The sequence below is a fragment of the Bubalus kerabau genome, chromosome 10, assembly GCF_029407905.1.
Source record: "Bubalus kerabau isolate K-KA32 ecotype Philippines breed swamp buffalo chromosome 10, PCC_UOA_SB_1v2, whole genome shotgun sequence".
Lineage (NCBI taxonomy): Eukaryota > Metazoa > Chordata > Mammalia > Artiodactyla > Bovidae > Bubalus > Bubalus kerabau.
Window position 1 is genome coordinate 16,416,604 of NC_073633.1, and position 72,089 is coordinate 16,488,692.

A 72,089-nucleotide genomic window follows, 5' to 3' on the forward strand; every position below is an offset into this window, starting at 1 on the left:
GTTCCTCAATGAAAGGCCAAGTAAGATGGAGAGGGGAGAGAATATATCAAATGGTCATCTCAGAGGAGTAACATGTAGTCATACGGCTATTTCTCAACTCCTAAAGCTCCCTGGTTGTTTCACATTTCTGAGACCTTAATTTTCATGATTCCTTTCTGGCAAATTCCTACTTGTTTTTCCAGATTTTCCAGAAAGGAATATCAAAATTAAAATCTCTGAAATGTGAAACTAGGGAGCTTTAGAAGTTGAGAAATAGGCAGCAAGTATGACTTCATGTTACTCCTCTGAGATTACTGTACAGTGTATTCCCAGCTGGTACCTACCTCACTTCCATTATTATAATGCACTGATGTTTGCATTTGCTTTCCCTAATAGACTAAGCTTCTTTGAAAACTTGGCCTGTACTACTAGTGTGGGGCCCATGCAGGATCACGTTTAATGGTAAACATTAATCAATGTTTAACATAAACAGACTTTTTGTTGGTAGAATCCACAACTAGGAGAATTAGAGGAATATCAAAGTGTGAAGAGTTAACCAGCCTCTAGAATAAACCAGCTCGTGATACCTGTGTCCTTTTTAAAATGGCACTGCATTATGGACACACCACAACAAGGGCTTTCATTTAATCCTTTTGTTTTATTCAAATGCCAAAACAAGTTTCAAGGTACAAATCGTAGTTGTGTTTAATTTAAAAACATCAATTATGCTTTGTTAACAACTTTCAAAACCAAATGTAAGTTGTTATGACTAAAACGTCTCCCAGTCCATTTCTGGAGGACTACCTTTAATACATTTAATAGCTACTCCAATTTTCACTCTACAAAAAGGAAAATGATGAGCCTGTAAGAAGAAGATAATGAACAGTTATGATATGAAACCCTTCCTGAGAAGAACATTAACCATTACTAGGGAGACCAAGGATACCAGTTTCTGCTCCATACTATTGCAACCACGCTTAAACATTTTGCAGAAGTGCATTTCTGGTCCTACCCCAGCCATAAATATCTCTTATTACATCACAGAAAACCCAACTCCATCAACAAGATTTAGAATTTGCTAATAGTTTAAGGTTCTTTCCCTAAGAAAAGGGGTAGGATGCAGTTAAAAGGAAAACTCAAGTGTTTATAAACCAAAAATTGAAAACAAAGGTTTAAAGGTACTCTGATTTAAACAATTTCCAATAAGGCTGAAGTGAAGGAACAATATAGAAAGTTGTATCAATATAAAGGGAAAGAAAAAAAAATTTAAAGGTATCCAAGTATTTTAATATTTATGGCATCAAATAAAATATTTTTCATTAAGCCCCCCAAACCTCCCCCACTGTTTCTATATAATGAAAATTAATAACTTATATTTTAGTATGAACACATTCACTTTTGCTGATAGTAAAGCATAGATTTTCTTTAATGTTCCATGAAGCCAAAGAATTAGACAAATATTCAGCACCAGAAAACAAAAAACTAGTATTTTAGGTAAGTGTACAATATTAGGATATTTTATTTAGTTCAGCACATGGCTGTTATGACTGATGCTGCATGCGACTTTTAGAAGTAGATGTAGTCTTTTTCTAAAGATTTAAGGCAGACTTTTAATTTCATCTGCTCACTCATGGTACTAAAATGGATCAAAGACGGCAAATAAATCAGACAAGTTAGCATGAGAATGGTCTTTTCTTACAGAACCAATGGGAAGTCAGTGTCATGCATCAGTGGACAAGACTAACAACACAGCTAAACAAATCATCAAAGTATGGCTCTTCAGGGTACTTTTTCCATGAAACCTTCAACTACTTGGGAACTCCTGTTCCAATTTTTAAGATGAATAAAATTCTAACATTTTTCAGGAAACAAACATGAGGAGACAAAGTCAAGCTAAAGAATGGAATCCCAACTTCAATTTTAAAGAATTTATTTTCCCATTTGTAGAGTAACATTATTGTAAAACCCAGTTATTGCAACACCTGCATTGCTTAAAAGAACTCCTAAGATTTTTTTTTTAAGTATATTTTTTAAAAACCGAAACAAAATAATGTACATATTCTCTCGGAACATTGTTGTCATTAAAGTCCATGTAATGTCAGTCTGTATAAATCAATGTGATGTTACATAATATACATGATCTGATTTTTATCCTAAAAGCTTCTGACCATGTATATGATATCCAAGATAGATCCAATGCTTTTAATGTCAGACTGCAGAGACAGTTATGATCCTAAACAAAAGAAGGACAACTTTATATACACAACAGAAGTCTGACAGTTTAGCTGTTTGCAGCATCTGCTTGACGAGGCCATCCTTCTTCTTCAACTCCAGAGTCATACTCCTCTTCCGAGGATTCTTTGGTTGGAGCCCTATAATGAAAAGTCATCAGTGTTTTTCTGTTTTTAGTAAGAATTAGGGGTAAATACAACTTCTCAAAAAATAAATAATAAATTAATCCACCTAGCTAGAAAAGCTGCACAAAGAAAGAAAACATTAAGAGCACTTCTAATATTAAGACTGCTTAATGGTAAAATACGAGAAACATTTCGAGCACGCAACCAAAAACTATAAGAAATTTCCCAATTTTTTTTAACTGAAACAAATCAACAACCACGCTTCAACAGTGAAGGCCTTTTCTCCAGCAAAAGAAGTAGAATCTATTATTTTAACTAAAATACTTGACGTTTAGTATGTCAATGGAAAGAAGTTGAAAGCTTCTGATCAAACCAATATGAATCAAATTAGCCAAAATTATGATTAGACCACAATTCTTTTGTATACTAATAGTAAACAAAATGAGAGATTATACCTCTTTGAATAAGTAAAGGTTGTTCAAAACCAATCAACTGCCTCATAAGTTACCTTAGAAGCATAAAATGTAACATACCTTGTGACAGAAGCCTATTTTTTGTGTAGGTGACATTCATGTAAAGCACTGCTTAATAAATATTTATTGAATAGACTGGGGTCAGTAAATGACAGCCTGCCGGCCAAATAAAGTCTGTCATTTGTTTTTGTAAATATTTATTTGAACACAGACATGGATCATTCATTTATGGACTGAACTATCATGCTGTAAGGGCAGAGTAGCTACCATACAAACCGTATGGCCCCGAAGTGTAAAAATAGCCCTGTACTGGACAGTTTACTGACCCCTAGAATAGTTAAATAAAAGCAGTTAAAGATATGTCAAATTTGTCAACTGATAAGATACAACTAAGAGGAAAATTATGTCAACAAAGTTTTGGTCTTATGAAAGACATGAAACAAGTAATAAATAAATTATAGAATTAGAAGCAAAGTTTATTTAAATCTTTTCATTTAGATTACTTTATGTCTTTTTTGATACTTCTTTTAGGAGAAAAAAGTGGAGGCTGGTTTTGAAGATCAATTTCCAAGAAGACTCAAAATATCATTTTATAAACCAAAATTAGAAAATTTTTCTACAGAATATTTGATAACTGATTCCTCTATGGATATAAAGATTTTCACACCACTGTATGACAGACCAATAAACCATAGCAATAAAGAACGATCTTAAGTTTTAGACCTGTTTTAGTTTGACAATACACTTTACCGGATGTATCCTGGTTCCTTCTTTCCTTCTACTACTTCTTTGTCAACCTCCACACATACAATATCAGAATTAGGGACTTCGAACATTGGTTCTAGTAACAGCTTTTCCTAAAGAGTAAAATAGTAATGAATTACATGGAAAACTGAGGTTACATACAAAATACTTGTATTCAATAGGTTATCAATCAAATTCATCAACTCAAGAAATATTATGGAGTCCCTATGATGCATCAAGAACTGAATTTTGAAAAGTCAATGTAAAAGCTTTCGTATTCTTCATATTAAAACAGCTTCTAACTAAATTCGGACAGAAGTCATTCTATAAGGGAAAGCTTGTCTGCAGTTCTGCCTACTTAGGTCACCTTGCACCTACAAAGATTGTACTTTCACTTTGCATGTGATCAGATGTTACTCAAGAAGATTTCTGACATACTTTATCACCAAAGGAGGTCAACTGGTAGTCCTTAATTTTAAAATGACTTAACCTTAGATCATCTATACCAAGCTATGACTTCAAACATGCATTTGTCTCAACTGCTGCAGTAGATCTAAAGTAATTTACTAAAGAAAACTAGTTTTACCCACGCGTAGCAGAAGGCAATGGCACCCCACTCCAGTACTCTTGCCTGGAAAATCCATGGACAAAGGAGCCTGGTAGGCTGCAGTCCATGGGGTCGCTAAGAGTCAGACACGACTGAGCAACTTCACTTTCACGCATTAGAGGAGGAAATGGCAACCCACTCCAGTGTTCTTGCCTGGAGAATCCCAGGGACGGGGGAGCCTGGTGGGCTACCGTCTATGGGGTCGCACAGAGTCGGACACGACTGAAGCGACTTAGCAGCAGCAGCTGAATTATGTTACATCTTAAGGAAAATACTGGTTGAATACATCAAATTTTCTAAAAATGTCAACTACATTACCTTTTCTTCTAGTCTACTGCTGCTGCTGCTAAGTCACTTCAGTCATGTCAGACTGTGCGACCCCATAGACGGCAGCCCACCAGGCTCCCCCGTCCCTGGGATTCTCCAGGCCAAGAACGCTGGAGTGGGTTGCCATTTCCTTCTCCAATGCATGAAAGTGAAAAGTGAAAGTGAAGTCGCTCAGTCGTGTCCGACTCTTCGCGACTCCATGGACTGCAGGCTTCTTCTAGTTTACATGTTTATAAATCTGTCACAGCACCTGAAGTTGACGCCTTTATTAAAATATTCTCGCAAATTGTGACAGAATGTGTAGTTCTGTTCAAAAAGTCCTACTTAGATGAGAGAAGTAATACTTAGCAGTGAAATCCTCAGAGAACAGACCATGTGCTTGCTTTTTCAGCATGTAGGGAAACATTAACCCACTGTACAGCCACACCAGGGAAGGGAAAGACCTTTAAGAAAGAGGGTGGCTGAAAAGTAGGCTGGGTCTCCAGGACTTGTAACAAAATTAAAATAGTGAGTTCATACTTCACTGAAGAATTTAGAAATAAAATGTTATAATATCTACAACTTAAATTCAAACATAAAACAACAATGAGAATTTCAAGGGTTCTGAGGAGCCACTCTGGAGCTTAGTCAAAAGGCCTGTGTAGGGTTTTCTAAAAACCTCCTTCCCATGATCCTGATTTCCTCTATTTCATTAATCACATTAAGTGTATGTCCTTTGTTGCAAACACCCTGAAGTTCCATTTTAGAAAGAAGAAAAGGGACTTCCCTGGCAGTCCAGTGCTTCCACTGGAAGGGTTCAAACACTGGTTGGGAAACAAAGATTCTGCATGCTGCATAGTGTGGCCAAAATACACAAGAAAAAAAAATCACAAAAAATATTAGACCAAATTTCTGGATATATTTCCAAAGGAAAAACAGGGAGGTTTAATATTATTAAAAGTCAGATCAAGAAATAATCTAGTTTTTGTAAATTTATGCCAACTTACCATAATGGACCGGAGGCCTCGTGCACCTGTTTTTCGTTCTAGTGCTAATCTGGCTATAGCTTTTAAAGCATCTTCAGTAACATTCAGTTCACACTACAAATACATTCAAAAGAAATAATTCAGATAATATTTGATGATGACATTTTCCCAATAAAATCATGCAGTATTTGATCTATTACCTATTACTGCCTATCACCATTATTGGTCTTTTTATAACAAGAGGTGAATGCCCCGACTTTACAGGTAAAGAAATGTTCCACAGAGTTAAGTACACTGATTCACTAATACTTAAAAACACAGAATCTTGTGTCTTGACTGATCCTATCTCCTTTCAGACTCAAGTATTTTTAGATTGTAACTTAAGCTTCTGAAAAAATACTCATTTTAAAAAGTGTTACTAACCCTCTCATCCCATAGAACAAAGGTACAATTTTAGGACAAGTCTCTCTAAATTACCACAAATATAAAAAATTACTGAGAATTCAATATACCTCCCCCTAAAAAATAAGATCTTGGTACTAAAAAACTTTTGGTATTAATTTCTACCTCCAGAAAATGTAAAACTTACACAAGGTAATTATCTCTCATGATGCTTTAGAATCTTGCTTTCAAAAAGCACTTGTTTCTATGAATTAGCTTATGAGACAGTTAACAGCATGAATCAAAGTTTGTCCTTAGTTCCTGAAGAGGTTTTCTAAATGAACATGGATTTTCTAGGACTTTATTCAAACATTTACTGAAGCCAGATGTGTTTAAATATTAGAAACTGAATGATGACCCAGACACCACCTTTACCCTCAAGAAACTGAAGCGTATTGGATGGTGACAAATTAGCAAAATAGCACTTACAGCACCGTGTTTGCACACGGTGCTAAGAGAACAATAAAAGTGGGGGCGTCTAAGTAAGGCTAGGGGGCCACTGAAGCACTTTTAAGGAGGAGAGTAAAATAATTAGCTTTGGGTTTATTCATTCAATAAGTATCTATTAAGTACTTCATATCTATTGGTTGAACCCTATGTCCAATAATTTTAAAAAGATCCATTCTGGAAGTAAAGTGGGAGATGGTCTTTTGGTGGTGGTGGTCAGAGACAAACTTTAGGTAGGGAAACCCAATTAGGAAGCAAATGCATGGGTCAAGGTGAAGAATGATAAAGGAGACTGACTTGAGGTAGAAAGAGTGGCAATGGAGAGACGGAGACTAATGTTTTGTGACACTACGTTCATAAAACCCAAACATTTGCTATCTGATTGGACATATGGCTCCAAGTGTCTGACTACAGAGAAATAGATGTGAGAGCTAACTTTAGGAAAAAATATACCTAGCATATCATAATGAAAGGATTTAGAATATCAAGACTGAAAAGACAATTCTGTGTGCCTAGCTTGAGGGGTTAGCCGTAGGCTGCTAGCATAATTTCTCTCAATATCTATCCTTGGGCTTCAAGCTACAATGCTGACTTTAATTAAGAAAAAAAATTAAGCCAACTCTTAAGTGTCTAACACAACACAGTGTGCCTTCCCTGATTCCTAGATCCATATTTAGTGAGTAATAGGCTGGACTGTTCCTGCCAACAGAATCTGCCTGCCAATGCAGGAGACACAGGCTCAATCCTTAGGCTGGGAAGATCCCCTGGAAGAGGAAATGGCAACCCACTTCAGTATTCTTGCCTGGAAAATTCCATGGACAGAGGAGCCTGGCAGGCTACAGTCCACGGTGTGGCAAAGAGTCAGATACGACTGACCAACTGAGTGCAGACGTGCACACACACAGGCTGGTATTCCAGACGAGAAGTACTGCTTTTTAATTTGTCAGGCTAACATATGCAGATTTTCCATAGCAAAAAATACACATAAGTAAGTACAAAAAATAAAGATCTAACCTTATCCATGCTGAATAAGGCTTGGTACTGAGGGATAACAGCATTACGTGGCTCAGTTAGTATTTGTACAAGTGTTTTCTCATCTAGGCTATGCAAAGGAACTACCACAGGCAACCGTCCCACAAACTCAGGAATCATGCCAAACTCAATGAGATCTCTGGCTTCCACATGACGTAATAAACGATCTTTTTCTTCAATGTCTTGCTGAGTATTTGATTCTCCACTTCGATTGGCAAGGTCAGCAGCAGCTGCAGCCCTTCTTCCTTTTCCCAGATTAGATGGTGTTCCAAATCCAAGATACTGCCAAAGAAAACACAGGTATTACAAATAACAGAATGAAGCTGCATTGTGTTCAGCATTCTGCATGCATTTCTCACATGATCTCTGCAACAGAAGAAAGTATTATCATTTATATTTTACAATGAATAAAAAAAGGCTTAAAGAGTTTAAGTACCTTGACCAAGCTCTCATTTCTTCTAGTGGTTAACAACCAGGATTCAAACTTAGGTCTATCTGCCTTCAGAACTGAGAACCCAACCAACTCTCAGAAGAATGAATTCTAGTAAAAATAGGTAAGAACTGTGAAGGGAAGTCCCTTAGAACTCAGATTATGATATTGCAGGACATTTCCCAGACCTCTAGACTAGTATAACTTCCAAACTGTGCAAGAAAGTAGAGATAGTAATTATTTTGTAACCAAAGTCAGTTCTGTAATACTAACAGGAGTAGGGCCTATGGAACAAGCAGCCTTACAAGCAAATTATCCACAAGTGTCTTAAGTCATTGCTAAGCATTCTATTAAAATCATAATTTGGGGTTGCATATTATCAGATTATACGATGAGTTAGAACACTGTATGAGTTAGATTTTATAAAAGAGCATGTAAGGATGACATCAAACAAAACTGGTAACCTTGTTGCAAAAGGTTGTGTATCTACAATGTATAGACCTTGCTTTACTCAGTATAAAGAACTATACTCCAGGTAACTTTCATAGAGTTTGGTTTTGATATTTCATACAACTTCAAAACGTCAACAACAATCAAACGTCAAAAGTACAAGAGAAGTACATGATATATGAGAAAAGTCTAAGTTAATTAATTCTAGATATTGTGTATGTGGATAGTGACTCTATCAGAAAGAAAAATACTTTGCATTCAATAATATAAACATTAAAAAAATTTCTTTAGGATGTACCTTTCCTTTTTTAAAAAAATTATTTTTAATTGAAGGATAATTGCTTTACAGGATTCTGTTGGTTTCTACCAAACATCAACATGAATCAGTCATAGGTTTACCCATGTCCCCTCCCACTTGAATATCCCTCCCACCTTCCTCCCCACACCACCAGGTTTTTACCGAGCCCTAGTACGAGCTCCCTGAATCGCACAGTAAATTCCCACTGGCCGTCTATTTTCCAGTGGTAATGCATGTGTGCATGTCACTCTTTGCATACAGCCCACCCTCTCCTTCCTCCCGCTTCAGCAGTGTCCATACGCCTGTCCTCAGCGTTTGTGTCTCCACTTCTGCTCTGCAGGCGTGCCATTGTTCAGGCGCCACGTCATGGCCAACTCTTTACAACCCCATGGACTACAGCACGCCAGGCTTCCCTGTCCTTCACCATCTCCTGGAATTTGCCCAAGTTCATGTCCATTGCATCAGTGATTCATCTTATCCTCTGTCGCTCTTTTCTCCTTCTGCCTTCAATCTTTCCCAATGTCAGGGTCTTTTCCAATAAGTCTGCTGTTCGCATCAGGTGGCCCAAATACTGGAGCTTCAGCTTCAGCATCAGTCCTTACAACAAATATTCGGGGTTGATTTCCTTTAGGATTGACTGGCTTGATCTCCTTACAGTCCAAGGGACTCTCAAGAGTTTTCTCCAGCACCATAATTTGAAAGCATCAATTCATTGGCACTCAGCCTTCTTTATGGCCCAACTCCAACATCGGTACATGACTACTGAAAAAATCATAGCTTTGACTACACAGAACTTGTTGGCAAAGTGATGTTTCTGCTTTTTAATATGCTGTCTAGGTTGGTCAAGCTTTTCTTTCAAGGAGCAAGCATCCTTTAATTTCATGGCTACAGTCACCATTCGCAGTGATTTTGGAGCCCGAGAAAATAAACTTTGTTTCCACTGTTTCCCCATCTATTTGCCATGAAGTGATGAGACCGGATGCCATGATCTTAGTTTTTTTAATACTGAGTTTTAAGCCAGCTTTTTCACTTTCCTCCTTCACTCACATCAAGAGGTTCTTTAGTTCCTCTTCACTTTCTGCCGTTAGAGTAGTATCATCCAACATATCTGAGGTTATTAATATCTTGATTCCAGCTTATTAACTCATCCAGCCCGGCATTTCGCATGATATGCTCTTCGTGTAAGTTAAATAAACAGGGTGACAATAAACAGCATTGTCATACTCCTTTCTCAATCCTGAACCAGTCAGTTGTTCCATACAAGGTTCTAACTGTTGCATACAGGTTTCTGAGAAGGCAGGTAAGATGGTTCGGTACACCCATCTCTTTAAGAGTTTTCCACAGTTTTTATGATCAACACAGTCAAAGGCTTTAGCGCAGTCAATGAAACAGAGGTAAATGCTTTTCTGGAATTCCCTTGCTTTTATGATCCAGTGAATGTTGGCAATTTGACCTCTGGTTTCTCTGCCTTTTCTAAATCCAGCTTGAGGATCTAAATATGCTCTCAGTTCACGTAATGCTGAAGCCCAGCATGCAGGATTTTCAGCATGACCTTACTAGCATGGGAGATGCGTGCAATTGTCTGGTGGTTTAACATTCTTTAGTACTACCTTTCTTGGGAATTGGGATGAGGATGGACCTTTTCCAGTCCTGTGGCCACTGATGAGTTTTCCAAATGTGCTGACATATTGAGTGCAGAACTTTGAGAGTGCCATCTTTTAGGATTTTAAATAGCCCTGCTGGAATTTCATCACCTCCACTAGCTTTGTTGGCCCACTTGACTTCACACTCCAGGATATCTGGCTCTGAGTGAGTGACCACACCAACACCATCATGGTTATCCGGGTCATTAAGATCTTTTTTGTACAGTTCTTCTGTGTATTCCTTCCATCTCTTCTTGAACTCTTCTGCTTCTATTAGATTTTTACCTGTTTCTATCCTTTATTGTGCCTATCTTTGGATGAAATGTTCCTTTGATATTTCCAATTTTCTTAAATTTCTTAAATTTTCTTATCTCTAGTCTTTCCCCTTCAGCTATTTTTCCTCTATTTCTTTGCACTGTTCCTTGAAGAAGGCCTCTTGTCTCTCCTTGGTATTTTCTGGAACTCTGCATTTAGTTTGATGTACCTTTCCCTTTCTCCCTTGCTTTTTGCATCTCTTCTTTCTTCAGCTATTTGTAAAGCCTCCTCAGACAACCACTTAGCTTTCTTTTTCTTTGGGATGGTTTTGTTCACTGTCTCCTGAACAATATCACCAAGCTCTGTCCATAGTTCTGCAGCCACTCTAGTTTACTAGATCTAATCCCTTGAATCTATGCATCACCTCCACTATTATTCATAGGAGATTTAAGTTGTACCTGACTGGCCTATTGGTTTTCCCCTCTTTCTTTAGGTTAAGCTTGAATTTTGCAGAGAAGCTAATAATCTGAGCCACAGTCAGCTCCAAGTCTTGTTTTTGCTAACTGTATATAGCTTCTCCATCTTCAGTAACAAAGAATGTAATCAATCTGATTTTGGTATTGACCATTTGGTGATGTCCATGTGTAAGGTTTATATATATTATAAAGCATTATTATAAAACACTGGGGAAATAAACCTGAAGACAGTCCTTATCCTAACTTAAAGGTGTTTATTTATAATGAGAACACATAAAAATATATGTTTTTTAAAAATTTTTTATTTTGTATTGGGGTATAGCCAATTTTCAATGTTGTGATAGTTTAAGGGCAACAGCAAAGGGAGTCGGCCATACATATACATCTATCCATTCTCCCCCAAGCTCCCCTCACATCCAGGCTGGCACATAACACTGAGCAGAGTTATGTGTGCTATATAGTAGGGTCTTGTTGGTTATCCATTTTAAACATAGCAGTGTGTACATGTCCATCCAGATGACCCGCAGACGACACCACCCTTATGGCAGAAAGTCAAGAAGAACTAAAGAGCCTCTTGATGAAAGTGAAAGAGGAGAGTGACAAAGCTAGCTTAAAACTCAACAATCCAAAAACAAAGATCATGGCAACCGGTGCCATCACTTCATGGCAAATAGATGGAGAAACAATGGAAACAGTGAGAGACTTTATTTTTCTTGGTCTCTAAAATCACTGCAGATGGTGACTGCAGCCATGACATTAAAAGACACTTGCTCCTTGGAAGAAAAGCTATGAGCCACCTAGACAGCACATTAAAAAGCAAAGACTACTTTGTCGACAAAGGTCCATCTAGTCAAAGCTATGGTTTTTCCAGTAGTCATGTATGGATGTGAGAGTTGGACTATAAAGAAAGCTGAGCACTGAAGAATTGATGCTTTTGAACTGTGGTGTTGGAGAAGACTCTTAAGAGTCCCTTGGACTATAAGGAGATCAAGCCAGTCAATCCTAAAGGAAATCAGTCCTGAATATTCATTGGAAGGACTGATGCTGAAGCTGAAACTCTAATACTTTGGCCACCTGTTCCAAAGAACTCTCACTGGAAAAGACCCTGATGCTGGGAAAGATTGAAGGCAAGAGGAGACAGGGATGACAGATGATGGGATGGTTGGATGGTATCACTGGCTCGATGGACATGAGTTTGAGCAAGCTCTGGGAGTTGATGATGGACAGGGAAGTCTGGCATGCTTCAGTCCATGGGGTCGCAAAGAGTCAGACACAACTGAGCAACTGAACTGAACACGTCCATCCCAAACTCCCTAACTATTCCTTACCCCCATCCTCCCCTCCGGTTTGTTCTGAGTCTGAGAACACATGAAGATATTAAAGCATCATGTGCAGGAAACCTTAGCAGTGGAAAGGAAGAAAAGAGGCACAATCTGGGGAGGAAGGGTAGGAGGTGACCAAGAAAGTCCTCACAGAGGAACTGACTCATCACTTAACAGAATCTTAAAGAATGAACACATATCTGCCAACTGAACTAAGGTAGGGGAAAACATAAGCAAAGGCAATAGGAGTAAAACTTAGGACTGCAAGCAGTTTCATATGGTCAGGATATAGGTATATTATTTAATACTGTAAGCCTGTCTTTCAATGAGGTTTGATAAAAACAATAGCCAAATGGAAGTGTTTAATCCTTCATAAAATCACTGTTGTAGACTTTCATGTCCCTGTCTGCTTTTCATAAAAATCTATCTTTTAGAATCTTTGCCTTTCATGAAGAGATTATACCCTTCCTCTTTCAGGGAATAAAAACTAGCTCATGATTTCTCCCTAATTTCATTAAGAAGTTCAAAGATAAACAGTGATTTAATTTCCACTAACTTGAAATGATGTAAACCTTCTTTCTATCCATTTCTGATCTCTTTACTAATGTTACTTTTAACTGTTCTTTTCTACATGTTTCTAGTTTCATTTTTTTTGCAAGTATGAATTATAAATAAATATAAGAACATGGTCCTTGCTTTTGGTTACAGAATTTCGAATATAAAGTTCTATCTCCCACCCTCCCCCATCTCTTTCATACCCACACACATGCATGCACACACAAAGAAATAATTTCTTCTAATTTTTTTAGGCTAATTTGTGCAGAATTTCAAAAGCAAGAAAAACATAAATTGATTAATATTTAAAATAAAAATCTAACCTTATCCATGCTGAATAATAAGGTCTGATGCTGAGAAGTAACAGCACTACATTGCTCAGCTGGTAGCCTTACAAGAGGTTTCTCATCTAGGCTATGCAAAGGAATGACCACAGGCAACTGTTCTATTAGCAGAGCTATTTTTTTTTTTTTTTTACTACTACTAAACTGCTACTTTAGTAGCTACTAATACCAAACTAAAAAACTCAAGTAAACTGCTACTAAACATGTAAGGCCAAGAAGACAGAGCAGGCAATATACAAAAGAGGTGAAATATGATACATTCATTTAGGTATTATAGAAACTTAAACATATGATATAAAAGGTATCATTTGTGGCTATTATGTAAAACACAAAAGCATGGAAAATAGGCATGTTTTTGGGGTTCTTGCCACTCTGCTGATATTATGTTTTATCATAAGTAGGTACTGGGCATGAACCTTGAGGCTATGAAAAAATAAATTCCAGCTAAAATCAAGGCTTATAAGAATGTTTAAGAAATATCTATAAACTAGGTGAGATCACAACCCTCCCTCAACCTCCAAACTACTTTCCTCCACTTGTGAATATCAGCAGTGATCTATGAAGACTCTATGGGCAGGGGCAATGGAAACAAGCTCTTTATTGTGCTCTAGTGAATTGGGAAAGAGAAATGAGTAGAAATTTTGTTGATTTCGCAGTTACCTCAAATAATAAAAAAACTCAGATGAATATAAAATCAAAATCATCAAGTCATACTTTAAAAATGCCGATATAAAGATGATATTTAGAAATCTTCCAAATCACTACTCTGAAATTTAAAAAATAACTAGGAATATATTTCTGGTATACTCTAAGAACACCTAACTGGCAGAAAGCAGATACAAGATTAGAAACTGAGGGTCTATCCTCTAACTTCAAATGCTCTCCTAGTAACCATTCAGAAAAACTTACCTTTTCATTTTTCCTCCTGCTGATGATTCTGTCCAAACCATTGAAAGCACCAGATGCAACAAACAGAATGTTTGTTGTATCCACTTGTACCGTTTCTCCACGTAGCTTACGGGAATTCTTTTCTGGAACGTTGACTATCGTGCCTTCCAATAGTTTTAATAAGCCCTAAATAAAGAAAAAATGATTTATGGCATCATCATATAAGTGTATTATTATACTTTAGATAATGGGATTCAATGGGGAAAATAATATGTGGGTATGGTCAATGAACATAACTGAAGAACACCTCCACATTCCTATAACTAACATGAAAATCTAATATACTATCATATTTAATTATTCATAAATTTATTTGGAATAGTATAGGACTCCTGATGCATTTAGAAAACAATCAACTTCAGAGGTTGTTTTTGATGGTAAAGACATAATTCTAACATAAAGACAGAATTAGGACTCTATAAAATGCTATTCAACCACGTGGGAACATTCAAAATTTGAAAATATTTGAAGCCTTGTCTTTATACTAAAATTCTACTCTACTTTTAGTGTTAAACTTTGAGAATAGTTGTATTTTGAAATGCCTTTACAAAAAAAACATTATCTAGCACATTTTATATGTGTGATTGGACCTCTCTATGTCCTGGTCAAAAAACAAAAGCAATTTTCCTTATCCTGTAGTTTATGTCATAATTAGTTACCAAAAAAGTCAAGCTAATCAATAGATCATTATGACTTTAATTATGACTCTCCAAGGAATAGAGCATTATTTTATCTTCTAACTAAGTGAAAAGAATAAAATACATGTACATAGTTCATTTATGCCTAGTCAGAATCAGAACTTTCTTCAAGCATCCTTTAGAAATATTTAACTGGGTCTTTGTGGAATACGCCAACAAAAATTAAATTTCATTTACTTCTTTAAAATATCTTTAATTTCCTAACAAAGGTAATTAGGTATTTAAAATCACCAACAGGTTTCTCTTAGGATCTGAACTAAATAGTCTGGGGAGTTCAGAGTGGGAGAAATAAAACAGAATCTAATTGAATGTGAAACCAAACGTACAATATTTGGGAGGCTGATGTATTCCCTTCCTTTTAGTGGGCTTGAACAAAATATTCAACTGCTTACTTGCTGAACGCCTTCTCCACCTACATCCCGTAACTGATGAATGCCTGGCACACTGCCAATCTTATCTACTTCATCCAGAAAGACAATTCCTATAATTTAAGGAGGATTCTATTTATAATATGAAAAAGATATATACAAGACAACCTAAGCTTTAAAAGGCTAGGTAGCTAGAGAGCAAGGTATTTAATCTTTAACACAACATATGCAATAGTTTAATATAATAAAAATATACTGCCAACTTTTCCATACATCATTTTGTGTAAACATTTTATAATTTATTCTTCCATCATTTGGGTAAAAATAACACTTGGGTAAGATGACCAATTCTCTATGACTATTATAGTTAGCTACCCCACTAATGTTTTCAGGTTCTTTATTCTAAGAAGCAGAGATAGAGGTACAGTGTGAAAGCAAAAGGCTGGTACTAGCTAAACTTCAGCTTATTTTTTCCATCTATATTCTTGTCCTAAAGGAATTTAGACAGGAAGCTGTCAAGCTCTTCGTGTAAACAAGGAGAGAGGATACAGAAGGAAAGGAGAAATGTAGCATCTACAACACTCCCTACACTCCCTAGGTAGTAGATAAGTTAATATGTTGCTATATATATCTTGCCCTCTCTTGCACTTGTCTTTTTCCCCTCCCCCAACCCATTTCAGCATTAGGAATCTGGAGGAAAGCTAGAACAGAATGGAATAAATAATTTGGCCGGTTTTCACTCTAGTAATATTGCCAACTTATGACAATAAGACAAAGCAAACTTTGTGGCCCTTAGTCAGTATGCTAGAAAACTTAGACATAGCTACTTTTATATAGTTATTGAATTTGACTCTGACTCAAAACAAAAACTATATTATCTCTTGCTATTAGACTGCTTCCTCAACAGACTGTATCTGAGGACAGACAAACTTGCTGAAACATACCTTGTTGTGCTTTTTCTACATTATAATTGGCATCTTGGAGTAGCTTGGCAATCACAGATTCAATATCTTCACCTACATATCCAGCCTGAGTCAAAGTGGTACAGTCACAGATAGCAAAAGGGACATCAAGGCATTTAGCTAGAGTTTGTGCCAGAAGAGTTTTACCTATAAATATAAACAGTAACAATGGGCCTTAGGTTTTCTTCTTAAGAGTGAGAATCCCCCAGTCATAAGACACAGGTTACAGAGTCATTTATATTCTATTTTCTTAAATGAGTGGCAAATTTTTAAGTAAGTTTTTTACCTGACCCAGTTGGTCCAAGCAGCAAAATATTACTCTTTTCAAGTTTGATGTCATCGTGGGAAGAATCCAATACTTCACCTCCTCGTTTTTCCTGAGGTATTTGTTGATTTACCTGTTGCTGCACTGATGCTCCTAAAGCATTCCCATGTGGACTAATTCCAGCAATCTGAAGCAACTCTGAAAAAATGCCAAAGGTATTAGAGCTTCATTTGCTTTCACTTGAAAAAATGCCCAAACCTTACATCTAAAACCAATTACTTATTTAGAAAAAAATAATATTCTGACATTTTTTTGTCTTACCTAAAAGGGAAGGAAGCCTCAAATTATCTAATGACAAATGTGTAATACATGATGATTATTCATAGAACCTCAAGCAAAGGAAAGTATTCTTTTTACCTTCCTTATTTATATAAACTTGTATGAAGAATATCCTTTAACTGAAAAGAAGGCAGTATAACAGAAGAACAGTGTCAGGAGTCAGAAAGCTTCAGAAATTTGGTCCTTTCTTTGCCTCTGAAGAACTATATGATCCTGAGGTATATCATCACACACACTTTGTTTCTGTGCCCTAATCTATAAAATGGCTAACACCTTCCCTATCAATGTTAAACACATAACTGGAGGTTTAAGAACAAAATGCAATTGATTTGGAGGCACTCTGAAAGACAAAGGTATATGTACATATATTTGTACAAATGAAAAGAAACAGTGCTGTAGAGAAAGGGTAAAACACTGAACTGAGGAATAGAAAGCTTGGGTTCTAGTCTCAGCTCTATCACAGGAACACAGCAAGTCACTTGGCTTTACTGAGCCTGCTTCCTTAGGGAATTACTCTACAATCTCTCCCACACTTAAAAATGATGCTGTGAGTCTACCAGAGAAACCAAGCATGGTAAGACTCATTATCCCTGGCCCTACCTGAATTTCTGATTTTACAGGATCTCAATTGGATCACCGCATTTCCTTTAGCAGACATACAAAAATTACACGGGAATTATAGTGCTGCTGAACTAAGACTTTATCAGCTGGATCCCTTTTAAAAAAAATCTTATTCTCACCCTCTCAGCTGAAGGAAAGAATCCCAATACTTTTTTGAACTAGCTAGATTTGTAAATATCCACATTGCTCCTGGCTCTCAGCATTTAAGGTACCTGGGCTCATATCGTATGTCTATATTTTCTAGATTTAGTTGTAGCTTGTTTTTAAGAATATCAGTATTTTCCAATGCTTTATTATTTTAAGCAAACCAACAGACAGATGTTCAGCAAACATACTACTTAAATCCTGTTCCATCTGGCTGTCATTTTCAAACTATCTTTGCATCACATCCTTTGGTAAAGGGTTATTCTCTTCACCAAATAATAGGCATTAAATAAATATTTGAATTTAATTAAACTGTACCATTTGAGGGTTAATGGTCAGTGAATAATTCACAATGTTATGCCTCACTGCAATTCACATCAGGTTAAAAAAAAGGCAGTCTTCAGTTAGCTAGCTGTCCCCTACCAAACAAAACCAAAAACTTTTTTTTTATTTCAGCAAAATCTAGTTAGGAATTGTGACAGCATAAGGAGGTGCTTGGCTGAAGAACAGGTCTGCCCAGTGGGGAAAAGATGATTTAGGTAACTTGAACAAAATTATAAGAAGCATTTTACCTACAGTGGAATCACATGACATATATTCAACTTTAAGTTTTTTAAAAAAGAGGAATCATTTAAATAGTACAGAACAAATGATGCTTGTCATTACATTTATGAAAATATGCCCCAGGGTAAACTTGAGAAAACACTCCTGTTCTTTAAGTCTCTGTGCACATCTCGTATTGCCTAAGCAGCCCTTAACAATGAGGACTATTGAGTAAGCAGGCTAGAATAGTTAGTTGTATGGAGCAATAGGGTATAACATAGCCCTCATACGCAAGCCAACTAGTTCACCTGGTATTTAACATCAGAAAAATTTGTGTTCCAATGATGAGAGCAAGAAACTATCAGTCTTAAAATGTTAGAGACGCATGTTGATCTCTAACATCTGATTTCCAAAGAAATTTCCAAGAATATTTTAATTATATATGACTCTGGCCCAATGTCCTAACATTAGAACCTAATACCCCACCTAGGAGAAGACTAAATTATACAAATTCTACATAAGCTCTAAAAATATTAATTTCTAAGCCAATCAATATATGTAACTACAAATTATTTTGCTTACGTCCTTAAATACTATTACTTGTTAACATTTGTATTAAATCACTATGATACTTTACTAATTCATACTAGTTTCACCAGCCATCTGCCCAAAATTATGAATATATAATGACAGCATATTTTATTACATGTAATAAATTTTATGCCAGAGTTGCTGAACTCATTATGTTCTCATGGTTCATCCTGAATATACAGTATAATATTCTGATGTTCAAATATTAGATGTATAATATTGTTTGGTTCAAAGGCAAATGTAAACTTATCAAACTTTTAAGTGAAAAATGTTCACACTGGTTTATCTATTATTTTTTGTCTTTTGTGACAACATGAATCTTCTTATGGTAATGGAATAAGAATGAATCTTCTTATGGTAACTTTGGAACCTTCACCCTGTCTTTGTGTAGCAGCTATCTCCACCTCCAAAGAAATGGGTGCAAGACATCAGAATGGCCACTATCATTGGTTTATGAGGTCATTCCATACCCTCCATCAGACCCCCTGATGCTTTTAGGGGCAGTCTAGAGCTCTCAATAGTGAGCTGGAGGTTATGTATAATTTTGTAAGCCTACACTAAGTTTCATAAACACCAAAAAATAATGTAGCTTCTGGCAAAGAGTAGCTGAAAGATAATACACCTCCCTTAAAATCTGTCACTTACAGGCAGATCAACTTTTATTCCTTTTTTTTAAGGAAAAAAAAAAAAGGATATAACATTCAAGGTACAAATTTTAAAAAATACAACTTCTGTTAATATGCAGATATAGATTTATAGGGGAAAACTACATATAATACTTATTTCTTTATGTTATAAGAAATATCACAATAGAAAAGATAAAATCAAATATCTAAAACAACCCAACATCTATTAACTACACAAATTAGCTATAAAACTTTCAAAGTTATATATGCCATGTATAACAAACAGGTTTAGATAATATACGATGCCTTTCTTAGTAATACACAAACAAGCACAGATCTATCACTAGTGCTGACAAACTCCACTGAGGTAAATCTAAAAAGGAAGAATGATTACAGAGGAGGACCTGAAGAGAGGTCACTTACTTGTAAATCTGTACTCATCCTCCCGTCTTCTTATTTCTAACTCTAAGAAAGAGGATGAAAATGGCAACATGAAAATATTATATATTTGCTTAATTTAGGGGAACAAACAAGGAGTATTCCACTTCTTGCCCTCTTCCAAATATAAAGAATATGTTCATTAATGTTTTTTCAGCTTTCTATAAATTATGAAAGAATTTATATGCTACCTCTTTTCTGTATTAAAAAAAAAAAAAAACCCAAACATGCTTAATGATGGCTGTATAGTTGCTAATATTCACATTTATCAAATACAAAGTTGTTATCTATTTTAAGAAAAGAAATGTAGTAATTTAGGTCTTCAATAAGAATTTAAATCCCTCATTATAAAGACCATATAACCATTTGCTTTTCCAGCACCTAGAAGAGTTTAACTATTAATTTGTTGACTGAAGGAATCAGAAAAAATTATTTTGCTCCATGACCAAACAACAATATTTGGACCTTATAAATCATAAAGGTTCCAGGTCCTTCATCAGTTAGTATGATTTATACTTTCTAAAAAAGTAATTGATCCTACTATGTAAATATTTTACAGTAAGTTCAAACAGTGAACAAGTGTCTTCATTAAGGCAATAAATTATATATTAGTACCTACTAAAAGTAATTTAATACTGAAAGTACTTAGCAAAACTCCATAAAATTATAACATAGCTAAAAGAATGTAAACAATAGATATCTGTAGAACAACTCCAAAATTACAGCTCCCTAGCCAAAAAAAAAGAAACCCTTATTTACATTTTACTGTATTCATAGTTTTTTAAATAAAATCATTCTGTTAATATAACATATACATTGTCCATAGTAAGTTGACATTACACAGTATATTGGTACATTAGAATCGATCATTAATAGGAATTATACTTTGAATCACTTACAAATTTGCCCTGAACCTTGCACTGTGTATTGGAGGCCAAAACGGAAAGAGTGCTGAATATGTTCTGTAAGAGGTATCATTTCCATATATCTCTGACTTAGGAAAATTAAATTCTGTGTCCTGAACCCAAAAGAGAAGAACTCAAGAGTTGTATACAGAACACTGCAAGGATCTAGTCAACAAGAACTACCTGTGGTGAAGTCTACAACTCAAAAATGATGTCTCAATTTGTACCCAAGAACCTAAGCACATATACCTGAAAATAAAGTTTTAAGAAATAATACTTAACAAGTTAACAGACTCTGATATTTTCTACTCACACTTATTAACTCTCTTTTTTAAATGCTGGAAATGAACTGGAATGATTTCATGAACCACTAACGGGAAGCAACCTGTATTTTGAAAAATGCCGTACTGTACTAAAAGTATTTTAAGACAAAAGCAAAGAGTTGCAAATAAGGATTACCTCTAAGCACAGTAATCTCTATTTTGGTCAATTATCAAAACACTAACCTCTAGGTGTTAATGATGTCTGCTTCTCAACTTCTGCCTGCTGTCTCAGATTAGCTGGGATATTATTATATATTCTCTTGTAATGATTGTATACAGCAACTGAAAGCACCTTCTTGGCAAACGATTGGCCAACAACGTACTTGTCGAGGTAGTTATAAATCTGAAAAATGATTAGGAATGAACAATTTACTGTGAGTCATCACAATATACACACATTAGAGTTAAATACCAAGCACTTTTTGGCTGCACCACACGCACAAAGAACTTTTCCTACCACGGATGGAACCTGTGTCCCTGCGGTGGAAGTGTGGAGTTAACCATGCTGAACTCACTTGCTTACAGTTTTAAATTTGAACAAAGACTTTCATTCAAAACAAAATGCCAAGGGCATGATACATTATGCAGCAATAATTTCAGAGGCCCCATACCTTAAAGATACAACACACCATTCATTTGTTCTCTAACTTAACAAAGTATTCCTATACTTTTCCAGTGCTATGCCAGTTTCTGTTCTATAAACAATGCCAATGATCCTAATTTTTGAAAGTTAATATTAAAGTCAATTATAATACCTATACTTGCTACCATGGGTCTAAAGCTGTTATCATTAATGAAATCAATTAAAAAAAATTTTACACCTCTTTCAATCATATGAATGATATTCTTCACAAAGATTACAAAACTAATTTTTTCAAAATAAGCATTCAGTTCAGTTCAGCCGCTCAGTCATGTCCAACTCTTTGCAACCCCATGGACTACAGCACACCAGGCTTCCCTGTCCATCACCAACTCCCGGAGCTTGCTCAAACTCATGTCCATTGAGTGGGTGATGCCATCCAATCATCTCATCTCATCCTCTGTCGTCCCCTTCTCCTCCTACCCTCAATCTTTCCCAGCATCAGGGACTTTTCCAATGAGCCAGTTCTTCAGCTTCAGCATCAGTCCTTCCAATGAATATTCAGGACTGATTTCCCTTAAGATTGACTGGTTGGATCTCCTTGCAGTCCAAGCGACTCTCAAGAGTCTTCTCCAACACCACAGTTCAAAAGCATCAATTCCTTGTCCTCAGCTTTCTTTATAGTCCAACTCTCACATCCATACATGACTACTGGAAAAACCACAGCTCTGACTGGACAGTCTTTTGTCGGCAAAGTAATTCTCTGCTTTTTAATATGCTGTCTAGGTTGCTCATAGCTTTTCTTGCAAGGAGCAAGCATCTTTCAATTTCATGGCTGCAGTCACCATTTGCAGTGATTTGGGAGCCCAAGAAAATAAAGTCTGTCACTGTTTCCATTGTTTCTCCATCTACTTGCCATGAAGTGATGGGACCAGATGCCATGATCTTAGTTTTCTGAATGTTGTATTTTAAGCCAGCTTTTTCACTCTCCTCTTTCACTTTCATCAAGAGGCTCTTTAGTTCTTCTTCACTTTCTGCCATAAGGGTGGTATCATCTGCATATCTGAGGTTATTGATATTTCTCCCGCAATCTTGATTCCAGCTTTTGTTTCATCCAGCTTGGCATTTCACATGATGTACTCTGCATATAAGTTAAATAAGCAGGGTGACAATATTCAGCCGTGATGTACTCCTTTCCCAATTTGGAACCAGTCTGTTGTTCCATGTCCAGTTCTAACTGTTGCTTCTTGACCAGCATACAGATTTCTCAGGAGGCAGGTAAGGTGGTCTGGTATTCCTATCTCTTTAAAACTTTTTAAGAATAAAATAGGCATTATATACTCAAAAATCATTATACCACCTGTATCAATGTGCTTTAATACTCACAAACATTTAGCTTTTTCTCAGATATTAACTTTAAAGCTATGCATTTTTCTAAATGGCAATCTAAAACTCTTATTCTTGGTAGAAACTAAAGCTCTATATGAAATTTGGTTATTTCCAATGGCTTAGCACCTAGGGTAAATTCTTTCAGCTTTTAGTTAACAGAAGTTAACTGCTAATATTCACCAACTCCTGAAAAGAGTTATTTTCTAGAACTTTATTCTCTAGAACTCCAACTCAGATTCTGAAGTCTATACAAATTAGTGAGGAACATAAAGCTTAACACCTGTAGTTTCCATTACTTTATTTATTTTTACATAACAAATTGTATAATGGTTGACCATATATATGTTGTTATGGTTTTTAAAAATCATCATTCTTCATGAATTACACCCACGATTTAGCACATTTGCAGAAACAAATGCACTGGTATCTAAACAGTCAAAGAAAGCAGAGGGTGAGAAATAACAAGTGTGCAAACACCACCTGAGACACGGCCAGAGATAATAACACAGCCCAGAAGCAGGGCTCCTCCTTCTCAGAAAGAACACGCCAAGTACCAGTGAAGCTGGTGGTATACTCTGCTGTGTCTCACATGGCTAAATCACAATCCACCTGAGGCTTCAAGAAAGAGCTGACACCACAAAAGTCACAGTGTTATACAGAAGTGCCCTGGCACATTGGTCATGAAAAAATACTTGCTTCTATTGTTAGCCTGAGGCTGTTTTACCTCTAATAAAGTAGATTAATTTAAGAGGGAAAAACTGCAGGCTGCTGTTATTTAGGGATCCAAACTAACAAAAACAAATCCCCAGCTGTTCTATTTTAAGGATATCATTTTAGATTAACTTAGTATTAACACTAATAACCATCAGCTGTATTTCATTGCTATGAACACAGTAATCATGATATGGGAAAACAGCAGTGGACCCCATACCTAAATTTCAAGTATCAAATATCAGTAACAATTCAGCCAGACACAGGCTATATTATAAAGAACTTACAAAACTTGTTTAGATACTAGTATTAAGATTCAATATAAACTGGAGAGAGGGGAAGCATTGAAATGTTTTCAAGATAAAATGTTTATAACACTGAGCGAGGACTTATACCTTCTTGGGGGGAGGAGGCGGTTTCTGTTGGAATGCCAATTTTACAGCTTCTGCTGCTGATTCAGGTTCTTTAATTATGCTTTTCTTTGAGTCTGCTTCTGATAACACAACAAAAAAATGATGACATTTTTCACACTTCACAAAGCGGGTGGATGCTGTAAAAGGACACAGAAAAATAACTCAAATACTATTTAACTTTAAAGACTCATTGAAAATTGAAACCTACGTACTTGACGAAAATCTTGTAGTTCACTCCACTAGCCACAACAGCCAGCCTAATTTGTACTTAAAATAGATGATAAATATGAGTTCAGTAAACTACATTCTATTCATTTCAGCTAGGTGTGACAGATTTTATCTAGAGAAAAGATTGATTGAAATTCTTTCAACTTCTCCATTCACTAAAGTTTTGGATTTTTCTTTTGGGGGTGGGGTGGGGTGCACTGCACAGTTCCCGAGATCTTAGTTCCCCAAAGGACTGAACCCGGACCCCTGGCAGTGAAAGTGGGGTGTCATCTAACCATTACCAGGGAATTCACCCTCAAGTTAATTTTAAAAACTACCACTATATTAAGTAATTATTTTATTCAAATATGAGAATGAATAAACTGTGGGAAAAAAGTAAAGTACAAATAAATTAATCTGTAATAAAATTAACATCTTACTACAAAAAAATTACACACACACAAAAGTTGAAAGATAAAAATCCATTTTAATCCCTAAAAAATGTAAAATATATATATACTTAAGGTTCTTTTCAAACCTGTGAGCATTTCTAAGACCTTGACTTGGTAAATATATAAAATTATTTTATACCTTTCTTATTATCTTTATTCCACTAATTCCTATTTCTTTGACCTAAAAACCACTAAGAAACTGGGACTTCCCTGGTGGTCCAGGGGCTAAGAATCTGCCTTGCAATGCAGGGGACACAGGCTCAATCCCTGGTCAGGGAAGTAAAATCCCACAGTCATGGAGAAACTAAGCCCATGCACCACAACCGGAGAGTCCGTGAACAATGCAAGATCCCATATGATGCAACACAGATCCCATATGCTGCAACTAAGACCCAACACAGTCAAATAAATAAATATTAAAAAAAAAAAAAACAACCTAAGAAACTAACAAAATATAATCATACAGCTTTTGGAAACAGCGCAGGGCAGTTAAAGTGAAGATGAAACGGGTTTCTCAATTCCAAGGCATCAGCTATAGGTATCTTGTGTTTAAAACAAAAGTGATTTCCTCTTTTCTCTCTTTTAGGATACAGGCACATATTCTTAATCTTCTCCAAGCCTAATTCCACTAATGGTAACCAAGAACCTCAGAAAGCAGCATGGTAGAGAATCCTATACAGACTATTAACAGATTCAGAGCAAAATATACACAGGAATTAGTTACATGTTGGTAGGTCTAGTAATATATTTTTGTGTTACGTTTGTGTAACCTAACTAAACAGGTAAAAAAGCAAAGAAAAATGATTTTTAAAACTATGGGAATCTCTGCCTTTGGGACTATTGTAACCACCTATCCACAGATTACAAAAAACTGCACTGACTGGCAAGCACACCTCAATCTTCACAAAATAATAGAAGTTTAAAAAAAAATAGACAAGTCCACATTTTAAAAATAAATTTAATTATTAATTCAACCAATTTAATTATTACATATCTGCTCTTAAACAAAAAGACAATCAAAAATATACATTCTGGACAAATTCCAGCCACAAATTTTAAAGTAGATGAGGGATCACTTGTGTATTCCATTTATCAATCACCTAATAAGGCTTCCCTAAAGTAAAAGATCAAGCTATTTCAAGTACTTTTGATTAACACAAGTCAAAATTCATTATCACCAATTCCCATCAATGGAAAAGACAGTGGCTTTATGTTATGACCAGGCACCAGTTTATAATTGTTACTGATGGTAGTAAACAGGGCAAGGATTAAAGGGCAGTGAAGCCTCTAATCTAGTTCAGGCTGTGTCACGGGAAAATCTGGCCTGAGAACACAAGAACAAAATATTTCTCTGAAGAAATTAGGTCAAAGGGAAAGAAAAAAGCGACAAAAACATTCCTCTTTGCTTATTCCTCATTCCTCTTTGAAGGGTTGCTCAAATTCTACCTGAATATTTGCAGTACTGTTTCACATTGAAACAGGTTCAACATATATCCAGGTTCAACTTATCAAAACGCTATTTCAGAAAAACAAGTAAACAAACATTGCAATGCATATTTTTTATTCCTAAAAACAAGGGGCAAAATCTGATTTTGTTAAATTTTCAAGGGATAAATAAACCTCCTCCATTTAAAATGATTACTACAGGTATTCTATATTTCTTTACAAACAGAATACTGATGCCAATAAACATGCTTGTATAGTATATCAACAACAGAAGAAAGATTACCTTAGTAAAAACTTTTTCAGGATATTTGTTTAAATGAAAGTTCTTCATAATTCTGAAAAAGTTTCAGGGTCAAACATAAAATCTCCAAACCACTGCATAAAAGTTTATCCTCACTCTATGAGACACATAATTACAGTAAGCCTTCAAAAAGTATTATATACATAAAAATAAAAACTAAAAGCTCCATCCAAAAGCAAGGTAACATGCAGTATGATTCTGTTTAAATGAAATACAAAAACAGGCAAAACCAATCTCTTGTTAGCGACTGGGAAAGAACATGAGGGAGCCTTCTGTTGCTGCTGCTGCTGCTGGTAAGTCGCTTCAGTCGTGTCCGACTCTGTGCAACCCCATAGACGGCAGCCCACCAGGCTCCCCCGTCCCTGGGATTCTCCAGGCAAGAACACTGGAGTGGATTGCCATTTCCTTCTCCAATGCAGGAAAGTGAAAAGTGAAAGTGAAAAAAAAGAAAAGAAAAAGAAAAAAAAGTGAAAGTGAAGTCACTCAGTCATATCCAACTCTTAGCGACCCCATGGACTACAGCCTACCAGGCCCCTCCATCCATGGGATTCTCCAGGCAAGAGTACTGGAGTGGGGTGCCATTGCCTTCTCCAGAGGGAGCCTTCTGGGGTGCTGCAAATACTGGTATGTATATCCATCATACTGTACATTCAGAATCCATGCATTTTCTTTCCTTTTCTGTATATAAATTATCCCTCAATTTCCCCCTTAAGTTAAATAAGAAGAAATTTTTTAAAAATCCCAAGAAAAGCCCAAAATAAAAAACCCCATAACTAAAGGCTCTACCTTAAATAAAACTAGGGACACTATTCATAAAGTTATTTTTTAAAAGGGGAAAAAAAGGGCAAAGAAAAAATTAATATATATACTTATAATCAACAATCTTAGATATTATTTTAATTTCTGATGATTTTCTAAATACTCATAATGGGACTGACAGAAATGGTATTTTATTTCAACACAGTCAAGCAACAGTAATACCACTATAAGAAAACATAAAAATCACTATAAACATATTTGTGAGATGAAATATGTACAGGAAGATCAAAGAGCTAAGAACAGCTTTTACATTTAAAAAAATGACAATGAAAGTTAATGAAATTCAAATTTCAGTGTCATACACAAAACTTCATTGGAACACAGCCGATTTCACTCCTTTACACTCTATGGCTGCTTTCGCACAGTAACAACAAAAGAGAAAAGTCACAACAGAGACCATATGGCCCATAAAGTCTAAAATATTTACTATTCGGTCTTTATAGTAAAAGTTAACTGACTCCTATATAGCATTTAAAAATAAAGAACTACCCATAGGATAAGAAAAATATTTACAAATCATGAATCTAGATAAGGGTCCAGTATGCAGAATAAATAATTCTTCCACCTCAACAATAAACAGATAACCCCCACACACAAAAAAAAGAAAAAGAAAGAAAAAGATAACTCAAGCTAAAAATGGACAGAAACTTTAGTCTTCTCCAAAGAAGACATACAAATGGTCAATAAGCACATGAAAAGATATTTAACATCTAGTCATTAGGGAAATGTAGATCACAACCATGATGAGATATTAATCCCACTTTCTATTCCTATGATGGCTATAATTTAAAAAAAGACACAAATGTTGAGGATGTAAAGAAATTAGAACCCGTATACCTACCTTGTTAGTGGGGCTGTAAATGGTACAACATCTATGTGCTGTACTATGCTTAGTTGCTCAGTCGTGTCCAACTCTTTGTGACCACACAGACTGTAGCCCATCAGGCTCCTCTGTCCATGGAGGTTCTCCAGGTAAGAATACTGGAGCAGGTTGCCATTCCCTTCTCCAGGGGATCTTCTCAACACAGGGATAAAACCCGCATCTCCCACGTTCCAAGCCGATTCTTTTCCATCTGAACGACCAGGGAAGCCCAAGAATACAGGAGTGGGTAGCCTATCCCCTCCTCAGGGGATCTTCCTGACCCAGGAATAGAACTGGGGTCTCCCACATTGCAGGCAGATTCTTTACCAGCTGAGCTACCAGGGAAGCCCTTATACCTTGTTAGCAACATCTACAGCAGTCCCTTAAAAAGCTAAACAGTTACCACCTCACCAAGCCATTCCATTCCTAAGCATATAGCCTGCCTCTCGGGGCTCGTCTCAACACAGCTTAACCATTAAGAATTGTTTATCAATTAAAATTGCCGGGTGGCTCAGATGGTAAAGAATTTACCTGCAATGCAGGAGACCCAGGTTTGATCCCTGGGTCGGGATGATCCCCTGGAGAAGGGAATGCCAACTTACTCCAGTATTCTTACCTGGAGAATTTCATGGACAGAGAAGCCTAGTGGGCTACAGTCCACAGGGTCGCAAAGAGCTGGACACGACTAAGCGACTAACACACACAAGCAAAACAAATAAGCAAAGAGTTTTCTTAAATTATCTTATACCATAATAGTTCAAAGCATTACTAGTTCAGGAGATTTTTAGTATCTGGTGACTATAAGAGAGACTATTGTAAGTTCAGGAAAAAAATAATTCTGATGTATATAAGGTATAATGTATATATTTCTGTGCAATTAATGATTTACAGAAAAGGCAGGGAAAAAGAAGAACAGAAGAAGTAATACTTACACACGAAGGTCTCTACGTGTGTGCATAAGTCGCCACATTTAGGACAGCGAAGCTGGTTTCCACCTTTCCCAGAATTCCCAGAGCCTGATTTCTTACTGCTTCCCTCACTTGCTGATTTCTAATGTTTGTGCAAGAAAAGAAAAAGTGTCAATTATTACTTTCAGGCAACCACCATGTAACTTAAGTTTGTATTTAAATTTATGTTTATATTGTTTGTAATTAATCTTATAAAAAAACCAGTTCTAGTAAAAACAATTACTGTTTCCCTTCTTTACATGGTATGATCCAGCATGTATAATAATTAGCTTTTTTTCAATGACAGTAAATACTAGAGAAAAAAATATCAATAAGCATTAGTAACTAAAAAACTTACTATGAAATTGAATTGAGAGTTATTACCATGACAAGTAGTGACTCAACTTTCTTAAATCTAACTTCTGTCGTCTCTTAAAAAAAAGGGGAGGGATAATTTCACCTACTTTAGAGGGGCATTGTTAGGATTAAGTGTGTATATGAAAACACCTAGCATTTTGTCTCATACATATTAATAACTCAAGTGTTAGCCAAATTTGCATGATAAAAAACATGATTATTCACTGACCTAATAAAGTTACCAATCACCTATTTCCTAGCTGCAGAGTTCAGTTCAGTTCACTCAGTCGTGTCCGACTCTTTGCGACCCCATGGACTGCAGCACTCCAGGCCTCCCTGTCCATCACCAACTCCCGGAGCTTACCCAAACTCATGTCCATTGAGTCGGTGATGCCATCCAACCATCTCATCCTCTGTTGTCCCCTTCTCCCCCTGCCTTCAATCTTGCCCAGCATCAGGGTCTTTTCAAATGAGCTACAGAGTAGCCCACCATTAAGTCATACAGATATCCAAGATTTTTAGGTAGAGGATGAAGTAAGGTTTATATTATCATGAGTTTTAAGAGCTGTGTAGAAGCAGAAAAGGATGGCTATTCTTAATCCAACCAACCATCAGACTGACTACATAAATTATTTAATGAAGCTTCTTTACTGTGTTGGGGTGTTAGAAATTTTAATTACTGCTTACCAATGAAATGCTTATCAAATAATGTTACGGTTCAGGCTGATACACAAAATAAAAATACATAAAATTCTTCACATCATTTTATATTTCCTACAGAAAACATGGGCTTCCCTGCTGACTCAGCAGTAAGGAATCTGCCTGCAATGCAGGAGACACAGGTTTGATCTCTGGGTAGGGCAGATCCCCTAGAGAAGAGAATGGCAACTCACTCCAGTATTCTTGCCTGGGAAATGCAGGACAGAGTCACCTAGTGGGCTACAGTCCATGGGGTCACAAAGAGTAGGATACAACTTAGCAACCAAACAATGAAAACATATAACCAATGAAATACAGAGTACTATTATATTTGTTTAAATGAGGGAACTCAAATATGTATATAAATGCCAATAAAGATTAAATACCTTATTTCCATCTCCAGAGCCATCTTTACTTATCCCATCTCTTGAGGCAAAGTATGCTGGTGTTTCTGTAAAAGCTCTAAAAGGAGCTCTTCGTAGAAGCTGAGTTTCAAAGGTCCCAAGCCTTCCTAAAACCGGTATATAAATACGACTACAAGAAATACCTGAAAATACAATGAAATTTGTTTAGTCTACACATCAAATATTAACACACCTTCAATAAATCCCCTGGAAACAAAAATCCCTAAAGCATTAAGGAAGTTGAAAAAGTTAGTTTTCACAGCAATAGTACAAACTGGTGACACCATCCTCAAAAACTGGCCAGACCTGTGCTTTGGAAGTGAGAAAAGACCAGAAACAACAATTAATGGCGCTTTCAAAGTGTGAAAGGGGAACAAGGGCATTTATGTTCTATATTGTTATATGTCTTATATCTACCAACAAGAACAAACAAAATGTAAATAAATAGGTGTCTGGATCTGTTCTATGGGATCATTGTTTGCTGACTCCTGCTTCTCTGCATATAAATACAAAATAAACTCCCAAATAAATTACAGTCATTGGCAAAAGAGCCATACTCCATATTGTGAGGCAGTATTTCCCAAGTTGGTCCTTAAAAGACTGCTCCCTACACAAGAAAATTGATAGTCATTAGTTAAACAAAATTCCACAGACCTCAATACCCTAGAGCTACTTAGAATCTTGCAAAAGCTAATAATGTACATTGGCCATGAAGCAAGTTTTCCAGACAGCTATTAGGAGGTGATTAAACTTTGGGGGTGAGGCCAGTGGTGGTGGTGGTGAACACTTAAACTTAAGAAACTGATTTTGCCTCCCTCACTTTATTCCCTGCACAATTCACAACTCAGGATTTAGTTTCTACACCCGTTAGGGCTTTTTTAAAGATATACACATGTATATGTTGTATTCAAATGCAAAAACTGGTTTAAAATTATGTAGTTAAAATAATTCCAAAACAACTGCTTAGTTATGTTAACTGTTTTATTAACAACTCTCTCCCATTTTCCAACTCCTTTTATACTGAATAACTTATCACCATGCCATCTCCAGTTCCACAAAGCACAAAAATGAACCCACCAAATTACTCAGCAACGATACAAAGAGGAAAAAAATTTTATTTCTATATAAATTCACAAAGAACACGAAAAAGGATTATGACACCCCAGTCCCTAACCCCAAAAGTATAAAATTTTGCTTAACACTATTAAGCTTGAATATTGAGGAAAAAAAAATTTGATGCATTCCTTATAATTAACATTTTCAAGACATTTCAAATTTTCTCAAGTGTAACATTTCCATGTTTTGCAGTAAATTATGTTAGCCATTACTCTCATTGGTGATGCCATTGAGTCAGTGATGACTCAACGGACATGAGTTTGAGTAAACTCCAGGAGTTGGTGATGGACAGGGAGGTCTGGTGTGCTGCAGTCCATGGGGTCGCAAAGAATCAGACACGACTGAGTGACTGAACTGAACTGACTCTTGTTAAATACTGTTTATGAAATTTAAGCTAAACATTAATGTTTTTTCAAGGACATAGTATGATTTAAAGACTGCTGCTGCTGCTGCTAAGTCACTCCAGTCGTGTCCGACTCAGTGCAACCCCATAGACAGCAGCCCACCAGGCTCCTCTGTCCCTGGGATTCTCCAGGCAAGAATACTGGAGTGGGTTGCCATTTCCTTCTCTAGTGCATGCATGCATGCTAAGTTGCGTCAGTCGTGTCTGACTCTGCATGATCCTACAGACAGCAGCCCACCAGGCTCCTCCGTCCACAGGATTCTCTAGGCAAGAAGACTGCTGCTGCTGCTGCTAAGTCGCTTCAGTCGTGTCTGACTCTGTGCGACCCCATAGACGGCAGCCCACCAGGCTCCACCGTCCCTGGGATTCTCCAGGCAAGAACACTGGAGTGGGTTGCCATTTCCTTCTCCAATGCATGAAAGTGAAAAGTGAAAGTGAAGTCGCTCAGTCGTGTCTGACTCTTAGCGACCCCATGGACTGCAGCCTACCAGGCTCCTCCGTCCATGGGAGTTTCCAGGCAAGAGTGCTGGAGTGGAGTGCCACTGCCTTCTCCAGGCAAGAAGACTATGTCCCTCTAAAAACCAAGTTTAGACAAAGTTATGGGGGAGAGGGATAGATGAAATCAAGAATGCAGAAAGCTGAATGTACCTTGGGGCTGGATGATGGGTATCTGGGGGTTCAGTGTTCTATTTTGTGTGTGCTTGAGAACATCCATTAAATGAAAGACAGCATAATACAATAATTTACTATAATCTATGCAACAAGTATAATTTTTAACTGAACTTTTATGATGTATTCACCAAGAAAACTACAATTGTAACAACCTTTATACTTGTACTTGGATGTTATATTTGTACTCAGATGTTTAGAACAATAGTTATACCTGAAGTTTCACATACAGTATATTATTTTCCACTTATATCTTTTAAAATAGCATTTAACAATGTACAGTATCTAATACTATTAGAAAATAAGCTGAAAGGAGGTTATCTTTGAGAATTTAAGGGAAATAAAAATGAACATGATTCTTTTAAAATCTACTTGAATAGAAAGAAAAATAAGTCCTTCACTTTAAATAACTAATGAAGTAACATATGAAACCAAACTACACAGTCACCACAGAAAATACAATTTAAAAAACATGTTCATATCATTTAGACTTCTAAATTTAAGAACTTCTTTGGTGGCCCTGATAGTATGGTACTGAAGTGGTGTTTTAACATTCTATAATCTAAGGGCTACACCAACATGATGCTATAAATACTAAACCACTGGTTCCCAAACTTGGGCATGCATTAGAATCACCTGGAGGGCTTGTTAAACCACAGAGTGCGGGGATCTTCCCTAGTTCTGATTGAGAGAGTATGAGGTGGGACCCAAGAATGCATTTCTAACAAGTTCCCAGATGATGCCTATGCTGCTGGTTTGAGGACCACACTTTTTAAAACCACTGTACAAAACAATGTAAATGACCAGTCATTCACCAATCATATAACATCTTCACAGAAAGCACTGCAGCAAGCCAATCAGGAATTGTTAACCCTTTTTTTTTTGTCCTCTGGCACGCTGATGAAGCCGATTCAGAACATTTTTAAATGTACAGAATAAAATATATAGGAACCCAATCATCCTGAAGTAGTTAATATATGTAGTAGTTAAAATATGAAGTAGTTAATATATGAAGTAGTTAAAATATGCTTCTTAACAAAATTAAACAAGATCTAACAGCTTTTAAAATAACCATGATTTCAAAGTAGTGGAAAGTGTAAACAATATTTTGGGCTATCAGGAGTGTAATGTGAAACGAACACATCTGTGATTTGGAATGGTGGCAATTCCACAGGTATTGCTAATACTACTACAGTTTCTTGCCTATATTTATAACTCAAGGAAATGCTACATTTCTCTCAGAGACTACTGAAAATAAAGTTCAAAGAACCTCTGAATTTTATCCCTGGGCCTTTTGGAAGCCTGTGAACCCAGGTGAAGAACATCTAAAAGCCAAACAAGGGGAAGTATTTATGTCAAGTATATTTCAAAAGACTACCTGGCAGTAATGACAGAAGACAGTTAAAAGTTAAACCACTTACAAACTTCTGTCATAAAGATAAAGTTTTGAGTTTCAGAGCAGCTGTTTTTTAAAAACTATGTATTAGAATAAGGTATAAAAACTTTAGGGCTTTTAAGAACAGGAGAATATTTTATTCAATTTCTAAATACTTCCTATATTCAATCTTAAACTAAGCATTCTCCAAAATAACACCAATGATTCAGCTTAAAAGATAAACTGATCTTTAATTTGCATTTTAGAAACAGAGCGAAAGAATGAAAATTTAAAACTAGCTATTTGTAGTGACATATTTAAGTGTTTAACAACTTACGAAATGCCAAATCAAGTCGGATGCTCTCTTAAACACCTGACCCCTAACACAAATTGGAAACAAAATTCAACAAACACTCACGATGCTCACAATTTAGATACTGACTGCTTTTAATAATCTCAACTTTTTACTTTATGTCCAAGTTATTACTTCAGGAATTCTGAATACTTATTAATAGAATACTTACTAATAAAGAAAAATAACATGACTCCTATAATAGCTTTCCTCAAATTTAAAAATATTTGACAGGTTTTCACTAACGCTACTCATCTACTGGTCTGAAGGTGAAGATGCCCAAGAAAAGAGAAGTGATTAGGAAATAGTGTGTAATTCCGGAAATAAAGATGTTCTATCACTTATTCATTTTGTCTTATTTAATTTGTCTCGGATTTAATCACAAGATAGGGAGGGAACTAAAATCTAGCTAAAAACTATTAAGTTAGGCACATTTTGTAACTATCATGAGAATTATGGATGCCAACCAACAAGTTTGAGCATCTTCAAATCTTCATTTACCTTATGAGGTGACACCCTTTCAATGGACAAGAACAGAAAGCATCCAGAAATCAAGGGAGTTATACAGAATCACACAACTCTCACAGCCAAATTCAGACCAAGTATTGTCACTGAGGATTTTTTAAATGGAATCAAACATTTTTGAATGCACATACTTAGAATGCAAACTGACTGTTATATATGCAAGGTACATTTTAAACACACATACACCAATAATGAAAACACCAGCAATTTGAGCAAAAAAAATATTAAAATTTTTACTTTAATATACATTTCATATTCAAAGAGAACAGTGAAGAAAATATTAAATTGGATACATACAGCCCAACAGGAAAAGAAAACAGATCCAGTATCTAGTATGACAATTTATCAAGTAATTTTTCAAACTACCATTTAAAGTTTTTAAAGTATAACATGACAGATAAAGGAACAGAAACAGAGAACAGCACTGTACTTCAGAGGAGTTATGACATCTCCCCTTTTATTCTTAAATCACTGTACAATTTCCTGTAGAAGACTACATTGATGAGATTATTTAATTATGTTGCTGAAATTCTTAACTCTAATCATAAGAATAACACACTAAAGTTCAATTCTAATTTTTCTTTCACTCTCTTCCTCTTTCCAGGAATTCTAAATAAAAATAACCTTCTTGGAGGTTTTTCAGGCTTTAAAAAAAATTATCTTTATATTTTTGTAGACGTATGTATACAGTTTCTACCATGGAAAAGAAACATTTTATGTAATTAAGCCTTGGGAAAGTCTCAAATCCATGTGAAAACCATTTGATGTTTCATTGTCACATAAAAATATTAAATTCTATAATGATATTGGGTAATATCTCACGTTTTAAGTTTAATTTACTCCTTTACAGTAAAAGCTATGGTTTGGTATTTCTAAAAAGCTCTAGTAAACTTGTATTAACTGAGAAACAAACAGATAATTCCTAAATAAGCTATTAATTTTTTACTTACCTAAGAATAGATTTAATTTTTTTAATGAATTTTTATTGGAGTATAGTTGCTTTACTAAATTTAATTTTTAAAAGGAGCTGTTGTTTTGAAAAGAAAAATAAACTGCACACTTCCTACAATTCAGTTTTCAGGGACAATTGATAGAAATGAAGACTTTTGTCAAAAGGAGCCTTCCCTACCCAAGGAGAACACCCACATATTTCATACAGGCCCAGAAACAATATTATTCTTTGTCTAGTTCTCTAAACTTGAAGGTGAGGACTTATTCCCCCCTCCATCTCCAGCACCAAAACAGGGCCTGGCACGCAGGGGGCTGTCAACAAGTGTGTCTGATAAATGAATTCAACTATCTGTTACTTTCAAGTGTTTGCAACTCAAAATTCCTAGAATATGGATGTCTACTTGTTCAGGTTTAACAGTGTATGGGGACTAAATTCACTCCTTTATATTTACATACCATTTTAGGAAATGCTTCTGCCCACACAACCTCATTTAATCCCTGTGTGAAATAAACTGTCAGAAAATAAACATTTAGTAAACAGTAAGGATTTTACAATGATGCTAAATATTAGGAATAGGGGGCTTTCCCCCTCCGCCCCGAGATCACAAGCTGATAATGCAAAACAAAACGAATTTGCCTACAACTTAGTGATTAAAACAGGATCTAGCCTGTTGTCAGCTATTCATAGATTTAGGGAAGAGAAAAATGGTTTCCCTTCCGGAATCTCTTTGCTGGGGTACCATCCCTTCGCAGCTCCTGATAAACAGAAAGGAAAGGTAAACAAGCGCCACCCTTCAAAAACTATTTGCGACTGTCAAGTTAGGAAACCCGGCAAACGACTGCTGAGACACCCAAGTACTTAAAAACAACTGCTGAGATAATCGGCACTTCCTCAGACGCTTTCCCGCGGCCGCCTAGAAACAACAAGAGTCCGGTTTACGTCCCGGTGTGAGCGACCGCACAATGACTCTGACACCCCGGGCCTCGCGCGGCCTGCGCCCGGGACGGCCGGGTTGGCGCCCCGAGGCCCCAGGGGACCCCAACAGTGGCAGCCCTCCAGCCGCGCCCTTCGCGCGGCCCGCGACAGGCCCGAGGGGAACCCGGCCGGGCTCCGGAAAAGGAGCCGCAGTCAGAGCAGCCGGCAGTCCCCGGAGGAGCTCTGAGTGGGGTCTGGGGACACTTTTTAACAAACGGAGCAATTTGTCCTCCGCTTTCAGGGTTTCCGCGAAGCGCCCACATTCTAGCCCCAAAGGCGTGAAAGCCAGCGGGTTGGGGAACACAAGGGGTTCACCTCAAATGTGAGAAACAGCTGCTCCAGAGGTTGGCAGAGTCCCATGCCACGGAAGGGGTTGGGGGGGACGGTGCCAGGAGAAGCACCGAGTGGTGGGGGCGGTCTCTTGCCCTCCCCGGAGTCTCCACCGCCCGCCAGGACACTCCTGGATCAAGGGCTCAGGTGAGGGACTACTTCGTTACCTCTTTGAGCGGAGACGAGCGATGAGCTCAAGATTCGCGCGGCCGCCGCTCCGCAAGTACAAGCTCCGCAGCCCGACATCTCCGCGGGGCCTAGGCCGGGGCTTAGCCCCCAGCGGCCCTCTGGGTCTCAGCGGCCGACTCTTACTCGCAAAGTTCGCTCCCTTAGCTTCGGAATCTCTTGCCCGCTCTAAGCCCAATGCAGCGTTGACCAGCCTGGCACCAGAACCTCCGCTCTCGTCGTGCCCCACTGCCGTCTACTCAATAGACACCTAACCCCCCCCACCCTCCCCCTCCTCCTTCCCCCGCACCACCCCCTCCCCGCCCACCGGGCCCTGGGAGCGTGCGCGCGCCTGCGTCCTAGGTCTCGGGAGGGGCGTGGGCACGCGCCGCGCGTGCGTGTGTGAGACATCGATGTACCGCGAGGGGAAGGGGGCGGTGACTTGGGCTCCAATGAGCAGGCTCCTACGGCAGACGGCCGACCCGAACCGGGGAACTACAAGTCCCGACAAACGATTCTTCCGGAAGTCTCCAGAGTTGAAAAGTTTGCGATAGAAGCGGAGAGATGCATGCTGGGACTTGTAGTCCCAACTCGTCGCAGTAAACTGGTCATTTTGGACTCTTGGCTGGGAAGGTCTAAGTGAGACCGGTGACTTGACCGGCCTCGAGAAGTCCTGAAAGCCGCCGATTCAGTAAGAGTCGATAAGTTCCTTCTTCCGAGGGTTCCACATCCTTATCCTTAGGAACACGGAAGTGGTGGCGTTTTTTACCAAGTTCTCAAGCCACTGTTTGTTGATGACAGCTCTCTTTCCTTGTTTTTTCAAGCCTAGTGGTGACGACTTCCAGCCGTTGCTAGTCCCGGGGTTCTTTACAATCCTCTGTCCCCTTAAAGCTGAGCACACTTTGGTAAATAGTTACTTCATTCAGCTCTCTTCTGTTACCCTTCCACTCCTGCGTGTGTATGGCTGCTTTCTCTCTGGATGTCTAAAGCAAATCACCCAGCTAGCTGACAAGGTGCCGGATGGTGACAAATGAATCTTTTCCCATCCGGTGGGCACCAGATTACTTTGTATATAAGATTCTGATCAACTCCGAAGCCCGGAGAAATTGCCAAGTGAGCTTGGATATCTTCAGTTCTGAGCTGGGGGAGGAGGGAGGGGAAGGAGAGAGTAGGGGGAAGACGACAAGCAAGCCAAAGTCAGAGTTGTTTAACCATCATCAGTCTTGGGTCAGAGAAATGTGACTTATAGTTTCCCAAGTCTGGCCATGAGAAGGGGCATTGGCCTTGGCCCAGGCCACATGTTTTTGTCTTTCTGGGGGCTAACTCCTAGTACTCCTTCAGCTTAAAGTGACAGAGACCAAAAGGGAGCCCAGGTCTTAACTCAGCTGCCTTCATGAATAGAATTTTCAGAGAGTATAGACTCTAAAGTTCCTTCATCCCAGTGTTTTGAAACTGTGTTTCTAGAATTCCCTCAGAAGCCGAAGCTCTTTGTGGGTGTGAGGGGACTAAAAGAGGGGAACTCCCAAATCCTCCTTCAAGCCACTGCCGAAGTCAATCAGAGCAGCTCTGCTTTAATAAACTGTTTAATTTATTGAGGTTTTGCTTGAAAATACAGTTGTTCTGCTTTAAAACAATGTTTGAAAACCACTGATTCTAGGACAAACTTCTTTTAGCAGTAAGCTAAGTAAGTCTCCTGGAATCTTTAACACCCAATTTAATCCTTTCATTCCACTCTACCTTCTATTTCAATTATATACACATTTTCTTATTATTATATAAAGAAGTTGTTTGCTAAAATTTATAGATTGCTATAAAGCAAGATGAATAAAAGCATTAGTTAGGCCAGGTCTCATCTGGGGGCACCGTATGAAAGCTTCCCTTTCTCTATCTGTTCTAAGGACTTGACTTATTCAGTCAGCAAATATTTATTGAGCACCAGTTACATGCCAGACACTGAGGAAATTGCATAGAACAAAACAAAAAAGTTTCATGAAGCTTCTAGTGGCGAAAAATAAGATGGTAAGTAAACAAAAATATCTGACATTGCTATGATGACATAGTTCAGTTCAGTTCAGACACTCAGTCGTGTCCAACTCGTAGCAACCCTATTGACTGCAGCACCCCAGGCTTCCCTGTCCATCACCAACTCCCGGAGCTTACTCAAACTCACGTCCATCAATTCGGTGATGCCATCCAACCATCTCATCCTCTATCATCCCCTTCTCCTCCTGCCTTCAATCTTTCCCAGCATCAGGGTCTTTTCCAATGAGTCAGTTCTTCACATCAGGTGGCCAAAGTGTTGCAGTTTCAGCTTCAGCATCAGTCGTTCAATGAATATTCAGGACTGATTTCCCTTAGGATTGACTGCTTGAGTCTCTTTGCAGTCCAATGGACTCTCAAGAGTCTTTTCCAACACCACAGTTCAAACTCTCAAGAGTCTTTTCCAACACCACAGTTCAAAAGCATCAGTTCTTTGGTGCTCAGCTTTCTTTATAGTCCAACTCTCATATCTATACATGACTACAGGAAAAACCATAGCTTTGACTAGATGAACTTTTGTCGGCAAAGTAATTCTCTGCTTTTTAATATGCTGTCTAGGTTGCTCATAGCCTTTCTTCCAAGGAGCATCTTTGACATTCATGTCTGTAGTCACCATCTGCAGTGATTTTGGAGCTCAAAAAAATAAGGTCTCACTGTTTCCATTGTTTCCCCATCTATTTTCCATGAAGTGATGGGACCGGATGCCATGATCTTAGTTTTCTGAACATTGAGTTTCAAGCCAATTTTTTCACTCTTCTTTCACTTTCATCAAGAGGCTCTTTAGTTCTTCTTTGCTTTCTCCCATAAGGGTGGTATCATCTGCGTATCTGAGGTTACTGATATTTCTCCCGGCAATTCTGATTCCAGCTTGTGCTTCAGCCAGCCTGGCATTTCACATGATGTACTCTGCGTATAAGTTAAATAAACAGGGTGACGATGTACAGCCTTGACCTACTTCTTTCCCAATTTGGAACCAGTCTGTTGTTCCATGTCCAGTTCTAACTGTTGCTTGTTGACCTGCATACAGATTTCTCAGGAGGCAGGTCAAGTGATCTGGTAGTCCCATCTCTTTAAGAATTTTCCACAATTTGTTGTGATCCACACAGTCAAAGGCTTTGGCATAGTCAATAAAGCAGAAGTAGATGTTTTTCTGGAACTCTCTCGCTTTTTCGATGATCCAGCAGATGTTGACAATTTGATCCCTAGTTCCTCTGCCTTTTCTAAATCCAGCTTGAGCATCTGGAAGTTCATGGTTCATATAGTGTTGAAACCTGGCTTGGAGACTTTTGAGCATTACTTTGCTAGCGTGTGAGATAAGTGCAATTGTGCAGTAGTTTGAACATTCTTTAGCATTGCCTTTCTTTAGGATTGGAATGAAAACTGGCCTTTTTCAGTCCCGTGGCCACTGCTAAGTTTTCTAAATTTGCTGGCATATTGAGTGCAGCACTTTCACAGCATCATCTTTTAGGATTTGAAATAGCTCAACTGGAACTCCATAGTCTCCACTAGCTTTGTTTGTAGTGATGCTTCCTGAGGCCCACTAGACTTCATATTCCAGGTTGTCTGGCTCTAGGTGAGTAATCACACCATCATGGTTATCTGGGTCATGAAGATCTTTTTTGTATAGTTCTTGTGTATATTCTTGCCACCTCTTCTTAATATCTTCTGTTTCTGTTAGGTCCATACCATTTCTGTCCTTTATTGTGTCCATCTTTGCATGAAATGATCCCTTGGTATCTCTAATTTTCTTGAAGAGATCTCTGGTCTTTCCCATCCTATTGTTTTCCTCTATTTCTTTGCATTGATCGCTGAGGAAGGCTTTCTTATCTCTCCTTGCTATTCTTTGGAACTCTGCATTCAAATAGGTGTATCTTTCCTTTTCTCTTTTGCCTTTGGCTTCTCTTCTTTTCTCAGCTATTTGTAAGGCCTCCTCAGACAACCATTTTGCCTTTTTGGATTTCTTTCTCTTGGGGATGGTCTTGATCACTGCCTCCTGTACAATGTCACGAACCTCTGTCTATAGTTCTCCAGGCAGAGACTCTGTCTATCAGATCTAATCCCTGGAATCTATTTGTCACTTCCATTGTATAATCGTAAGGGATTTGATTTAGGTCATTTCTGAATGGTTTAGTGGTTTTCCCTACTTTCAATTTAAGTCTGAATTTTGCAATAAGGAGTTCATGATCTGAGCCACAGTCAGCTCCCGGTCTTATTTTTGCTGACTGTATAGAGCTTCTCCATCTTTGGCTGCAAAGAATATAATCAGTCTGATTTCAGTATTGACCATCTGGTGATGTCCATGTGTAGAGTCTTCTCTTCTGTTGTTGGAAGAGGATGTTTGCTATGGCCACTGCGTTCTCTTGGCAAAACTCTGTTAGCCTTTGCCCTGCTTTGTTTTGTACTCCGAGGCCAAATTTGCCTGTTCCTCCAAGTATCTCTTGACTTCCTACTTTTGCATTCCAGTCCCTTATAATGAAAAGGACATCTTTCTGGGGTATTAGTTCTAGAAGATCTTCATAGATCTTGTGAATCTTCATAGAACCATTCAACTTCAGCTTCATTCAGCTGAATGTGGTGACATTCTTCATCATAGAAATAAAATCCTGTTTTGTAATGTATTCTATCATTCTCAGAACAACTGAGTATTTAATTTTATTTATGGGCTGATGTTTTGTGTACTTAGCCTGTATTCCCAACTGTACTATGAGTCTTCAAAGGCAGGTATTTCCTTGTATACATGGGCTGAATATACAGTATAAATTCAATAAATACTTGATTAAGTAGTTATCTTCCAACTTCTTTAGCTTGGCAGAAAGCTGGGATGGTGTCTTCGGAAAATATGACATTAAATCAGAGCAAATTATAATTGACAATAAAGATGTTAATAGATACAAATTCTACAATTTATACAATGGTTGATACAACTGATTAAGTATCCCAGAAGGAATTCTTAGAAATTAATAGAGTAGACTTTGTCCCAGAAAGTACAAAACAAGCAGAGCTGTATACAACTTAGTTTAACTTTTCCTCAAATGTGAGCAAAGGTCATGTGGCTTTGGCATCAGACTGGAAATGGTTTCATCACACAGGCCACGTTTCTTTGGTAGTTTTGATACATCACCCCCAAACTATGCTCTGTGGGTCAAAATGTACCAGAATTTTTAGGATCAGCCCTCAACAAATCCACTACCTAGATTGGGACATGAACTTTGTGTTAGGTTCTTTGATGGTATAAATCTTATGAAGTGAAGTGAAAGTCATTCAGTCCCATCTGACTTTTTGTGACCCCATGGACTATGGCCTGGCTGCCAGGCTTCTCTATCCATGGAATTCTCCAGGCCAGAATACTGGAGTGGGTAGCCGTTCCCTTCTCCCGGGGATCTTCCCCGCCCAGGGTTTGAACCCAGGTTTCTTGCATTGCAGGTGGATGCTTTACCATCTGAGCCATTATTCAAATTGGGAAACTTATACATGAGGATATACCAAGACTTCCATTTGGTACTTGAGCACAGAGGAATGTTGAGTTTAAACAAAGTATCATCTGTGCTAGAAAGGGTTCAAACCTAAAAGAACTACTTGACTATATGATAAAGGAGTCTGTTCCCAGTATTCCAAGAGTTAAAGGAGTCTGTTCCAAGTGTTCCAAGAGTCTGTTCCTAGTCACACCCTGGGGCAAAGACATTGTCCCAACCTGTGTGAGTTTCAGGTTGAGACAATATCTTTGCCCCAGGGTGTGACTAGGTAGCCATGAGATGGAGCAGAGCCATGAGAAAGAGCACAGGGGCTCTAGATCCATAGTAGGACCCTTCTGTCTCACTTGGTACTTTCCAGGTATCCTCTGGTTAAGTTTCTATCAGGCCACCCTCCCAAATCTGGATTCGGAGGCACAGAGTAATTTGAGATTTTCCCTGTGGTAATACAGATCTTCAGTCAGGAAAGTGATGGCAAGTACCTGTGGTCTTATCAGCTCTTTGGAACAAAATACTTTCATATCATATCAACTTTCAGCACTTTTCTGATAGGCATATGTAGCTTTAAGTGAAAGTGAAGTCTCTCAGTCATGTCCGACTCTTTGCGACCTCATGCACTGTAGCCTACCAGGCTCCCCAGTCCACAGAATTTTCCAGGCAAGAGTACTAGAGTGGGTTGCCATTTCCTTCTCCAGGGGATGTTCCCAACCCAGGGATTGAACCTGGGTGTCCCGCACTGCAGGCAGACGCTTTACCATCTGAGCCACCAGGGAAGCCCCATGTTGTTTTAAAAAGATGCTATGCTATGCTATGCTAAGTCACTTCAGTCGTGTCCGACTTGGTGTGACCCCATAGACGGCAGCCACCAGGCTCCCCCATCCCTGGGATTCTCCAGGCAAGAACACTGGGGTGGGTTGCCATTTCCTCCTCCAGTGCATGAAAGTGAAAAGTGAAAGGGAAGTCGCTCAGTCGTGTCCGACTCTTAGCGACCCCATGGACTGCAGCCTACCAGGCTCCTCCATCCATGGGATTTTCCAGGCAAGAGTACTGGAGTGGGGTGCCATTGCCTTCTCCGTTTAAAAGATGGTCAAATACAAAGTAATGAATGGCTGGGAAAAGATTCATTTTGTACTTAAAGTATCTTGTGAAGTCGTGAAGTCACTCAGTCATGTCTGACTCTTTGCGACTCCATGGACTGTAGCCCACCAGGCTCCTCCATCCATGGAATTTTCTAGGCAAGAGTACTGGAGTGAGTTGCCATTTCCTTCTGGGAGGGGTCGAGAGGCAGACAATAAAGAGGCAACAAGCAAGTGGGCAAGAGTTTACAACGGAGAAAAGTGCTGTGCAGAAAATACCTGACAGCCCTCTGGCAGATGATGGTCCTTCAGACTGGGTGGTCAGGGAAAACTGCTTAGAAAACACCACCTAGGAGGGAGCATCTGAGCTAAGACGGGACGAGTCTCATTCAACCCCCTCAACCCCACGAGGTGAATCAGTCCTGTGCTAGGCAGAGGGACGGCCCCCCAGACATGCCCATGTCAATCCCGGGGACCTGTAACTGTTAGCTTAGGTGGTAGAAGGGACTGCAGGTGGGATTAACGTCATGGGCCCTGAGATGGGGAGATTATCCTTCATTATCTGGGTGGGCCCAAAATAACCCCAAGTGTCCTCAGAAGATTGAAGCAGAAGAGGATGTGAAGATGGAAGTAGGGGAAGTCAACGCGCTGATGGAAACAAATTGCAGTGATATAGCCACAAGCCAAGGAAGGCCAGCAGCTTACAGAACCTGGGACAGGAGGCACAGGTTCTTTCCCGGGGTCTCTAAAGAGACCTGCCCTGCCTACACTTTGATTTTAGCCTGGAAGATTCATTTCTAGACTGTTCCAAAATGTGAAAGAGGATAGTGAAGGACAAACTTGAATAGGAAAGCTGTAGAAGATTTGGGAAAGGGAAATTTATTTATCTTGGACTATAATGATTGCAAATAATAGTCTTAAAGTGTGCAGTGAAATATTAAAATTTTGCCGAAGCTGGAAAAAAAAAAGAAGCCAAATGCTATTTTCCAGCTCAAATAGTTTCACTTGAGTTGACTTTTTGAGTTATTTACCTTTTGTGAACTACATGACTAAAGGCACATAATATTTTATGTCTCTATTTTACATTAACTTTTTCCTTTTATACTTGATTCTACCTCACAGTATTGTGAACACTGTGACTTGCTAAGTAAAAAATATTTTACAGGTTAGAGTCAGAGTCATCCAATCTAGCACTGGATTTTCAGATGAGGAAACAGGCCTATGAAAAAGCAGGGATTTGACAAAGGGCACATACTGAGTCAGAAGCAAAGAGAAAAATAGAGCCCAAGTCTGCTGATTTTAAAACTGTGTTTTTCAGTCTTTTCTTTTTTAACCCAAGGCTCCTTTTTAAAAACAGGAAAAAAATCTCCTCTACCAGAGATTTTCATACAGCCTCTGAGAGAGTCATCATTCAGTTGAGAATCACTGTATATTCTGAATAATGACATTTCTTTTTCATAGCTGAACACTGATCCTTCAGACCAGCAGACACTGATCCTGCCAGGCAATAATAGAAGCTCAAAATGTATATTTTAAAAGACAAAGACCAAAAAAAAAGGCTCATGTCTATAAGTAGTATGAGACTCAAAGTAATACTGCTGCTGCTGCTGCTAAGTCACTTCAGTCGTGTCCGAATCTGTGCGACCCCATAGACGGCAGCCCACCAGGCTCCCCCGTCCCTGGGATTCTCCAGGCAAGAACACTGGAGTGGGTTGCCATTTCCTTCTCCAAAGCGTGAAAGTGAAAAGTGAAAGTGAAGTCGCTCAGTTGTGTCTGACTCTCAGCGACCCCACAGACTGCAGCCCACCAGGCTCCCCCATCCATGGGATTCTCCAGGCAAGAGTACTGGAGTGGGGTGCCATTGCCCTCTCCAATCAAAGTAATACTAAGAACATTATATAGAACTTTAAAAAGTGCTTTTACATCCACCTTCTCATCAGATTCTCACAGCAAGCCAGTAAAGGATTGTTATCTGCACTCTGGTTTTGCAGCTGAGAAGGTCAAGACATGGAGAGTTTAAGTGACTTGCCAAAGCAGAACCAGGATTTTCACCCTAATCTCCACTACAGTTTCCATTACTTCCCTATATCTTCTTCCAAAAGCTGGTAAGATTTTAGAGATTCGCAGAATGGTCACTCTTTATCTAGAAACATCTCATATCAGGGACTAAAATGCTGTCATTTTATTGAGGTAGTGACCACCCCTACCCGCATCCTTCCTTCTCTTAAGAATGACTTAGAGTGTTTGTTAAAATACACCTAGGCCCTTTTCCTAATGGTTTTGATAAAATACTCTGGAGTGGGGCTCAGGGATCTATTTTTATTGCTGCTGCTGCTGCTAAGTCGCTTCAGTCGTGTCCGACTCTGTGCGACCCCATAGATGGCAGCCCACCAGGCTCCCCTGTCCCTGGGATTCTCCAGGCAAGAACGCTGGAGTGGATTGCCATTTCCTTCTCCAATGCATGAAAGTGAAAAGTGAAAGGGAAGTCGCTCAGTCGTGTCCGACTCTTCGTGGCCCCATGGACTGCAGCCTACCAGGCCCCTCCATCCATGGGATTTTCCAGGCAAGAGTACTGGAGTGGGGTGCCATTGCCTTCTCCGATTTTTATTGCTAGAATACTAGAATCAGGAAATGCTAAGGTTTATTTGCAAAAATGAATAAGGTGTGTTTTCACTGTGGTGGTGGGAGCCTGTGCCTTTATTTCTCAAGGCCTCTAATTTACCACCACTAATTACCACCACTTTCTCCCTCTAATTACTATCACTTTCTCTCTCAGTGAATCACTGTTCAGCCTTGGCATTGTAGGGAGACCAAGGATTCTACAGGAAGATGTTCACCATCCTCCTGTGCCTGTCCTTGGAGTCTGGTGGCAACCTAAGATAGCACAATGTTCCCCCCACCCCAAGGATGGTCCTTCATCCTGATGTTGAGGGAGATGGTCAGCAGATGGCACTAACTCACCATGGCTTCCCTCTTTGAATTCATGGGGTAGAGAGTGGAGGGAAGACTTTTAAAGCTAATCCATTGGAGCTTTTGGTATACCAAATCTTGAAGACAGTGCTAGAAGGCTTGTTTAGTATTTCATAAAGAACACAAATGTCAGGAATAGGAGGAATGATGTGTGGCTCCTAGCTGGGTCATTTACCAGCTGTGTGACTTCAAGCAAGTTACTTCATAAGCCTGTTTTTTTGCAACTATAAATCGGGATGCTCCTGACTCCCTAGGGTTAATGTGAATAAATGATTCTGGGTCATAGTACATAGTAGGAGCTTAATAAATAATTTTTTACTGTACAGTGCTTTCCTTTTATGCCTATAAAAAGTTTCTTTTTAGTTATGCTTCAGCTTGTTGATGATCTCACCCTATTCCACTATACCTTAGCAGTATAAGGAGCTCACTTATTTCAAATGCAAAATTGAAAAAGAAAGATGAAAGAGAAGAGGATACAGACCCTTAGTTTACAAGTCCTTTACAATTTGCAGTTAATTTGCCTTAGCCATATAATTAGATAATAAGAGATATTTATGTTTCAGTAACAATTGTTATCATTTAGATTTTGGTCATCTGATGCAAACAGACGACTCATTGGAAAAGTCCCCGATGCAGGGAAAGATTGAGGGCAGAAGGAAAAGAGGGTGTCAGAGGATGAGGTGGCTGGACTGCATCACTGATGCAGTGAACACGAACTTGGGCAAAGTCCCGGAGATGGTGAGGGCCAGGAAGGCCTGGCGTGCTGCAGTTCATGAGATCGCAGAGTCAGACACAACCGGGTGACTGAACAACAGCAACAAATTACTTGCAAGCACCCATTGGGCTGTGCGTGTAAAATATGTACCTGTTGGTAAGTAAGTCAGTAAGAGAAAATTCGAGAAAGCGTCTTAGCCAACAGAATATATGTTGCAATGTTGGCAATTCAAAGTTCATGTATTTTGCTCATACTCAGGCCTTCAGAATCACATTCTGTACCTATTTACTCATTAAAAAAAAAAAATTTATTTCTTTGGCTGCACCAGATCTTAGTTGCAGCGCACAGGATCTTTTAGTTGCATCCTATGCCATCTAGTTCCCTGACCGGGGATTGAACCTAGGCCCCCTGAATTGGAAGCGCAGAGTCTTAGCCACTGGACCACCAGGGAAGTCCTTATTTACTCATTTTAAATATTGATTTGATTACATGGAGCCTTATGACCATAAGTGGATGAGTAAATTAGAAAAGGGAGCAGTGCTAGAAGCAGTCATATTAACCACTGCCAAAGGGTTCTCAAGAACCTGACAAAAAATGAGGAAACAGAAAACTGGATGCATGAACTCCGTAAGACAGAGAAGGCGATGGCACCCCACTCCAGTACTCTTGCCTGGAAAATCCCATGGACGGAGGAGCCTGGTAGGCTGAGTTCCATGGGTTTTCACAAAGTCAGACACAACTGAGCGACTTCCCTTTCACTTTTCACTTTCATGCAATGGAGAAGGCGATGGCACCCCACTCCAGTGTTCTTGCTTGGGGAATCCCAGGGACGGGGGAGCCTGGTGGGCTGCAGTCCATGGGGTCTCACAGAGTCGGACACGACTGAACCAACTTAGCAGCAGCAGAACTCCATAAGAAGACTGTCTCATAGATGCAGAGAATAAATGGCTGGCTACCAGAAGGGAGGGGGGTTTGGGGTAGGGAAGATAGGTGAAGGGGATTAAGAGGTACAAGCCTTCAATTACTAATATACACTGTATTCATACATTTGTTCAGGTGATCTTTATAACAGTTCCATGAGATACATATTATTTTCTCAAATTTATAGTTGAGAAAACTGAAGCATGCAGAGGTTAGACAACTTGTCCGAGATTACACTGCCAGTAAGTTAAAAAAACAATATTGAATCCAGGTACTCTACTTCAGTAGTCATGCATGTAAACACCGTACTATATTCCACAGGACTCATTATTAGATTGTCTTGGATGAAATACACTTTTTATTGCACTGTTAGGCTTTTAAAAAATAAAATTTTCCAAGAACATGCATGCAAATTCTGATGTTACTATGTAAGGTGAAAATTGTCAGGCAATGTTTTAAAGAATTAAAGTAAACTCAGGAATTGTTTTTAAAATGAGCAAGCAATTAGAGGCTATCAAAAGTGACCAGAGTAAGGACTTCCTAGTAATGGTTAAGACGCCATGCTCCCAATCCAGGGGGCCTGGGTTCAATCCCTGGTCACAGAATTAGATCCCACATGCCACAACTAAGAGCTGGTATAACCAAATAAGGGGAAAAAAAGGAAGGGAAGAGCAGGGTGGTCCCTGGTGGTCCAGTGGTTAAGACCCCATGCTTCCACTGCAGGGGGCATGGGTTTGATCCCTGAGGGCATGGCAACCCATTCCATATTCTTGCCTGGAGAATCCTCATGGACAGAGGAGCCTGGCAGGTTGTAGTCCGTGGGGTTGCAAAGAGTTGGACACGACTGAGTGACTAACATACACACATACACAGGGCAACTAAGATCCCATACGATGTGTGACATAGCCAAAAAAAATTTTTTTAATTAAAAAATTAAAAAATAAATAGGGCTTCCCTGGTGGTCCAGCAGTTAAGAATCCACCTTGCAAAGCAAGGGACGCCGGTTCGATCCCTGGTCTGGGAAGATCCCACGTGCTGTGAGGCAACTAAGCCCATGTGCCACAAATCTGAGCCCACGTGCTACAACTACTGAAGCCCAAGCACCTAGAGCCTGTGTTCCACAACAAGAGAAGTCACTGCAATGAGAAACCTGCATACCGCACCTAGAGAGTAGCCCCCGCTCACCACAACTGGAGAAGCCCACATGCAGCAACGAAAACCCAGCACAGCCAGAAAGTAAGCAATAAATCTTTTTAAAAATAAATAAGAATATATAATTGTTAAAATTATATGAATAAAATTGAATTAGTATTTGTGTAGTGGCAAAACAGTCTTCAAGCACTGAGACAAAATTAAGACATTTTCAGATAATAAAAATTGATAGAACAAACTTGCAAGACTTGCGCTGCTGCTGCTAAGTCGCTTCAGTCGTGTCCAAATCTGTGCAACCCCATAGACGGCAGCCCATCAGGCTCCGCCCTCCCTGGGATTCTCCAGGCAAGAACACTGGAGTGGGTTGCCATTTCCTTCTCCAATGCATGAAAGTAAAAAGTGAAAGTGAAGTCGCTCAGTCGTGTCCGACTCTTAGCGACCCCATGGACTGCAGCCCACCAGGCGCCTCCGTCCATGGGATTCTCCAGGCAAGAGTACTGGAGTGGGGTGCCATTGCTTTCTCTCTTGTTGTCAAAACTTACTACAAAGCTACAGTAATAAAGACAGAGAATACTGTCATAAGAATAGACAAACAGAGCAATAGAATAGAATTGAGAGTCCAGAAACAAATCCTCACTTTTACAGTCAATTGATTTTCAACGAGTGCCAAGCCCATTCAATAAGAAAGAAGAATCTTTACCAAAAAAAAAAAAAAAAAAAAAAGATGTTGGTTCAACTGGATATACACATACAAATGAAGTTGGATCTCTACCTGTATCCAATATATACATTTACTCAAAATGAGTCAAAGACCTAAGTGCAAATGCTAAAACTATAAAACTGTCAGAAGAGAATAAAGGTATAAGTTTATGACCTTGAATTAGGCAACAGTTTCTTAGATAGGGCACCAAAAACACATAAGCAACCAAAAACAAATAAATTGAATTTTATCAAAATTAAAAACTTTTGTGCTTCAAAAGCAGTAAAGTGACATACACCCCATAGAATGGGGAAAAATATTTGCAAATCAAGTATTGATAAGGGCCTAGTATTCAGAATATATAAAGAACTCTTACAACTCAACAGTAAAAAGATAAGTCAATTTTAAAAGGGGGTGAATGTCTGTGTCCTCACAAAGAACTCTTACAACTCAACAGTAAAAAGATAACTCAATTTTAAAAGGGGACAAATGTCTGTGTCCTCACAAAATTCATGTGTTGAAACCTAATCCCCAATGTGATGATATTAAGGGCTGGGGCATTTGGGAAGTAATGAGAGCCCTCATTAAGGAGATCAGTGCCCTTATAAAACAGGCCTCAGAGAGCACTCTTGCCCTTCCCACTTTATGAGCCAGGAAGTGGACCCTCACCAGATACCAAATATATCAGACCTTGATCTCGGACTTCCCAACCTCCAGAACTATAAAAAATGTGTTTCTATTGTTTATAAGTCACATGGTCTTTGATATTTTTGTTATAGCAGCTCAAATAGACTAAGACAATGAGCAAAGTATTTGAATAGACATTTCTCCAGAGAAGATATACAAATGACCAATTTGTTGTTGTTCAGTAGCCCAGTTGTGTCCGACTCTTTGGGACCCCGTGGACTGCAGCATGCCAAGCTTCCCTGTCCATCACCATCTCCCAGAGTTTGCTCAAACTCATGTCCATTGAGTCAGTGATGCCATCCAACCATCTTATCCTCTGTCATCCCCTTCTCCTACCTTCAATCTTTCCCAGCATCAGGGTCTCTTACAATGAGTCAGTTCTTCACATCAGATGGCCAAAATATTGCAGTTTCAGCTTCAGGACCAGTCCTTCCAATGAATATTCAGGACTGGTTTCCTTTAGGATTGACTGGTTGGATCTCCTTGCAGTCCAAGGGACTCTCAAGAGTCTTCTCCAACACCACAGTTCAAAAGCATCAATCCTTTGGCACTCAGCCTTCTTTATTGTCCAACTCTCACATCCATACATGACTACTGGAAAAACCATAGCTTTGGCTGTACACACCTTTGTTGGCAAAGTAATGTCTCTGCTTTTTAATATGCTGTCTAGGTTGGTAATAGCTTTTCTTCCAAGGAGCAAGCGTCTTTGAATTTCACGTCTGCAGTCACCATCTGCAGTGATTTTGGAGCCTAAGAAAATAAAATCTGTCACTGTTTCCATTGTTTCCCCATCTATTTGCCATGGAGTGATGGGACCAGATGCCATGATCTTAGTTTTTTGAATGTTGAGTTTTAAGCCAGCTTTTTCACTCTTCTTTCACTTTCATCAAGAGGCTCTTTAGTTCCTCTTTGCTTTCTGCTGTAAGGGTGGTGTCATCTGCCAATAAGTATGGAAAAAGAGCTCAACATCACTAGTCATTCAGTTCAGTTCACTTCAGTCTCTCAGTTGTGTCCGACTCTTTGCGACCCCATGAATCGCAGCGCGTCCATCACCAACTCCCAGAGTTAGCCATTAGGAAAATGCAAATCAAAACCACAGTGAAATACCACTTCACACCCACTAGATGGCTATAACTCAAAAAAGCAGAAATCACCCAGGTAGTGGTAAGGATGTAGAGAAATTACAACCCTCCAATAGTGCTGCTGGGAATGTAAAATGATGCAGCTGCTATGGAAAACAATTTAGCAGTTCCTCAAAGATTAAACCCAGAAATATTACATGACTTAGCAATTCTACTCCTGGGTATATACCTAAGAGAATCGAAAAGATACGTTCATACAAAGACTTGTACAGGGCGTTTATAGTGACATTATTCAAAATAGGCAAAAAATGGACACAACTCAAATGTTCATCACTTATTAATAGATAAATGGTGGTATATCCATAGAATAAAATACCATTCAGCCATAAAAAGTAATGGCATATCCTATGGCTGGTTCATGTCAATGTATGGCAGAAACCAAGACAATGTTATAAAGAAATTATCCCTCAATTAAAAATAAAATTTTTTTAAGTAATGGCATATCAATACATGCTACAATATAGATGAACCTCGAAGACATGTGCCACAACTACAGAGTCTATGCACTCTAGAGCCCATGCTCTGCAACTAGAGAGAAGTCCACATGCCACAGTGAAGATCCCATATGCTGAAACCAAGACCCAACACAGTCAAAAATAAATAAATACTTTTTTAAAGTTAAAAAAAAATTTTTTTAATCGCACATAGAAACTACAAAAACTGACCAAGTACTAGGTCACAAAGTAATACACAACAGATTTCAAAGAATTGGTGTCACACAGATCTCATTTGTTGTATTTAAAACCTCTTGATGTTTGGAAATGGAAAACTCTAAACTCCCAGTAAACCCACTGTTGGGCTGCACCTGCAGGCCTAGTAAGCCTTGTAGCCTAGCCTCAAGACCAAAGAGCCAAGAGACAGTAACAGATATTAATGGTTTATTGGACAGAGGTTCTTACACATCTAAACCAAAAGGTCCTGGAGATCTGCCCCACTGTGTACAGCAGACATGTACATGGTTGCAATCTTTGTTACTTGGTAATGGACAGGGAGGCCTGGCATGCTGCGATTCATGGGGTCGCAAAGAGTCGGACACAACTGAGTGACTGAACTGAACTGAACAGAGAGCAGAGACCACACAGTAAGAGGGAGAGATTGAAAACAGACTGATTAGAGAGGAGGAACTTAAAAAGAAACAAACAGTATTTATAGAGCATATAGAACAAGACTGAGTTAAATTGAGATTGATGAAATAAAATTCATATTTTATGGCAAAAAAAATTAAGCAAATTTTTTTCTCTGCCTGTTTGGGCCTCTTCCCTCCCTTTTAGGGTGTATTTTACATCAGCATCAACCAGAACTCCTTACGTGATAATATTCCTTTTTCTTTTTTTTTGCCGTGCGATATGCAGGATTTTAGTTCTCTGACTAGGGATTGAACCTGTGCCCCCTGCAGTGGGAGTGTGGAGTCTTAACCACTGGACCACCAGGGAAGTCCCTTGATCATTAGGCTTTAGTGAGAAAGCATTAGTTGAGCAAATATTTTGTCTGTCAATGTCAAGGGCATTTCTTACCTGTCCTGGGTCTATCATGTCTGTCCATGTCAGGTCTTCATATCTCTGTTTTATCTTTCCTTTTAGGTGGTTGTACTGGTAAGATGTCTGGCAAACATTAATGGTCAATTCCAAGTTTTCCAATGCAATTTATGCCTATTTTATCTTGCATGTGCATGCTCAATAATTTATACAGAACTATAGATGTGATCAAAATTGACAGAGTAACAATGTCATTAGTAAAGATTTAAGCCGAGATTCTCCTAAACAAAAACATTTTCACAGTATTTTTCCTAAACTAGGAGGAGAATCATTCAAAGCAGAAATTTGATTCTTCATGTGTCATAAGATGAGTTAACAAATATCTCAGTCACATGGTCATACCATTGGAAAATTGGTAGAACTCAATATGCTCACATTAAAGGCAGAGCACAGGGCTTGTTTCCAAGACTACCCGTAGGTGACCTGGAGCCAAGGGAAAGCAACTGTGCATCTTTCTAACTAACCTGGGGAGAGTCAAGGCCTTAAACTTGTTCCATAAATACACTGGATCCTGTTGCTGCTGCTGCTGCTAAGTCGCTTCAGTCGTGTCCAACTCTGTGTGACCCCATAGACGGCAGCTCATCAGGCTCCCCTATCCCTGGGATTCTCCAGGCAAGAACACTGGAGTGGGTTGCCATTTCCTTCTCCAATGCAGGAAAGTGAAAAGTGAAAGTGAAGTCGCTCAGTTGTGTCCGACTCCTAGCGACCCCATGGACTGCAGCCTACCAGGCTCCTCCATCCATGGGATTTTCCAGGCAAGAGTACGGGAGTGGGGTGCCATTGCCTTCTCCGGGATCCTGTTAGGAGCTACCCAATATTTAATATCTAGTTAAAACTATTACTTATGACAAGGTTCAGGACAGTTTTCATTAACTGGCTAAGAGGGTCCCACTTCATCATATTGGCAGTAAAATTACCTTGCATGGTACTAGAGTTTTTTCCTTCTAAAAGAAAATTGCTAGGGGCCATTTATTTAGAGCCTTAGAGAAGAGAAATCCACCAAGGTAACCTAGGAGTACTGGACAGAGGTAACTAGCCACAAACCCAGAAACTAGATTGAGTTTTGAAACTTGCAAATAATTGAGACCAAGGAAAAAAAGTATATTTGGTTCACAAGTAAAAGTATGAGTAATTGTCTAAGTAATTAGTATATAGACTTGGTCCAGCATCTTGGGTCAGCTATCTACTTCAGATGTCACCTTCTTCTTGTCCTGGTCTGGTAGTATTAATCCTAGTCAAAGTTGGGTATCAGAAATAGGAGTTGCAGTTCATTCAGAAGAATGAAAGTGGCTGTAAAGAATCCTTTATCTGATGTCTTTTCCAGTATACATAATCTGCTGGTTGCAAGTCATGGCACATATCTTCACTCAAAGATAGATAACTGTGATAAGCTTCAGAACCAAACTTTACAATAATATAGCAACAAGCCATCTGAGAAGTGAGTCTTTAGCAGTAATCACAGACCTCAATTAACAAAACTAGAATTAAATATCCACTGAAACATGTATTTTTCTCTCTAAATACCCTCATTTCTACCAAATATGGCCAAATTAAGACTAATCTGTTTGTGAAATAAATCTGCTTTTCATAAATTTGGCCTGATTATCTACATAAGTGTAACAGATCACATGGCTTCCCAGGTGGCACTAGTGTTGATGCAAGAGATGTAGAAGACTTGGATTTGATCCCTGGGTTAGGAAGATCCCCTGGAGGAGAGCACGGCTACCCACTCCAGTATTCTTATCTAGAGAATCCCATGGACAAAGGAGCCTGGTGGGCTCCTGCAGCCCATAGGGTCACAAAGAATCAGACACGACTGAAGTGACTCAGCACACACCCATGCTACTGATCTCATAGGCTCTTTTTAAGTTGGATGTGCTGGAACTTTTCATAAGGAATCTCAGATTAAGCTTTTAAAAGGCCTCTCAAAGGCAGGAAAGCCATGCCAAGGCCTTGTCACAGGTTCTGCCTGTGGCATCTATAGATTTGGATGAATTCCTCTCATTTCCCCCCAAGTACCTTAAGACTTCTGTACCTATTAGGAGGTAGCCTTCCTTACTTGGGCTTCCCTCATAGCTCAGTTGGTAAAGAATCTGACTGCAATGTAGAAGACCCTGGATCAACTCCTGGGTCGGGAAGATCTGCTGGAGAAGGGATAGGCTACCCACTCCAGTATTCTTGGACTTCCGTTGTGGCTCAGCTGGTAAAGAATCCAGCCGTGATGCGGGATACCTGGGTTCGATCCCTGGGTTGGGAAGATCCCCTGAAGAAGGGAAAGGCTACCCACTCCAATATTCTGGCCTGGAGAAGTCCATGGACTATATAGTCCATGGGGTCGCAAAGAGTTGGACACAACTGAGCCACTTTCACTTTCTTTATTTGCCTGATAAAGTTACTGGCAAACTAAGAAATTACAGTTTCTGGAGGGATCAGGTAGAGAGAACAGATAGATGTTTCATTTCCATTTATAAAGGTATAATTTACCAAATTGCCGTAAGTCATAATTAACTGGAGGGGAAAACCAAAAAGTGATGGCCTAGATTCTGAAGGCTTTGCAGTCCCTGGTTCTGGCCCTTCCAGTTGTCTGCTGGCACCCCTGTTACTTCCAACCAAAAGCCTTCCAGCGTGCAGTCCCAGCACTACTCCTTGGCTCTAGCTGATATCCCTTTGCCTGAAATTCCTCCTGTCCTGCACTGCCTCCAACTTGTCTACGTTCTCTCAGTCTTTCAAGCCTCTGTTCTTATCCCGACATCTTGGTGACATTTTTCTCTACCAATCTAGCTGCTGGAACTCTCCAAACTGTAGCAAGTTTTCTGCCTGCAGCTTCCTTGGTTGGGAGCAGAAACTGTCTGATCGGCCCCTCTATCTTCCTGTCTGTGCCCTTCCTCCCTGCCATCTGGCATCTGTCTTCTTACAGTTCACTCTCAGTAACTGGGTTATCTGCCAGGGTACAGGAGGCTGAGCCCAAAACCCCGGGGCTTTTCTGAAATGAACGTTTTGTCCATCCAGTCTGCAGAGTCTCCGCAGGGGAAGGGAACACCCAGTGAATCATCCGCTGTTTGTTAGGGCAAAGGCATCTTGGGAACTGTGCTCTTTAGCCTCAGTGAAGAGCATGGAAAGGACTTTAGAGATGGTTTAGAGTCAGTCTAGACAAATTCTCCATTCAATTTTTTTTCTATTTACTTATAATTTAGATATTAGTTTTAGGTGTACAACCAACCCATTTATTTATTGATTTATTTATTTTGGCTGTGTAGAGTAGCGTGTGGGTTCCTTGACCAGGGATCGGACACATACTCCCTGTGGTGGAAGCAGAGTCTTAACCACTAGACCACCAGGGAAGTCCTCCAACCCCTTCATTTACAGGTGAGGAAAATGACTTAACCAAAGTCAGACAGCTAGCAAGGAGCCTATCTGCCTTCAGAAGCAAAATGCTTAACGAGTAGGTGTCATGAGCTCAACTCAACAGTGTTCCTTGTCTGAAGGAGAGGTATCTGCCCTCCCCTCCCAACCTCCACCTTCCTGGTTTTGCACAAACGGTTTCTGCTTGTGGCCCCTACTCCCGACAAACCACACCTTCAGCATGCCAGGTCCTATCACTCAGACCTCAGAGTAGACGTCACCTCCTCTAAGAAGCCTTTGGCCACCACCCCCTCCAAAGCTGATGCAGCTGTGTGTAGGTTTGCTTGTTTTCTCTTTTCTTTTTGGCTGCATTGAGACTTAGTTGCGGCATGCGGGATTCTCTGGTTGTGGTGAGCAGACTTAGTTGCCCTGTGGCATGTGGGGTCTCAGTTCCCAGGCCAGGGATCAAACCCCATGTCCCCTGCATTGCAAGGCAGATTCTTAACCACTGGACCACCTGGAAAGTCCACGTAGTATATTTTATATACTCATGAAGACCTGTCTACTTGCACACATGGCTTTGCATAGAATAGGCACTCAATAAATATTTGATGAGCAAGAAAAAAAAAATGGACTCCAGCAGCTGTCACTTGCTGGAGTCCATTTATTCAGGTCCTCAATGGAGAACAGAAAGGGAAGGTCAAGGGTTGGGAGCCCAGTCATCCCACTTTCCCCAGCAACCTCTTCTGATGAGTTTGCAGGAAACTGGACGATCAGGTTGAAGCAGTGAGGCAGAGAGCTGAGCACTGACTCCTTGGCAGGGGCAGTCAAAACCACTCCTCCTGTTATCCCACCCAATGTACTCAGTGGGAGCCACTCCCTGGGAAGTATAGCCTGGAAGTAGGTTAAGGAGCAGTCACAAAGCTGCGAGGCCCTAGCCCTGCATACACTCACTCTCAGAGGTCATGGGAGTGGGGTGCTTAGCCAGAGAAATTTCTAGTCAATTATGAACCAAACCCCTGGGAACTGGGCAGAGGCTGATCCAAGATTACAAATCCAGGCCAGACCGGAGGTGGCCAAAATGAGCTGCACCAGGCCTGCCAGGGGATCAGGGAGAGCATTTTGTCCTGATTGTAAGTGATGCCCTCTCCTCACCCCTTGGCGTCTTTTGTAACAGATTCTGGAGAGGTTGGGAAAGAGGCAATCAGTACATCTTACTCATCCCTGGCTGTTGATGCCTCCAGGATCACTCTGGCACCATCTAGGGCCTCTGATATACTATTTTAAACCAAACACCTTTTCCAAAAAAAAAAACCCTGTCCATTTGGACCAGTCATTTTACTCAAGGGACAGAGGCTATTATACACAACAGAGGTCTGGTGTCTGGAAAAGCTGGGCATCTTTAGAAGAGCTTGGAATGAAAAAAATAAAAAGCCCATCCTTCTGAGTGAGGCCAGCCAACCCAGCTGGAGAAGGCAGCACGCTGCGGGGGGTTGCCAAAGGACCACTGGGCCAGCTTGCCAGACCCTGGGCCAAAGCATTGTATAAGCTCCCCAGTATTGGAAGGGATGAAAAAAAAATCAGGACATGTTTTCAGCTTTGTTCAGGGGCCCAGAACATGCTTTTAACTCCAGGAATCTCTGCTCTACTCTGCAAATGGAAAATATGATCCATGAGAACAAACTTGACCACTGGAATATGTGCCTAGTCACCCAGCCCTGTAACTTGGGGTTAGGTGGCGCTATGCCTCGAGGCAACTTGTAACCATTTTCCAGAGACCCCTCTGTCCCTCTGAGCAGTTAGCTCACTTTAATGGTTTAAAGACAGGTCAGTGACCTCAAAATCAAGTACAAAATGTGCATTTATTGACATCTGTTCTGGGCCACACTGGGCTTCTAGCAAGAACAATAGCAAATATAAAAGGAAACACATTAATATAGTTAGCAACCGAGTGCAGCTGTGGATACCAGGTGATGTTTTTTCCAGATTTGGCAGAGGAAATATGATTACCTTATATTCAACAGTTGAACACTGAACATGCACTCGAGTTCCAGATTCAGCAAAGAAATGTTAGTAACATTTCAAGTAACAATATAGTTTATTTCTTTATTTCACCACCTTTTATATGTATGAACTGTGATGCAGGCCTTGCTTACATCCTATGGAGCCAGGCCAAGAAATATGCTTTATATCGGTTATTTGATCTTCAACATCAGATTATCATTAGAGGTGGGCAAAACCATGCAAAAAAGAAAATGAAAGACATTTCCAGGTATGGCACTAAAGGAAGAATGCTTGAAGCCACAGAGTTTGCCCATGGCCAATTTCTTGTTTCTTGTAGAGAGAGAACAGGACAGTGGGGCTTTATTTTGACATTTTAGGGGCTTCATGCCCATCAGTATCATGGGACAAAGACAATAAGTAAGTAAAGGAATGAAGAAACACGCAAGTTGCACCAGAACAGATGGGCTTAAATTAACCGAGTGACAGTTTGGGCGTCAGTCCCACAAGGCTGTCATGTGAGATGGCAGGAGAAGAGAAGTACCACAAGCCTCAGTCGCTCAGAGGCTGCTGAGCAGCCCCAGGAAACCTCAGAGAGGCCACCCCTCCACGCTGGCTACCCTGACTTGCCCGCTGCCTCCTTGAGGGCACTCTTCCCCTGACAGTGCTTGCAGGGGAGGGCTGGGCCGGGGTGTTCTGGAGGTACTGGAAGGCACTTTGACGGCCCACCTGCCTCTCTACGCAGTTAAAGGTGAGGGCCACTCCCACATTGGCCTTCATGACTCTGGAGGAGCCATCGGATGTGCCATCAAAGCACCGGCCGAGCGCAATCTCCTTGGCTGTGCGAGGGTCCTGGTCAGTGACAGTGTAGATGCCATAGTTGTGGCCCAGTGGGTCCAAGGGCGCCAGCATGGTATACTCACTGGTGTTGTTGTTGACCGCCAGCGGTAGGTGGTTGACCAGGTACTCATGCAGCATAGAGTTTACACTGGCTCGTTGGCAACTGCCCTGGGGGATGACCTTCACCAGCGTGCGGTCCACACGGTCCTGGTCATAGAGCATCCCACTGCACTTGAACTCCAAACAGGCAGAGGAGATGTTGGGCTGGTCCCTGTCCCGTGTGCTCTTCACATCCCGGATTCCGTACAGCCTTCCCACTGTCCGCCGGTGGGTGCCCCCCATGTTACGGGATCGCACATTTATCTCCAGTGGCCCCACAATCTTCACCTTGATGTAGCAAGCCCTGAACTCCATTGGCTTGGGCCACCATGCCAGGTAGTCTTCAGTCCAGCCCATGGGGTCATCATCATTGAAAGGGACTGTGTTATAGTCATACCGATCCCCCTCAATCTGGTAGAACCGGAAATGGGCCGCACTGGGTGGTGCGTCCTCGCATTCCCGGAGGTTCTCAAATGCATAGATGGGTCCATTGCCCTCCTCAGGTGAGTTGGGCCGTGGCTTGGCCATGCTGATCTGGAAAGCCGTCTTCTTGACCCGTGGGTCCTCATGGTCTGTCCGGCGGTACTTGAGCCTGTTGAGGTAAGGCTGAGGGACACCAATTGCATTTGGGTTGAATTTAGGAGAAGACTCCACTGCTTCCAGTTCTTCCCCAGCCAGGCTGGCCAAGACGTAGGCAGAGTAAGCATCAGGGGACTGGTCATCACAGAAGGCAGGCAGGCAGGCCCCATTGGGACCCGTGAGGACACTGTCAAAGCGGCCCCAGGCCCTGGGGTTGGAGGAGAAGCCAGTCCTGGGCTCCAGGTTGATCACAGAGACCACAACCCCCTGGATCTGCTCACTGGGCAAGAACCTCTCACTCCTGTAGGCCCTCACCTTGATGAAGCACCTCCTGCTTTCCGGGACATCCAGGTTAAAAAGCCTCCTCTCACGGATCTCCATGTTGCCCACCAGGAAGGTCCTGTCTTCCCTTCTGTTCCGCCTTTGGCTTTCAGGTTTGAAGTCACCTTCTTCCTCCCACAGCCCTGTGTCTGGGTTGAGCGACCAGAGTTTCATCATGGGCACATGCTCTGGCATCTTGACCTGGGTCGAGTCAAGATGAACCTTCACCTTGCCAACATTAAGGGACTCTGAGGTGGCTTCATCTCTGAAGTCCACAGAGAACATGCCATATGTCCGAAGAGGGAAAGTGTCTCCTTCATCATTGATGAAGTTCAGGTCACTCTGGGCAGCAGTAGCTGTGGAAATATTCCGGGGATCCAGGAAGGTCACACTGGCCTTTACTTTTCCCATGTAGGGCTCCCCGTTCTGCCGGTAGAAACTCTTGGATGGGATCTCCAGCTCAGCCACAGGGTCTTCACCAGCCATATCCCCCAAGGGGATAATGTTGGTCTCCATAGCCTCCAAGGTGATGGGCTCTTTCCGCCGAAGCATCTTGATCTCATGGAACACGGCACTCCCCTTCTTATTGAAGGGCAGCACTTTGGTGGTGTTGACGAACTTCTGCATCCTGTCCACAAACGTGAGCACCAGCCTCTCTGTGTCCTGAGGGACATGCAGAGTGAATGTGCCCTTGTAGCCGGTCATGCTCACACGTGTGTTCCCCATGTACACGTGGCCGAAGCGCAGGGGTTCCCCGTTGTCGGCTGCGCTGACCCGGCCCCGCACGATTCTCCGAGTCTCCGTACACCGCTGGCAGCTGCACTCCGTGGCCACCTTGGTGGGCAGCGTGTACCCGCTGCACTGGATCTCCCTCTCCTCTGTTTTGGAGATCCCACAGCAGTGCTCCACAGCATCTCGGCACCTGATCCCATTATCCTGCTGCCCTGCACAGGTCTTGACAGGGCAACGACCCACATCATAGTAGAAGGAGTTGGTGGCATTCTGGAAACAGTCATGGGGCAGCTGGATAAGGTAGCTCTCAGGGGTTGGGTTGCAAGGAATCTCATCAGAGGCTATGGAGGGAAATAGTTCAAGACATTAAATGTAAGTCCTTTTCCTACACGAAGGGCACCTCAACCTCACATCTCTGACCTCACTGTGTGCTTTTGGGTTTTCAAAGCACTGGCACGGTCCCAACTCTCACAGAACTCCTCTGAGGGAGAATGGATAGCCATTACTAATTCCATTTTATCCTTGGAGAAACAGAGTCCCTTGCGGAGACCACCACAGTAATGGTTCTCATTGGAGGGATCTTGAAAATTTGTGAGGGTGTTCTGAGTTACCACCAAAACTGGGAGTGCTACTGGCTTTTTGTGGGTGGGGCGGGCTTGCAGCTCTGTTTTCTGCAGTGCCTGGCACTGTGTGACATTAAGAATTTTTCTGCATTCTGCTTTCACATATTCTATAGACATTCACGTACATGGAAAGCATGTTTAAATGATCAGAACCTGGTGTTTTATACATGGTTTTACCATGCATTGAATTTTTGAAGGATGCAACTACCATATAAATCGAGCTAAGATTGTACTTTGTTTAGCTTGGTCAAATACCAAGAACTGCTTCTTGTCTCAGAAAAATCACCTCCCTACAGCTGCCCAAGGCCAGTATTTGTTGTTGTCACATTCATGGTGACTGGATTCAAGTGCAAGTGTCTGACTTCTTGGTGGGCGTTCTTGTGTCATTAACACTTACATATTTAAATACATACGATTTTGCATTAAAATTTTTTTTTTATATTTCCGTTTTATGTCATTAGGAGCATGTTCCATATATATATATATCTTAAAATCACATGTAGTTATTATCTATAAATTTAACTTGAACAGTAAATTACTTTTTAATTTAAAATATTAAACATATAAAGTATTAAGAATAACTGTGACAAGCAGGGAGCACTGGTATAACGAGCTGGGAACCACAGTTGACAGGGTTCCACATCTCATCTGCCAAGGTCCAAGGGCCCTGTGTCCTGTCTGTGCTGAGCTGTGTTGCTCAACTTTCTTGGAGTCTGTGAAATATTCCAGAATCCTCCCAACAAATTTCCTCCTGACTTTTGTTTGGTTTTGTTTAGGCCAATTACTAAGATATCCTCCTTCCCTCTCATTTTGCAAGTACAGGTTCCTGACCGGTCTCAGCCTCCGGTCTCCCCTCCTTCAGCTCACTTCTAGAAGCCAGCTTTAATCAGGTCACTCTTTCTTGTAAAGCCCCCTCAGTTTCCCACTTCTATAACTTTGCTCACGGTGGCCCTTGATCTGGAATGTCCCCACCTCCATACACACAGACCCTGGCCATTGTTTAACATCAGGGGTTCACAATACTGGCCACGAATTAGAATTACTGGGGAGAGCTTTTAACCTGAGTGTTCCCAGGCCACATTCCAAACCAACAAAATCAAGCTTCCTGGAGGTAAAACACAGGCATCAATATTTTTTAAAAACTCATCAGTTGGACCTACGGTAACACAGGAAACTCTGCTCCATGTTATGTGGCAGCCGGGATGGGAAGGGAGTTTGAGGGAGAATGGATAAATGTAGATATGTGGCCGAGTCCCTTCACTGTTCACCTGAAACTACCACAACATTGTTAATCAGCTATCTGTGCACACGTGCTAAGTCACTTCAGTCGTGTCTGACTCTTTGCGACCCTGTGGACCGTAGCCTGCCAGGCTCCTCTGTCCATGAGATTCTCCAGGCAAGAATACTGAGTGGGTTGCCATGCCCTCCTTCAGGGGTTCTTCCCGACCCAGGGATCGAAACTGCATCTCCTGCAACTCCTGCATTGCAGGTAGATTCTTTACCACTGAGCCACCAGGGAGGCCCTAATCGGCTGTACCCCAATACAAAATTAAAAGTTAAAAAAAAAAATGCAACAGTTGATCCCAGTGGGTGGCCAAAGCTAAAAACCACTGTTTACGCCTCCAGCAACCCACAACAGTTATTCCCACCTGGAATTCCAGTTCTCTGTTTCTCATCTGTAAGTAACATCCACAGCTCCTTATCTCCTGTTTCAGCTGCATTTTTTTCTATCTCTACTGACTTGTCTCTTATTTCTCCACACCTCCTGAAGTAGCAGATCTGTAAGGGTAGGATCAAGGTCTGTGCCATCTTTGTGTCCCAGAAAGCACAGCACTGGGCACAGCCCAGGACAGCCCAAGTTTTGTTCGGTTATGCCCACTGTGGCAGGGGTTCTCCAGGGGCCCTGCCAGGCTTACCTATGACAGTCAGCTGGGCAATGCGGGACTTTGCAGCCCCAGCATCGGTCTGGGCCTTGCAGAAGTACTCCCCGGCCTGGTCCCGCCGCAGATTCCTCAGCACCAGCTTGCTGTCGTGCTTGTAGAGGGAGGGGTCCAACAGTGTGTTGTTATGGTACCTGCAAGGGATGGAGAGGGACAGCCTGAGGGGACAGTGGAAGGGCTGCTATCCTTAAGGACAGTGTCAGGAGCCAGACAGGTGACGGACAGGTCCTGCAGATGCCAACTCTACAACTGACTCGGCTCATTCAAGATCACTAACTGGCCTGGGGGTCAGGGGACCTGCTTCTCAGTCTCAGCCCCACCGCTGACTGCCTATGGACCCTTGGACGAATCCTTTCACCTCTGAGCTTCAACTTCCTGTTCCATTCATCTGAAGTAGATGCCATGATTCCTAGCTGATCTGTAGAACTGTTGAGAGGGTCAAATAAGATAATGGCTGTAAAATGTTTGTGAAGGGTAAAGGACAGCCACTGGGGACTCTAACCTTGTTTGCCTTGGGGAAATTAGGACGGGAAACCTGGTTCTGTGTCCCAAGGATATACAGTCAGGACCCTAAGACCACAGCTGCTCTGTAGGGACCCCAGCTTCAACAGGACAACAGGGCTTGCTGAGTGGCCTCAACCCTGTTGGCCCCCACTTAAAAAAAATTTTTTTTTAATTTTTTCTCATTTTTGCATGTTAGAATCTTAGTTCCCTGAGAGGGGATCAAAACTGCACCCCTTGCAGTCTTAACCACTGAACCACCAGAGAAGTCCCCATTCCCTGATGATGCACCAGGGTGTGTGTGTGTGTGTGTGTGTGTGTGTGTGTGTGTGTGTGTGTGTTTGCGCATGCGCACTCAGTCATGTCCAACTCTTTGTGACCGCATGGACTGTAGCCTTCCAGGCTCTTCTGTCCATGGAATTTTCCAAGCAAGAATACTGGAGTATGTTGCCATCTCCTACTCCAGGGGATCTTCCTGACCCAGGGATGGAACCCACATCTCTTGCATTTCCTGCACTGACAGTAGGTTCTTCACCACTGCACCGCCTGGGAAGCCACACCAGAGCCTTACTTGTAACTTTATTCTGCTGGTTATTGTCATGACTAACAGCTCCAGACCCAGTACAAGAAAGCTCTGGGTTTCCAAGAGGAGAATCAGGCCAGATAGGTGGCAGAATACTCACCAGAAATACTTGTCTGGTCTGGGCTTCCCTGTGGCCTTACAACACAGGGACACGCTCTGCCCAGCTCTTCGTGCTTTTGTCTCAGGGCTCATCACAATGTACGGCGTTTCTGAGACAGGGATGAGAAATGGTGTTTGGGGTTTTTCACTGTGACAGGTTCTCCAGAGCCTTGCTCCCTCAGGTATTTTGACATGCATTAAAATCGTACAATTTCACACACACATCCTAGACCCCTTCTAATGGTCCTAATGGAGTCCACTGCCTCCATCCACTCAGATGGGACCCGCTCCCATAGCCTCTTGGGCAGTATCTGGGTGAGGTAGTGGCGAGCCAAGGGGACCCTGTACCAGGCAAGATTCCCAAGCATTGCCATTGAGACAGAGCTGGCTGTTTCGAATAGGGCAGTACCTTCTCTTCTGATTCCAGCAGAATTTTCTGGCCATTCTGCACTGTTTCTGAATTTCCCCAGCCTCTCTCTCTATGACCTCCAAGCCTTACACTAGGAGGCAGGAAAAGAACTTATACATCTGAGGGAGCAAGCCATGCCACTATCTGGGGGAAGAATAGTCCAAGCAGAGTATATAGCAAGTGCAAAGGCCCTGAGGCAGGAGCGTGCCTGTGTAGTTGAGGAATAGATAGGACGCCTTTGTAACTGTAGTAGAGTGACTCAGTGGGGGTGGTAGGGACTGTAATAGGAGTGGAGAGAAGAGGAGAGAAGGTAAGTAATGGGTGGAGGGTAGGGAACCAGATGATGTTGGAACTTGTGGACTTTTTAGTTTTACTCTGGTCAAGCTGGGAAGCCAGCTCTGAGTACTAGAATCCTTTTATTTAAAAGTCCAGCCTTCCTCCGCAGCCCTACCCCCAGAGAACTTAAGTACCTGCCCTCACGAACTCCGCCCTGATGGTGGCTGCCTTCAGTCTAGTCTTAGGCACCGTGAGGTGGATAGGCGCAAACTTGGTCTTTGTGATCTTCAGGATGCTTTTGCCATCGGGGCACAACCCAGGGACTCGGAACCTTCCACTGCTGTCCGTCTGGGTCAGTAGCTTAGGTGTCTTGCTCAGGAGGTAGACAGCAGCCCCTGAGGCTGGGGCACCCCCAGGGAGGGAGACAGCCCCATACAGCACGAAGTCCTGACACATGCACGCGTCACACTCAGCATTTGCCTTGCCCATGGGGCAGGTAAGGTCACAGGCTGTGGAAAAAGAGGCCGCATCAGGAGGGCATGTATGGATTCTGGCCCTCCTTCAGCCATGTCCCACCTGTGGAGTCCCATATGCTCCCTCTCATCCTTAGGCCTTTGTTACCGTCCCTCAGCAGCCTGCGTAACGAATTCCTACTCATCCTTCATGACTTAGCTCAGGACACCTCCTCTAGGAAGACTTAATTGATTCCCCTAAGTGACAATAATTGACCCTGCTCTGTGTTCCCACATTATCCTCTATGTCCCCCATCAGTGCACATAATTACTTGACGAGTGGATGAATGAATGAATGAACCTGTCTCAGTCTGATCCTCTATTTCAGCCCCAGCCCCATGCCCTACCTGGTACCAGGAGCAGGGGTGGTACCTGAACAGGCCTGTTCCATGCAGTGCCGGCCCTCCTCGGTGGCCTCACTGCACAGTGACACCGACTCCGCCAAGCAGGTGCGTGTTCGGGTCTGGACCCCAGGGTGACCACAAGCAGCAGAACACTTGCTCCAGGGAGACCATGGACTCCAGAGGCTGTGCTCTGTGTCTCGGCGCAAGGATCCTACAAAGAAGACCAGCAGGCGGTCTGACTTCCCTCCCAAGGGGACTCCATCAGGATGCCTGACCCTGAGGCCGCTTTTTCTCAGAGATCCAGGCCTCCATTTACATCCTAGATGTCTTTGATATTTATATTTCCTGCAAGGATTTTTCCAACAGATGGACACCAAGAGACTTGAGGAAGTGATATCTCTTAATTTTCATAATGACATCACCAAATGGGCTATAGGTGACCCTGAAAGGGACTTACTGGCCAAGCGCTGGGATTTTGATATGCTGTCCTTGGATGTGGAGGACAGCACCATCTTTACTCTCTCCCAGTGTGAAAACGGCCCCTGCTCCTGCAGAAGGGGCCCTGGGAAGTCAAGACCTGGGGCCTCAGCAACATCCAGCCCCCTCTGCCCCATCCTTGATCTGAGGCCTCTGTGCAAGGAAACGGGGGCCCTGAACCTCACCCTGAGACATTGCCCAGCCTGGGTTCCTGATCTAGTGACCGCCACTGCCACCTGAGCCTGCAGGGCCAGGCCGTGTGCACTGGCGGAACCCCAGGAAGGGAGGATGCACAGTCATAACGGACAGGCCTGCAGCTGGCTCTGAATTACCCAGTATGGGCAGAGAGGACAGAAAGAGCATGAACTCTTGGACTCTGTGAACACAGGCCGGGGTTTAAATCCCAGCATTCCACTGACCAGCTGTGTCGTTCCAAGAAGTTCCCTAACCTCTCTGAACCTGGAATAACTTGTCAAAATAGAGATTCCTCACAGTCAGTTGTGAAAGTTGAGTAATGGAGAGAACTAACAGCATCCGGCACAGAGGAACTAAAATAGAGATGAAAACTTAGTGCCCACTGCACTTTTCACCTGCATTAAGCCCTCTGCACTTATTATCTAATTTAATCCTCGTAAAAACCCCCATAAAGTGAAAGGGTTAGTCGCTCAGTCACATCCAACTCTTTGCAACCCCATGAACTGTAGCCCACCAGGCTCCTCTATCCATGGAATTCTACAGGCGAGAATACTGGAGTGGGTGGCCATTCCCTTCTCCAGGGGATCTTCCTGACCCAGGGATTGAGCACAGGTCTCCTGAATTACAGGCAGATTCTTCACTGTCTGAGCCACCAGGGAAGCTCAAAATCCCGCATGAAGGTATATTAATACCTTTCTTCCACATGTGAGACACCTGAGGTTCAGAGAGTTTCAGAAAATCTGCCTAAGGAACACAGTAGAGACAGTGGGCCCAGATTCAAAGCAGTCCAGCTCCAGAGCCTGTGGTCTTCCCCATCAGTAAAATGGATTGAAGGGAAACTCTCCATCAACACAGAACACTGTTGGGAACATTATGGCTCTCGTGAAACTAACGGGTTATTATGGAGTTGAAGCACGTGTATGTGTGCGATGTCCAGAGTTTCCATGGCCAGATGCAGGCCCTGGCCTCCCCCTGTGTGGGGGCTGGCCAGGCTCACCTGGAGGGCAGAGGAAGCGCACGGTGTAATTGGAGCAGTTCTGGCCGGGTCGCTGCTCCCTGTTGAGGCACCAGAAGCCCTCGAGGGGGCTGCCATGGACCACTTGGCCAGTGCTGCCTGCGGGTTTCCAGTTGGTGGTTCGAGCCTCTAGCCGCAGGGGCCGAGCGCACACCCGGTCCCCATAGTAGAACTGAATGGCATCCAGCCGTTCGTAGTCACCCTGCCCACCCGGGTGGTCAATGTTGAACCAGATCGTCCACTCCCCAGGACCTGAGAGAGAGCCAGAGAGAGCCAGGTGGGAGCCAGGTGGAGCCAACCGGGCCCCAGAGCCCCCGGTTAGCTCAACCCCTGGGAGTCATCCCCGCTACCCCTCACCCACACCTCACTGGTCTCAGGCCCCATCGCATCCCTCTGCAGCATTTCTAGAATCTCTTACCCTTCTGCACACCCTACTGCCAAAGATTCTCAGCAGCCTGACTATACCATGTCAATAACTTCCTGCCTGGTGTCTCTACCTCCAGCTTCCCCAAACCATCCCCACCCCTCTTCAATACTACAGTCAGGGCAAGCTTTCTCCATGCAGTCTGGGCCACACCACTCCCAGCTTTAACTCCCTTAGCCAGCTATTTAGGTGCTGATGAGATAGTATGTCCACTCTCCTCTCTCTTCTGTCTCCCTGCCAGTCTGTGCTCTGGCCCCAGCAAGCCGTACAGCATTCCTGGGATCTATCAGGCAGCCTCATGCTTCTGAGCTGTCCTATATACTTGGTCCCTCTGCCTGGACAGAGACATCAGCCAAATATTCTTTTTTTTTTTAAGTTCCCTGACCAGGGATTGAACCCAGACTCCCTGCAGGGGAAGCACCAAGTCTTAACCACTGGACTGCCAGGTAAGTCCTCAAATGCCTTTTAAAAGTGGATTTCTATGGAAGTTCCCAAATGGCTCAGTGGGTAAAAGAATCTGCCTGCAATGCAGAAGATGGGGGTTCAATCTCTGGGTCAAGAAGATCCCCTGGAGAAGGGAATGGCAACCCACTCCACTATTCTTGCCTGAAAAATCCCACGGATAGAGGAGCCTGGTGGGCTACAGTCCAAAGGATCGCAAAGAATTGGACACAACTGAGCAAAGCATTTTGTCTATGGAACCCTGACATTGTCCCCTGACTGCAGAGATTCTCTTAACAAGCTCAATAAAGACAAAGCCCCTCACCCCCATCAGTCCCTGCTCCAGCCACAACTCACTGTCCAGGAGGTTAGCAGGCTTGGCAAAGACGGCTGAGGTCCTCTTCCCAGGCTGGACTCTTCTTACCGACTGAGTGAGCATCATCTGCCTCCCTGAGGGCCAGGAGGAGAAGTGAAAAGCCAAGACAGTTACAGGGGCCCAGCAGGGTCCTGCTACTAGCCTCTCGGGACATAGGGAAGCAGGGTGATGTGGGGAATGGAACATGAGCACTGGGCGTGAGTTCAGAGTCTCACTCTGCCATTGACTGGCTGTATGACCTCAAAAGCTTTATTCTTTTAAATTTGTTTCCTCATAAAATAGAACTTTACCCTGTTTACAATAGCTAGGAAATGGAAGCAACCTAGATGTCCACTGGCAGATGAATGGATAAGGAAGTTGTGGTACCTATATACAATGGAATATTACTCAGCTACAAAAAAGAACACATTTGAGCCAGTTCTAATGAGATGTATGAAACTGGAAACTATTATACAGAGTGAACTAAGTCAGAAAGAGAAACACCAATACAGTATATTAACACATATATATGAAATTTAGAAGACCGTAATGACCGACCATATATGCAAGACAGCAAAAGAGACACAGATATAAAGAACAGACTTCTGGTGTTTTTGAGAGAAGGCAAGGGTGGGATGATTTGAGAGAACAGCATTGAAATATGTATATTACCATATGTAAAATAAATGAACAGTGCAAGTTTTCGATAAATGAAGCAGGGCACTCAAAGCCAGTGCTCTGGGACAACCCAGAGGGATGGGGTGGGGTGGGAAGGAAGAGGGAATGGGGTTCACGATGAGGAGACATGTGTACATCCATGGCTGATTCATGTCAATGTATGGCAAAAAGCACCACAATATTGTAAAGTAATTAGCCTCCAATTAAAAGAAATAATTTTTTTTTTAATAGAGCTGTGCCAACAATCACCGCATCACAGGGTCATGGTGCCTTTCCAGGGTGATGGTGAAGGTAAAGGGACCTGGCATGCAGTCCATGCTCAACCAGTGTGGTTCTCTTTTCCCTTTTGTTCTAGAAATGGACCATGGGATGCTGCAAGGCAGCTGGGGCTCCTCCTGTAAGATCTGAGCCCATCCTTCTTGGCAGAATGGAACCTTACTTTCCTCATCTTGTAAAATGGAGATATTAGTTCCCACTGCACATGTGGTGGTCCAGTTGGCATGAGGATTCCATAAGGAAACACAAAGTCTCTGAAGGACATGGCGATTGAGACTGTGAGCCCCAGACACTGCCACTTCCTAACGTGTGACCTTGGGCCAGGTACTTAACTCATCTGACCCCTCATCATAAAGTAAGGATAATAATAGTCCCCATCTCAGAGGATTATAGGGATTAAATAAGCTTCATAAAATCCACTTAGAATAATGCCTAGCACAGAATGTTTGCTGAGTAAAGCATTAACAACTCCATTTAGCTCAAGACCTGGACAATAGATGTCTATGTCCCTTCTCCTGGCAAAGTTTGACTTGGAGAATCCACCCTCATCCTCAGGATCTGGCTGGAGGAGTGGTCCTTTAATTTTTTTTTGGCCACATCATGCAAGCTGTGGGAGCTTAGTTCCCCAGTCAGGGATTGAGTCAGTGCCCTCTGCACTGGAAGTATGAAGTCTTAACCACTGGCCACCAGGGAAGTCTCAGTCCTTTAGTTTTCTGACCGCAGCTGGCGAAGTCTCCCTGAGGAAGGGTATAGGGACCTTTGAGCCACAGGCAGCGAGCCTCGAGGCCCAACCCACCTGAGGCTGAGTTGGAGGCTCCAAAACAGAAAGGTATGAGGAGAGCAGAGGCCTGCAAAGGCTTCAAAAGGCAATTAACTCTCACATGAGAGAGTCAAATTAGTATTCTCTTTGCTGCTTAACTGGGGCTGATAGTAGCTCTTTTATTCAAACTAATATGATTTCCCTTCAGATTGCTGAATGTTAATTATCTTCATCAACAAGAGCTGTCAAGGCAGAAAGAGCAAGACAGGAGATGGGCCCATAGAGGGTTTGGCAAGCTGCTCGGACAGCCTCTGTTCCCGCATCTGCAGTCACAAAGCCCGCAGTGCTCATAGCTCTGAGAGAGAATTCTGAGCATTTTTTGCTTTACCTGAGTATGCAGCTAGAAATCAGGAAAAGAAAGGGAGGTGGGAGAGAGTATGCAGCTTGGTGCTGTGAACTCTGATGCTCAGATGCCTCGGGGAGCCCACCTGGCA

The 72,089-nt window shown here is 41.1% G+C and overlaps 2 protein-coding genes across 2 annotated transcripts in view; both read right to left on the reverse strand.

Moving 5' to 3' along the window:
- Positions 1 to 617: 617 nt before the first annotated feature.
- On the reverse strand, positions 618 to 37,649 carry CLPX (caseinolytic mitochondrial matrix peptidase chaperone subunit X). The gene is made up of 14 exons (XM_055536718.1): positions 37,368 to 37,649; positions 30,486 to 30,646; positions 29,029 to 29,146; positions 23,992 to 24,146; positions 21,100 to 21,259; positions 19,674 to 19,715; positions 16,408 to 16,584; positions 16,104 to 16,268; positions 15,184 to 15,272; positions 14,055 to 14,219; positions 7,355 to 7,654; positions 5,474 to 5,566; positions 3,560 to 3,666; positions 618 to 2,351 (listed from the first exon to the last, which is right to left on the reverse strand). Exons 1-14 carry the CDS (start codon positions 37,444 to 37,446, stop codon positions 2,261 to 2,263), a joined length of 1,902 nt encoding a protein of 633 aa, XP_055392693.1. The 5' UTR covers positions 37,447 to 37,649; the 3' UTR covers positions 618 to 2,260.
- Positions 37,650 to 58,958: 21,309 nt separating this feature from the next.
- CILP (cartilage intermediate layer protein) overlaps positions 58,959 to 72,089 on the reverse strand; it is a 15,571-nt gene continuing 2,440 nt past the window's right edge. The window contains exons 3-9 of the mRNA XM_055536719.1: positions 69,884 to 69,976; positions 68,644 to 68,913; positions 67,003 to 67,185; positions 66,313 to 66,627; positions 65,435 to 65,543; positions 64,227 to 64,384; positions 58,959 to 62,028 (exon numbers count right to left, since the gene is read on the reverse strand). Of these exons, the coding sequence (XP_055392694.1) occupies positions 59,669 to 62,028; positions 64,227 to 64,384; positions 65,435 to 65,543; positions 66,313 to 66,627; positions 67,003 to 67,185; positions 68,644 to 68,913; positions 69,884 to 69,976 (3,488 nt within the window). The 3' untranslated portion in view covers positions 58,959 to 59,668. The remainder of the gene's footprint in view (positions 62,029 to 64,226; positions 64,385 to 65,434; positions 65,544 to 66,312; positions 66,628 to 67,002; positions 67,186 to 68,643; positions 68,914 to 69,883; positions 69,977 to 72,089) is intronic.

Bases quoted from the DNA above. Each gene is read 5' to 3' on its own strand.
- CLPX (XM_055536718.1), bottom strand. From the start codon at position 37,446: ATGTCGGGCTGCGGAGCTTGTACTTGCGGAGCGGCGGCCGCGCGAATC. The intron at 24,147-29,028 runs GTAAGTATTACT...GTCCTTTTACAG, and splicing joins ACACGTAGAGACCTTCGTGT to CATCCACCCGCTTTGTGAAG. The intron at 19,716-21,099 runs GTTAGTGTTTTG...CCTCTTTCTTAG, and splicing joins GACATCATTAACACCTAGAG to AGTTAGAAATAAGAAGACGG.